Source organism: Vanessa cardui, chromosome 13 (assembly GCF_905220365.1).
Source record: "Vanessa cardui chromosome 13, ilVanCard2.1, whole genome shotgun sequence".
Taxonomy (NCBI): Eukaryota; Metazoa; Arthropoda; class Insecta; order Lepidoptera; family Nymphalidae; genus Vanessa; species Vanessa cardui.
In genome coordinates, this window is record NC_061135.1 from 9706251 (window position 1) to 9778339 (window position 72089).

Genomic DNA, 72089 nt, shown 5'->3' on the forward strand with positions numbered 1-72089 from the left:
ACCAAATTTCCTTGCCGTCTATTAGAAACATGATTTGAATAAATATAAGTGTTTCTATTGAGTTTAAATTCCATGATGTTTATTTCATTGTTTTCTTGTTATTCCCTTTTATTACGATGATGACGTCATTCTCATTCGTCAAAGATATAGAACTTTATTTATAATGCCATGCAGTATTTTCGGGTTGCAGCAGAATGGGCAGGCACGCGCAGTAAAATACCACTGTTACCTCTTACAAAAAATCGGACTACAGCGGTGGCTAAACTGCCAAATTTTATCCGATATGTAAGATTCCTTGAGGTCAAACAGGATAAACTACAGATTCCATGCTGCAGCTGATCCCATCTACAAAAATATGATTATGAACCTGTGGTAGATTTCTGACTATCAATATGAAAGTGTAATGATTTTATTTTTATAAAAGTGAATAATTACAACTTTGAGTTTCTTTTAAATGAACAAAAATTTTAACAAAAATAAAAACCGACGTCAAACAATACACTATTTTAAAACAAATAAATATGCACTAAAAAGTAATAAAATAATTGCGTATTCAATATATTTTTTAGAGTTCTCCTAAGTAAAATAAAATGAAAAATATTAGACTACTTAAAAGTCGATTTACGTTTTATTTTTTAAATATAAGGTCGAATTGAGAACACTCCATTTTTTGAAACATTCAAAAGACTAACTGTAAATCGAAAATATTATGATACCGACTGAGAAAAAAAACGTCCCGGCGAAGTGATGTGATGTAAACGCTGTTTACATAAAATGTACAAACAGACGTTAAATTAAAATTGGTTACTTTTAATTCAACCAGAACGACTTGCTACTAAAGGAAAATTATGATTAGATGTGTAGAGATGCCTTGGTGTCTGGTATTAGTAGCAAGAGTTCTAAATCCAGTTAAATTGCCCGCAGCGTGGGCTTAGGTCTGACACTCAAGTTTATTTAGCTTAGCTATTCTAATTGCTTTTACGGTATGCCATTTCCAAGCAAGTCTCATATAGAATGAGAAGAGTCTAATGTTCTACTATATTTTTATCTCGGTAAAACAATGTAATATGTACATATAATTATAATATGACAAAAGATTTTTAAATCATTGACGTCTATTTAAACGAATAGGTAAAATAATATAATTGATTTTGTTACACTTTCAAAATCAAAAATAGAATATGTTAATTAAAAATGCGTCTACAGTAAGGCTTTATAGATACTGCGTAGAAATGCTTACTGTCCTACCCTACCGTACCTCTAAATATGCAGTACGCTGCATATTTAGATTAGTATAGTATAGTATGAATCGTGGTGCATGAAAATATTCCGATTCATAAAACACTTGGTGCGATCCGAATCCCTCCAATCTTTCAGAACTCTTCTCCGTTGAAAATTATATTTGATTTGCAATACAATCAAACGTACTCTTACTAATGAAATAATGAAATAGGTTATGTAAGTTTTATACCCGAAGTTTCCAGAAAACACTTCTGGGAATTGAATTTAACATGACCCTGTAGTCTTTGTACTGATATACACGACATACTTACCGTATTTTATCTCAGGTATGCTCAGAGAAATTAAACTTACCTATTCTATACTTAGCGAAATGTCCTTTTAATTTTGGTGAAAAGTTTTAACTGTGACAAAGTTCTGAAACAGATAAAAGGAAGTGTACTTTGCATGAGGAAATCAGAATTGTACTTTAGTTGGTTTTTGTAAGCTTTTGTCAGTACAAATGAAATGAAAATCTTTTTTTGACTTACTTTTTTTTCAAATTATTTGCACGGAAGTGATCAAAGAAAGATATTTTTATAACAAACATTCATTATATGGAGATGTCTTGTGTACTTTCTTCTGACGGCTCTTCCTTTTTAATGTGAAGCGAATATTAAGTTTCACTAACGATTTCAAACTTTTTGTTGTATTTGATGCCAAGGCCCTTATCATTTTAATCTGTCAATATTGAATGAATAAGCATGATCCTAATTATACTTAAATTATTTGGTAATCTTAGCTTCCCTTAATCATCATATTAAATAATAAAACCCAAATAAATGATTACTAAGAAAAAATTTATTTCATTGCAAAAAAAGGAAGTTAACATCATATCATACTTTGTTATATAAGTAACAGTTTTCAATTATTATTGTATGATTGAATTAATTAAAGTATAAATTATGTTACCTGAACTTGGCTGACACGCCACCGCGTGTCTAGATCTATTAATTTAAGTGTAATATATTTTTATGAAAAAAATAATATTTATCTAAATATGTACATTTAATTACGTGTAAGTTATCCTCTTAAACATATTATTATAGAATTTGACAGTTGAATTAATTTGAGTATTCCTTGACAAATATTAATGGAGCCGTGATATTACAAGACGAGAATTTAAATATATGATTCTGAGTTTAAACCCAAGACAAGCGCTACTGAATTTACGGACTCAATGCAAATGCCGTGAGGTAGCCTGCACGTGGTACTGCATTGGAGCAGCGTCGAATTCTACAACCTTCTCCTTAAAATATACGAGCCCTTTGCTCAGTAGTGGGAATTTAACGAGCTGTTATTTATTTATTGCTTTATGTTGGTGGACGAGCATATGGGCCACCTGGTGATAAGTGGTCACCACACACAATGGCGCTTGAAGAAACATTAACCATTCCCTTCATCGCCAATGCGCCACCTTGGAAACTAAGATGTTATGTCCCTTGTGGCTGTAATTACACTGTGTACACTAGCTTACTCTCCTTTCAAAACGGAACCCAACAATATCAAGTCCTGTTATTTGGCAGTAGAATATCTGATGAGTGGGTGGTACCTAACAGACGGGTTTGGACAAAGACCTACTACCAAGTGATACTTTACTTTAAATACTTTACAAAAATAATTTGATTTAGTACCTTAAAAATACAAGAACTTTCCATAGTGATAAAAAATCGTATGATATTTTGTCATAGTCACTAACGATACAAAATGTAAAAAAGCAACTATCCACGATTCAGGTAAACAATCCATAATAGTAACATGGCGTCTGAAGTAATCAATGGTTTAGAGCTTGTGTTTATTTTACCAGAAATCTCCCTGCTGACCCTTGTCAAGTAACATTTGCAGTTACGGCTACGGAACAAGAGCGTGAATTTTCATGAGATTAGCAGCAAGGCGGAGTTCGCATAAATCCCTTTGCGGAAATTCATGCGAATTTATGAAAACTAAATGAAATTATTTAACAGTTCTCATATTACAATTGTTTCTTTATTAAAATATTTTTGTATTAGAAATTCATAATAGCCTTTATAAAATAATAATTTTTATTTTAATTCCCATTATATTTCCGAGTCAAATTATATAACGGAATTTTGAAGAGTTTCATTAAAACGGTAAAACTCCCCGCAACACACACTAAATACTAGTGACAATACAATCCCATATACTACGGCATAATTACTTGATTTTATTAATTTTATTTCATACTAGCTGTGCCCGCGCCCTTGTACGCGTTTAAATTTAACAAAAAAAATTATGGCCTAAGTTACTCCTTATTATATCAGTTATCTGCCAGTGAAAATCCCGTCAAAATCGGTCAAGCCGTTCCACAAATTAGCCGGAACAAACAGAAAGACAGACAGATAGACAATTATTGCAAAAAATGTTATTTTGGTATGTGTACCTTGTAAATATATTGTATGCAGTGAGTAAAAAGAGCTATTCTAATATTACAAACACTACAATTTTTATGTATATATACGGGTGATACGCTTTCCCATGCGGTCATGAGCATTAAAATTAAAAAAATAAATATTGGACAACATCACATACATTACTCTGATCCCAATGTAAGTAGATTGGTTATACAAATTCAGAAGTAACGACGTTACTACAAACACCCAGACTCAAGACAACATAGAAAGCTAATGAACTTTTTCTTCATCGACTCGGCCGAAATCGAACCCGGGACCTAATGGATTCACAGAGGTTAACTACTATTAAAAGACAATTATTTTAAAAGGAACTTAAAAAGATAGAGTCAAATGATAATTTGTAGATATAAGCGCTGAAGAAATATTTAAAATTGTAGTATAAATATCACGATATAAAATAAAAAGCGGCCACGGTCCGCTGGATAGTCGCCTCTTCCTCTGGCCGCCCGGAACCGGTAGACTTCCGCGAGCACTTCCGCATTATAAGCTTGTACATATAATTGGCATCCTGTGATTTTCTATAAAGCAAGGTAGACCAAGTAAACGGGGCTTGTAACTGACGTCGCTTTCACTGCCTCTGTTTATGCCATATAACTATGTACGCATAAAGGCATATGGATGTTGTACGCATCCAACACAAAAACGAAAAAAGTGTTATTATATTATACGTCCAGTTTTTTTAATTTCCACCTTAAACTAAGTAATTAAGTTTTATTAGTATTATTATTTAATCTATATCAATATTATAAATGTGAAAGTAACTCTGTTTGTCTGTCACTCTTTCAAGACCAAACCGCTGAACCGAATTTAATGGAATTAGGTTTGAAGCAAACTTAAACTTCAAGAAAGGACATAGGTTACTTTTCTTGCCTAACAAATGTCAACTAATACCCTAAAACGCGAGAGAAACCGCGGGCGACTACTAATTAAATATACTATTCCTACGGTAAGTTTCTTCTTAATGTAATTAGGACAAAGAATAATATACTTAGATTAAATATAACGTATAATTAATATTAGTATGTTATTCCATATAAAATTTCAGCTCATAAATGAATTGGTATCTTGAGACTAATATTGTAACCATTTTATTTATATTTTAAAATTATTTCAGACCTTTTCTCGTTACGTTATTTTACCTGAATAAAATTTTTCACTAATAGGTATATGGAAATTTGTCAGCTTAATAATATTAAGCAGACAAATTTCCTTGCCTATAGTGGGTCAAATATATTATTATTACAAGGTGATTAAATTTTGTAGCTACCACCGATTTCTTACATATTTACAGTCAAACAGCAATATTTAATATTATTGTATTCTGGTTCGAAGGGTCATTGAACTATACACTAGTTCAATGACCCTTCGAACCGGAAAACAGTCACAAAGGATATGACATCTTAATTCTCAAAGTCACCGACATTAGCATCAGACCGTGTAGCCTATGTATATAATAAATAATAAAAGATTATTATTAGTGTACTTAAAGCTGTAACGATATTTTGATTACATTCAAATAATACTGAGTATGTTTGAATTTTAGCAACGTAATAAATTACAACCATTAAAAATTGTTCGTTATCATTTTCGGATGACAATTGATAACACAGCCTCACTCGTTCATCAATTGTAAAGAGATAAATGTCACGTCGACTGTGAAAATGATAAATGTTTACTAATTACCTATTTGACGAAAATCGTATAATTTATTGAAACTTTTCTGTAGTCTTGAATGGGGAATCAGTTTAAGTGTATAAAGAAAATCTTTATTATAATGCTCGCTGGTACAATTACACTCATTACATATTTGGTTAACTTTTTTATATAGGTAGCCAGATGCTCTAATGGTCTATGGGAGGTCTAAAGGGTCTATGGGTCTATATAATGGGATAATTTGCATATAGCAAGAAGTAATTATTATGTTGGTATTATAAAACTAGCCTTTATGTTTAAATTGTAAACAATTATTTAATGTATTACACAAAAAGAAAAAACAAAAACTTTACAAATCATTGGAGAAAGGTACAATTTAGAATGTTGTTTACACCTATAAAGATGTATCACCTCGAATGTTACGTATATAAAATATTATTTTTAAGTCGACGAATAAATAAATAAAATAAGAGACATATATTTGTAAGTCCAATAAGTCATTTAGCCATCATCAATAACATTTTGCTTTTTCACCAACATTATCATCTTGCCGAGATGGCCTAGTGGTTAGAACGCGTACATCTTAACCGATGGTTTCGGGTTCAAGCCCAGGCAAGCACCACTATATATATATATATATATATATATATATATATATGTGTGCCTAATTTGTGTTTATAATTCATCTCGTGCTCGGCTGTCAAGGAAAACATCGTGAGGACCTGCATGTGTCTAATTTGTCCGAAATTCTGGCACATGTGCATTCCACCAACCAGAAGTAGAACAGCGTGGTCGAATATGTTTCAAGCCTTCTCCTTAATGGGAGAAGAGGCCTTAGCCCAGCCGTGGGAAATTTCCAGGCTGTTACTTTACTTATCATCTTGCCATACATGCCATGACAGCCGGTTCCCACACAATATTTTCTTTACAAATTTATCATAGGTATTAAATTTACCTTAAAATGTTACTTACTTTAAGAAAACCTTTATAAAGCGTCATAATAATATTATTAATTCCGGAAGAACGTTTATCTCCAGTAAGAGCCCTCATCCTTTACGTCTAACCTTTATCATCGTGTTGGCTGTAACTTAATATAACCGACCCGAAATATACTCCTATATTGAACATCGAAATAACCATACAATAAAACGTAACAGCCAATATCATATTTATTTGAGATTCCATGGAGAACTAATAACGCTTTTCGAAGATTAAAATATGCTTATATTAGTTTATACTCGAAAGTTCTAAATCCTTAGCCTTATGGAGTTTGTTTAATGAGTGATTATCTAATTATTTTTTTTGCCAGCGATTTGACATTTGAAAAAAGCAGTTCAGAGAAAACAACATTCTTTAATTATTTTATTTTGTATTACATCATTTTTGGATTAGCTTAAGTAGGTTCTAATTAAATAAGAAAAAAGAATCAATATTTACTAGTATATAAAAAATCCATAACTGCTATTTTCGAAATAATGTGCATTATATTTCAAATATATATAAACTTTTACAGTCACAACAAATAAATTAAAAAATACCTCTTTATATATTCTGTTGACTTGACCAATGCTAGCTCAAGTCAAGTCATAGTCACCATAAACATACCTTAAGAATTGAATCAAGGTGAAATTTCAACTTCGTAAGTTAAGATGAAGTGTTTCCATTTCGGTTTGCAAGATTTGATCGAAACAAACAAACACCACAAGTTAAATTAAAGCTACGCTTTACCTATGATCTCGATAGCTTTAATTCTCAGAATCCAACTAGCACACGTTTTAGAAAATATAGTAATAATATGATCGTGTGTTTTACGAACCTCACCGATAATTGGTACGATAGTTGTAGATTAAAAATCGTTTATCATCTCATTTTTAAGAGTTCCAGTAGATGTGCAGAATAGAGAGGATTCTTGATTGCAATTTATTACATTTTTATAATTGAACAAAGAATTAATTTAAGAACGGAAGTTACTGGCCACATGGCTGATAGATATGGCTGCCTAAACAATAAACCAAAATTAAATAGCGTGAAAAGACGTTTTCAGCCCACAACAACAACAGCCTGTAAATTCCCACTGCTGGGCTAAAGGCCTCCTCTCCCTTAGAGGAGAAGGTTTGGAACATATTCCACCACGCTGTTCCAATGCGGGTTGGTGGAATACACATGTGGCAGAATTTCTATGAAATTTGTCACATGCAGGTTTCCTCACGATGTTTTCCTTTACCGCCGAGTACGAGTTGAATTATAAAGACAAATTAAGAACATGAATCAGCGGTGCTTGCCTGGGTTTGAACCCGCATTCATCGGTTAAGATGCACGCGTTCTAACCACTGGGCCATCTCGACTCTTCAGCCCACATTGACATTCAATCAAAATAAAACATGACAATGTTTTCGAAATTAAAAAAAAAAACACGTGCGACCCACAGTTACAAAATAAATATAAGTATAATTTAATTAATATATTCTATAAACTGGTGAAACTGTATATATAAATCTCTCACGAAAATTATAATACAAACTGATAACATCAATCTCTAGTTTGTTGTAATATCGGCTGTAGATAGAAGTTTATGGACGTAACTTTTTTATATTCGTACTATGTACTAAAGATTCCGTTACTTTAGATTAAGCCAGTCTTGCTCCACATACAACATTACGTGGTAACACGCCATTAGCAGAGATTCGGAGTTTCATTTTGTCTTAAATTCATGGGCTATAAAAGAGGAAATTTCATTATACGAATCGTTCTCCTGAATGAGCGATAAACACATTGTGGAACGCCTGAAACTTCGCTGTGCTCTACTAGGAATAAGTATGTCAACTCTTTAAATATTTAACATAAACCTACCTATTACACGAATTGCAGAAACTCTTTTAAAAAATACAATTTAATTTGAACTAAATATATTTTATATACACATCAGCATGTGTTAATGATTACTGCTGTCCAATTTGTGATTATCACTAAAATGTCCGTAGATATTAGAGATGTCAGGTATATTAAATATTCCTTGCACGGTCATTGAACTATGTGTTATGACCGTCGTCTCGATAATTAAAGGGTTTCACTTATCCTTTAGATAAACTAACGACATTACAAAATATTGTGTTATGCAATAAAATTACATTACAGATCAGGAATGGCACAAGAGTTAAAACATGTTACTGTTAAGCGAGGATTGCGGGTACAAATCTATTGTTTCTCTAGACTTAATTTTTGTTTATGATAAATAAGAATCTTATAAAGAACGTGAAAATCCACACACCCGCTTTGAAACAGTATAGTGTAATCAGCTACAAACCTTCTCTTCGAGAGAAAGGAGAGCATTACGCAACAATAGGACATTTCCTGTAAGCTATTACCATATGATAACTTACATTTTTTTTTCTATTTAATCTTCACTGGCCAATCACTGAACCGAATTTCATAAAACACTTTTTTGGCGCTAGTGGAGTCGCGGGCGACAACTAGTAATATAACTACAACTACTGTGTTCTATATACAATTTGTCACTATACAGGTTTTTTTTTAGATTATATTTTTTTAAAACTGAATACTTACACTAAAATATAAAAATGATATTCATTTGACCCTTTTATATGTGTATCTGGAAGGCCATATTGCTTTCAGAGATAAACCTAAACGCTGACCCAGGCTCTAAACCTTGTTAGCCTATAGCTTATGTTAGCTATAGGATTAAATACACAGCTACATTAATATTTATATAGGAGATTATCCTTAGCGTGTATACAAACAGAAAAAATGCCTTATATTTGTATTTTATAAAAACTAGTTGTCGCTCGCGGTTCGTGTTTTTTTTTTATTCATTTTCTTCAAGTAGATTACATTTTAGAAACATTTAATTATAATATTTTTATAGATCGCCAATCGGATATGGCGTTGATATGATAAGTTTGAGTTTTGACGTCATACGATCACGACACTTATTTCTGTAAACCGATCTATGTACAAAGCGAGCAGCATTTGCTTTGACAGCTAAGTCGGATGAACGACCAAGCTTGACGTACTTTCCGTACACAAGTTGTGATTATATGTTAAAGGGATTATTGCTAGAATTCTAAAAAGTAACAAATGAGTTTCTTACTCTTCTCAGTCAAATTGACGTTTTGAACTGGTGATATCTTTACACTGCATACAATGTACGTATTACGTAAACGGGTACTCGTTATTATTGTAAATAATAATTCATAATTCGATACTATATTACTAACCCAACTAAATGCCAAATCAACAATGTTCAAATCACACGTAAATAAAAATAAGTCGTTAAATATTTTATTTTTCGTCAAAGACAATAACTCTATTGTTGTTTTATATAAAGACACTCATTAGGTAAATAACAAGCCAAATAACACACCTTAATCTAACAAATGATTTAATTACATTAAATTAATTAGTTTCGGTAGAATGTTAACTTCGTACAATGAAGTCGATTTAGCCTTAGACTAACTTCAGCTACTATCCTTCCCTACCGCAAACAAATGAAACTAATTTAGTATAGGCCTGTTTAGTTTAATTTCTTGAATACGACACTTAAACTATTTAAACGAAATTAAATGAAATATATTCATTAAAAATTGTAAAAAATATATTTATTGCATATGACGGTATTTGGTTTACGCTTATAAAATAATAACTTAAAAATCTAAACGCTAAATGAACTGAAATTTAACGAAACAATATAAATAGTATACTATTTTTTATTAAAAAAATAATAATATTACAAATTAATTATATACAGGGTGACTGGTGAATTAGTATCGATACTTAAGGACGTTATATTTGACGATCATATATGACAAAATAAAAAGTAATACAACATAAATATTAATAAACTTCTAAGTAAAGTGTATATAGAAAACCCAGTTTTGATACATATTCAATCAATACAAAACGTAATAAAGCTATTTTTAAACCATACATATATATAAAAGCGAAAAACCACTCACTTATAAATCATGCAATCTCTGAAACTAAACAATATAAATAGTATACTATTTTTTATTAAAAAAAAAATAATATTACAAATTAATTATATACAGGGTGACTGGTGAATTACTATCGATACTTAAGGACGTGATATTTGACCATCATATATGACAAAATAAAAATTAATACAACATAAATATTAATAAACTTCTAAGTAAAGTGTATATAGAAAACCCAGTTTTGATACATATTCAATCAATACAAAACGTAATAAAGCTATTTTTAAACCATACATATATATAAAAGCGAAAAACCACTCACTTATAAATCATGCAATCTCTGAAACTATACCCACCTAGATATTGAAAATATTTATAAAATAGCTGCAGCTAGTCTTACTGTAAATTTTAAAACAACTTCTCTAAAATCATAATTATAATTACATTTAACTTAGCAAATGTATCAGTGCATCATAATACATGATTTAACACTAGGATAGTGGGTATAGTCAAATTTAATTGGTGGTAAGTTAGACCAATCAACTCTTAGACTTAAGCTTGATAAAAAAATAGTCTGACGTTTGCTTCATATTGAAAGGACTTTAATAATAAATACAAGTTTGCATCCACGCATATACTTAGCATTTTAAAGATTTTTTTTCTTTTGTCATGTGTGTACTTACCACTGTAAGAAATATTAATAATATATTACATTATCACCACTACTATCCTTAACACAGGTTATTGAGCAAGCTTGGATAGCGAGTGCCTGATTTATATTTCGTTTGATGATTATACACAAAGATACATATACTGTCTTAGTTCAACCATGTAATTTTTCAAATTTATTTTTTGTGAAATAAATATAAAATGACACACCAACCTTGGGAACTCTGAGGTAATGTCGCTTGTGCCTGTAGCAACACTGGCTCATTCATCCTTCAAATTGGAACACAACAATTCCTGTATTGTTTGGCAGCAGAATATATCGTAAATACATCATTAGGTGGTACCTGCCCAGACGGCCTTGCATCATACGAGTATAATAACTAACAATGGCCGTCAACAATTGGTTAATTACAGCAACGCACTTGCGTTCATTGTTTTGTGAATAACCAAATATTAGCATCTCTGTTTATTGAATTTTCGATATTCAACTGTGTTAACTTAAAATAAAATCAATAACGTCATTCGACTGCAACAGATAGCATGTTCGTAAGCTTAATTTCTGATATTTTCTTCTTTGAAGAAATTTTAATGTCATAATCATTTTTTATACATTTCGTGCACTTGTAAATTTCTATTAATAATGACTCTGAAAGTACTTTTCGTCATAACTATATAAATAAATATATACATCATCCTCCTGTCCTTTTCTCAATTTTATTTGGGGTCGGCGCAGCATGTCTTCTCCTTCCATACTTCTCTGTCAGACGTCATCTCACAAGTAACATTCTTTCTAATCATATCGTCCATCACACAACCCATCCATCGTTTCCTTGGTCGTCCTCTACCTCTATAATTTAATGTTGGTTTTTTTTTAATGCATGTTTAACGTGCGCAATTTCGAACGAATCTATTTCAATACCTACGTCCAAGTATATTTATTAACATAAATAAAATATAACTTACATTTGATTACATAATGTATACATTTATATTTATTTATTATTATCAAACTTTTGCTTGATTTTATAAAAAAAATCGGCAAATTTTAATGAAAAAAGTTTAAATGATCTCGACCGAAAACCTTCAGCCCTTTGGATTAAAGTCTGATAGATTTATATAAGAATAATTACTTTAGGAGGCAGTCCTAATTACTTTACCAGTGTTGTCGTATTGGAAAAAGTTAGTAAATCCCTATTAACATATCTGAGGATGAATGAAAACTCATCGATGTGTTCTAGTAAATAATGTGGTACAGATGAACTTTTAACTACTTCTGAACAAGACTTGTCAGTTCCAAAAAGTTCATGCTGTTAGAGTATGTGTGGAAAAATAATACGTTATTTATTTAGCTACAACTGCCCTAAAATACGAAATCTGTTCATGCTAATAAACAGTATTGATTCGTTTACGATAGTTTGCAATGAATATGAGACTTGATCATTGGTCCTGTCTTTCTTGAGATATTTGCATTGTTAAACTCCATTCGACATCGATTCGATCACGAAGAACCTGAAGAGCCAGAATATCCCAAAAGCAATATCGAGGTGGAAAGTTGAGAGCACTACAATCTTCATGCTTCTAAATTTAAATAAAGTTTCGCATTACCGTTTCATCAAAGAGCCGAGATGTACTAGTGTACACGTGCCTCTCAACCGATGATTGCGGGTTCAAATCCAGGCAAGCACCACTGAATTTTCATGTGTTTAATTTGTGTTTATAATTAATCTTGTACTCGGCTCGGCTCTCCTTCTCTTCTCCTCGGCCTTAGCCCAGCTGTGGGAAATTTACAGTCTGTACATTTTCCATCGTTCCTTGGGAGTAAGGAATTGGCGACATTTGCCTATGCACATGCCTATGCTCTAAAGATGTCCAACATCAAAGAATGGCTACCATCGAAATATTTGTCCTCTACTTTAAATTAAAGGGAAATATAAATAATAATAAATAAACAATTTTTCCCAAGGCTGTAAGAACATTTTTTCATTCATAAACATCATACAAACTTTTATTCTAAGTTTCATCCTCTTTTATTTACTGATCTCTTAGGTGATGTACTTTTTTTATAAAATGCTTTAACAACCATCTTTCAATGTGTAATTAACATAAACCTAAAATCCACGAGAAAATTTTGTGTGACATTTCAAGTTAGATCAATCGATTTCGTCTATGCGTTGAATTTTAGTCAGTAAGTAGTGTCATGTGTAACTCTATTATAATCAGACATATTCCAACTCGAATATTTGGTTGTTTTTTGTAACGTAATGAGCGATTTCTATAAAAACATTTCTCATTAAAATAAATCGCTGTAATATTTATAAAAGTAGATCAGTAAAAGAGCTATGACGGATAAAAAAAGAAATAATAATTATTAAAAACGAATAGTTCTTTGTTTTTTTGGCCTGTATACGTTCATCCGATAATCACGAACTGACTTTGTTTAGATATTCTACGTTATCCCGCAAAGGTTTATGACTCAAAATGAAGAGATTTTCAATATATTTATATAAAAACGTTTAACATAATAATGAACTTGATAACCATATTTCATTAAATAATACGAATTAATAAAATAGAAAGTATACATATATTATTTGCATTCTTTATAAGGAGAAGCTACTGATGAATTAATGATACAACAACAACAACAGCCTGTAAATTCCCACTGCTGGGCTAAAGGCCTCCTCTCCCTTTGAGGAGAAGGTTTGGAACATATTCCACCACGCTGTTCCAATGTGGGTTGGTGGAATTAACATGTGGCAGAAATTCTATAAATTTTGTCACATGCAGGTTTCCTCACCATGTTTTCCTTCACCGCTGAGCACGAGGTGAATTATAAAGACAAATTAAGCACATGAATCAGCGGTGCTTGCCTGGGTTTGAACCCGCAATCATCGGTTAAGATGCACACACGTTCTAATCACTGGACCATCTCGACTCTTAATTAAATTAATTATACATCGAATGTATTTTCTGTAATACATTACTTGACCATTATTAAAAACGAGTACTAATTTAAAATATATTAAACCGACTGACACGGCCTTAAATGGCTTATATTTTTATGTATTCAGTTGTCTTGCGACACGAGGACAAAGCAACTCATCAAACAGAATCAGTAACTCTATTTACACAAGCTTACATTATTTAACCAAAACGGCGCCAATTTGTAACTTAGTTAATGATTTATTCATGAACAATGTTTTACCTTGTTACTTGGTACAAGTGAATTAAAGCTAATTTTGGTAATACCTTAATTTTGGTCAATGAATTCTGTTAGGTATTGAATTTATAATAATGGTTTGTTTAAATACTAAATATTATTTCAATAATGTTTAGTTTTGTCTTCGAAAGTGTTGTTTAGACGTTTCAGCCTTGTATGATAAATTAATTTAAAAGTAAAATTCTTTATATAAAGACGTTTTATCATATCGTTAGTGTAAAGCACACTTAATATAAATGCAGGTTATGCGCTATCATTACAGTATGTAATTTAATGTATTGCACTAAGTTAGCAAACTGGGTCATTGATGTAATAATTGTTTTATCCTGCTTCTATATTTTACTGATTGCCTCAGTAGACTGATGTCTAAATGATTGAGTGCGCTCAGTCACCTTTTCGTCGCAAAGTACTCGTCGGAGTGTATGCCTGGAAAATTATTGAACTGTGGACGAATCTATTGCATAGCTTTCCTTTGGCAATAGTGTATAATCTATTCCTCCTTTCATTGCTTAGAATGTCATATACAGAAGAAGATGGCAGAGCAGGATTGGTTCACTTATATGCTCGTCGCCGTAAACCCACGACCTCAGGTGAAATGATAACGAGTTCATATACATACATACTTATACGCTCGTGTGGAAAATGCTTATACTACCTGAAATTTCAAACCCTATTTCATCTTCTTATGGATTGAATTTCCAATATTAGTGGGTGTCTACATAATAAATCGATCCTACTCACCAAATTTCAAGGCCCTAACTTGAACAGTTTACGTTCAGCGATGATGAATCAGTCAGTCAGGACTTGCATGTATAATAATATTTGTGATACAAGTCTATTAATAATATATTTCTAATAATTAAATCGTAAATAACATCACGGTAATGCTTGCCTCGAGACAAAGGTAATTAATTAAACGTGGAGATGTTCTCAGTACACGTGTGATAAGTAAGCGAAAAGCGATAAATATCCCACAGCTGAGTAGAAGCTTATCTTGTGAAGGAGATACGGTTCTCTACCTCTTATTAGATTAAACACGTATATTATCGTGTAGTTATATTAAGAACATTCTTAAGTAATGCAATTTTGTTATGACGTTTTTCTTTCAAGCTGAAAAATAATTCAGTTGAATAAGGCTTTTGTAAAGATTAGGTGCAACTACTCATCAGACACTCGACTAATAAAAAGCATTTCTTAGTATTGTAGTAGTGAGCCAATAATATATTAGCCCCCAATGCTATGGTAGCGCATTGAATATAATGGAAAGGGAGAGAAAATCATTATTTCTTTAGTGGTAAACACATATCATCAATAGCTAATATGGCTGCCTAAAAATGTAACAAAAATAATATCAATCATAATCACAAATGAATAAGTAATAATAGTAATAATAATAATAATATATCGAACCGAAATAATTTGTTTCTTGAAATAGTGTAGATTTTTGTCTCGTAAGTAAATGAAGAACAAATTGTTTTCATTTCTGTTTGTATGTTCATCACTATATTTTATAGAAGACATGAAGTCGTACCTAAAATGCACATGTACATGTACATATATAAATTGAAGTTCTTGGCTCCGCAGCAGTAACCGCAGGTTTTAATTTCGCTTCTTGTGAGCTTAGTTTAGTATTCCAGAGCGCACGTTTAAGAGATCGTATTCTTTAAGATATTGCTCAGGAATCCAATTACATACGAATTAGATTTTAAAAGGATGTTTTAATTTTCATACATATAAAACTTTAACAATGTTTCTTTATAAATGCACAAAGTTTGAATTAAATGTTAATTAATCTAATAATAAGTTCATCTCCATATATGTAATAATAATAATTGTGTGTATGTATTGAATAGCAGTGATTCAAAATTGAAAAGGAATTTGGAATTCTAAAAAAGCTATTGGATCATCATAATAACTAATAAATGTAAAGAAAATTCAATACCGATCGAGAAGAACCAAGAAACTCTATTATTAATAATCTCCGATATTTTAAAACTTCATGTTAATTGAATAAAAATTAATTACGGAAAATCAACGTAACTCAACACGAATTAATTGTGGAGCCTGTACGGAAACAAGTTCATAAGTGGGCAGTAACATCAAGGCACTGTCGTTCTTTCCGCCTGATAATGAAAGGAAATCTGAAGGAATTAAATCAGGAAAACCGCTTGCCTACCCATGAAGTAAACGTAAAAAAGCTTAAAACTCATATATATATTGTTGGTCCACTTAATTATATGGCTTTCTGCAAGACGGTCTCTGTAGAAACACTTCAGATATTCTTATGACAATCAGCACTTCTTAATACTCTCATGTTCCGGTTTGATGTAAGTGAGCCACTGTAAACAATGCATGCTAATGTCTGGGTTGAGATGAACTTATCATCATGTGAGTGAGAGCTGAGATGGCCCAGTGATTATAACGCGTGCATCTTAACCGATGATTTCGGGTTCAAACCCAGGCAAGCACCAGTATATATATGTGCTTAATTTGTGTTTATAATTCATCTCGTGCTCAGCGGTGAAGGAAACATCGTGAGGAAACCTGTATGTGTTTAATGTCATCGAAATTCTGCCAGATGTGCATTCCTCAAACCCGCATTGGAACTGCGTGGTGGAATATGTTCCAAGCCCTCTCCTTAATGGGTGAGAAGGCCTTTGCCCAGCAGTGGGTAATTTACAGGCTGTTACTTTACTTTTTACTTAATTTTATGATCAGGTGGCCCATTTGCCCATCCGTCAACCTATCATATAAAAATAATATATAATTAGTTTATTAAAACATATCATTATACGATCATATAGCACATAACAGTATACCTAGGTTATTGAAATGCTTGACGGAAATAATGAAATTAGTGCCTAATTGCTTCGGTGCTTTCATTGTGAACATTGTTGTTACGAAAATTATCAATAGACTAGCGACCCGTCCCAGCTTCGCTCGGGTGCGGGTGTTACTAAATGTACTACAGAATTTGTTTATTTACGATATTACATTAAAAACTTCTAAAATTATCAGAGTTTCTTTACAATATTGTCCATGTTTTATATACAAAAACCTTCGACTAGAATCACTCTATCTATTGAAAAAAAACCGCATCAAAATGCGTTGCGTAGTTTTAAATATTTAACAATACATATGGATATAGGGACAGAAAAAGCGACTTTATTTATACTATGTAGTGATAACATAAAGAGCGTGGAGGTATAATATTTTGTTCTTGATAATAATTACATTTAGTGCGGAATATTCAATTAAAAAATGTTTCATAATATTTTTATTTCATGTGAATTTGGCCGTCTAAATTATAGGAATCGAATTTTTAATTGATGACGTATCACCAAAAGATACACAAATGTTCGGTCACTTTCACTATTTGCTCGTATGGATCCGTCATTTTTATTATACCCACGTTACAATCTTCGTATGAAAAGGTATAATTACATAACGTTTACCCATAAAACAATTTATTCAACGTCAATTAAAAATTTTAAACGTTTTTTTCTATTCTTTTTTTAAACTAAACCACTAAAAACGAATTTGAACCAAAGACGAAAGTAAACATACAGCTAACGAAGCTGGAAACCAGTCTCAATAGCGAGCGTTGCCGTTCCAGTTGTATTTGGAAAATAGAATTTTTAAAATTCACCAAAGTTTGACGTACGCTTCGTTATGAATAATAATAATATTTCGAAATGAAGATGCCGTATTGTTTAGGTCACATCCATCACTGTCAGACTCTGAGATAACTATTACTTGATATATGGGCTGCGGCGAAGGAAACTATACCCTTGAGGATACAGTGAATAGTTTAAACAAGTCTCGAAATTTGCATAAAGTTACATATTGACGAATGTATTACGTGGTGGTAGGACACCCTACCAATTTTAGATCGGTATGAAATTGAAATTAAATTCACCAAACAATTAATAAAATATTAATTCAACTTCAATTCATATAAAGGCCACTTATGAACTTCCAAATGAATAAAAATAACAATTTTTTTACTTGAACTTACAACAAACTATAATCGTTAAATATTAAATGGAGTATTCGTTTCATTTTTAAAATATTTAAATAATGAGAGTTATATTCATTTGACCTTTAACCTTTTATTGTATAATTATAAAGTCAAATATATAAGTAAATTATAACAAAGAAAATTATAATTTTGTTTTCTCTTATTCGTACAATGGCTACAGACAAACAGATTTCCTTCCTTGTAATAATAATAATTAATATATATTAAATGGAAATGTATAAACTTATCTACGTGTAAAATTTCATCGTTCAATTCCTCTTTTTTAAAAATAATAATCAAACGCACTTTCTCATTTTTAATGAGACACATTTAAAATATTGTTATAAAAAATTGGACTTCATTTATCATCACATTTCGAATGTATTCATTTTAAATGTTAAATTTAAGTAGCCGTAAGATATTTTTCATTATAGTAAAATGACAATGATATTTGTAAACATAATTCTAAATGCTGTTGATTACAATTATGCAAATTAATAAATAAACAAACAAAAATTACGTCAATCACCTTTAAATTTACTTTTCTTATCTAGCTATTTCTATTTGACATTTAATTACGACCGTAAATATTTTATCCATACTTTTAAAAAGGCAAACGAAAATCTTCATCTAAATTACGACAAAGATTACAGAGGTGTTAACATTTTCCCGGGAAAGCGACTTTCAGCATTTCTATTTAAATTTTACTTTACCGTGACTCCGAAATACAAATTTGTGATCAAGGAAGGAATTCCCGAAACTTTGTAATTTCAAGTTTTATAAGGCAACCGACAGTAAATTTATGTTTTTATTTCAAATATTCTCACAAATACAAAGTCACAATCCATAAACAGCAATAATTAACTTTGTGTGCTTTGTTTGAAATCGTTGCATTCTTTCTGAAAGTTTCATTAGATATTTTCTTGATTATCACAATTAAATACTAACACATGGAACAAAATATTTGATCGTTAAAAAAAATTGTAAAATTCAATTAGTAAACAGTTAATTTGGTACATTTAAAGTATATGGAGGAGGTCAGTTTATTAGATTAACTAAAAACTTTACACATACATCCATGTATTTGACACACACGTACGCACTCATTCACTCATACACACACGCGCGCTCACTGACACGCACACACACACGCACATAATATTCAATGTTTAGAATAAAGTGTATTTTGATTGATTGATTGATTGCTTGATAGCCAGGAAGGTCTAGGAATATTAACCGCTGATTCATGTGCTTTAAAAACCATTCTCTTGCTGCTGTTGAATGGCTAGTAACTACCCAGACGGTCTTGCACAAAACCCCATCAAGTAATATTTTAGATAGGTAGGTAGAATTATAAAAAATAGATACACATAGTTATAAGGTACATAAAATAACTACTCCTTTTACTCAACTGCATGGAGTTGTAACCAAGTTGTAACTCTTTTGTGGAGAATTTTTTACGGTTTTACGACAGGATCCCAGTAAAGGGTATAAAATAAGTCGGTTGTAAAATGAAAAATGCAAAATAAGGCTTCTGTGCAAATCGTTATATAATTAAGTTCATTGATGAAAGCACACCTTGCGAAAGAAACGATCGCATTTTGGCCATTTATTTCAAAATTAATATTTAAAGAATTAAACACTGACAAAATAAAATTAGCATTAAAATCATAATTCCGGTTATTTTCAGATCAAAAAGATTTATTTCCCGAAGCTGTGTTAGTTTTTAATATGACAATTAATAAGTGTAAATCTATACTTATTAAATTTCTATACGATAATTATAATTTCCTGTAACTTGGGTGCCTTTTTAAAAACATGCTAGAGGCGAAATGCATTTGATAACAAACACATCGCGGACGCTGTCCGCACCTGCACCTTTAAAAGGATCCATTATTTTTAAAACTTTAAGAAAGAACCATTTATAACTGATTAATGAATGTTTATTGTTATATGATATTAATTTTTCACATACGTATAATAAAGATTTAGATAGTAAAATTAAAATCTAATTAAATTTGTTATTTAAACAAATGGAACACTCCAGTGAGTGAGTGGGTGAACCAGTGTAACTACAGGCACAAGAGAAATAACATCTTAGTTCCCAAGGTTGGTGGCACATTGACGATGTAAGGAATAGTTAATATTTCTTCATTGTCTATGGGTGATGGTGACCACTTACCATCGGGTTATCTACATGCTCGTCCGCAAACGTATACCATAAAAAAACTCATATTACAAATTAATGGTATCTTTTAATCATACAATTCGATAACAATATAAGATTATATGTATAGATGGTAAAAAGCGCAGGAGCTTATTCTTGTTAACTTCCAGACAGAATAAACTATACACATATTTAACTAACATCACTTTATATTATAAATGTTCCAAAAGAATATCTATAGAGTTACTTTTTTACTTGCCGTTTCTTCTCGGTAGAATCTACATTACGAACTACCGGTTCGGAACCGCCGCAACGGGTAGCGTCACCTAATTGTTTTTTTAAATGACGACTCAGAAGTGCTTGTAAAAGAATATTTGAATAAAGTGTATTTTAATTGATTTTTTATCTTGATAATGTGAGTTAATCAAAATATATTATACATAAGCTTAAATTCCTGCAATAAAGAAGATTGTTAACTAAAGTTTAATTTACTTTTAAATTAAAAGCAAAGCATCCCCTATCTTGTGCAAGATTTTATCAAAACATAATTCAACTGACATTTTTATGTTAAAAAAGTTTTGAAACTTCATTAGTCTGAACGCTCCTTAAGTACGACGAGTATCAAATTTTTAAAAGTATATTTAACTAGTTCATTGACATCAATGAACTTATTAACAATATACGCCTTTCATTAAAGAATGATTCTTGTGATTGTTATTTGTATTTACGATTTACTGCGGTTTTACTAATTATATTATAATGCCTATACCATGCAAAACTACATACTGGCATTTTTAACGATAGCGAGTAAAACAGAGTAATACTGACGAGATTATAAATATCTTCTTAATTCATATCAGTACTATCTGTGTCCGTGAATTTAATGCGTTTGAATTTAACAAAAACGGTTTAGTTGTAGCCTAAGTTACTTCTTATTCCATCAGCTGTCTGCCAGCGAAAGTTCCGTCAACATTGATCTCGCCGTTCAACAAGTAAGCCGGAACAAACAGACACACAGAAAGATAAGTGTGTGTTGGTCCGATTTAAATTAAATTTGCTACGGAAATAATTTGGATCCCTGAAAAAGATATAGGGTCCTTATTACGATTCAGCTCTCGAAGAGGTCAAATTAGGGCGATGTATGATAAAGGTAAAGCTTTCTTATTTCGACGGATATAACCGTATGTTCAACTAGTATGTTCAAATTTAACAAATTAAAAATCCCAATAAACAATACCAAAATATTTTACAGTAAAAATTATGAAGATTCGTTTCCATAACGACTTGTAATACGCTTGGTACACGTGTGTAATATTGTTACGGAGGTTATTACCTGAGCCAGAACCTTTGCAGTCTAATAGCGAAGGAGGCCGTGTATCACGTGCGTTTTATTACTGAATATAAAAACCCTTAGGCAACCTTTTACTTTCAGGCCTAATAGAACCTTATGTTTTACCCGTTAGTACGAACAAAGTAAACTATTATCATACATTAATATAAGGTCTGTAATTGTTTTACGACAATATTAAATAAATTATTGCTTATGTTTTATTACTGATAACATGTGCTACCTTTGATAAATAATAGTTTAAATTATAAAGGAATAATAAATAGACGACCTCCATGGTCGAGTGGTGTGTACACCGGTTTTTATGGCTTGGGTTCGATTCCCGGCCGATTCGATGTAGATTACCATTCGTTTTCTATGTCGTCTTGGGCCTGGGTGTTTGTGGTACCGTCGTTACTTCTGATTCCCATAACACAAGTGTTTCAGCTACTTACATTGGGATCAGAGTAATGTAATAGGTTGGGGACAAAGTTTCTTCGTATTTTATATGAAAATTCAAAAAGTTTTTTTTATAGTTTATTTACATTTGACTAAAGTATGTACGTGCCATTTTGTTCCATAACTTTTTGCCATCTTGTTTGTAGTGACATGATCCCATTGCTGTAAAAATTTTGGGGCTTCTGATCGAAAAACTGCGACAGGTGGTTTTGGCAGTCCTCTCGTGATGTTAACCTGACACTGCCTAAGGAATTCTGCAGAGACCGAAACAGATGAAAATCTGAAGGTGCAAGGTCAGGACTATACGGCGGATGCATTAATACCTTCCAGCCAAACTCTCGTAATTTTTGTTGAGTGGCTAAAGATGTGTGAGGTCTAGCGTTGTCATGGTGAAAAACCACACCCCTTCTGTTGATCAATTCTGGCCGCTTTCTCTCAATTTCTTGCTTCAATCTCATCAATTGTTCGCAATACAGTTCTGAATCGATGGTCCTGCCGGGCGGTAACAGCTCATAATGAATGATGCCCTTCCAATCCCACCATACACACAGCATTACCTTGTTGCGAGTTAATCCGGGTTTTGCCACAGTCTGTGAAGCTTGACCGGCCTTTGACCACGATCTTTTTCGCACGTTCTTGTCGTATGTGATCCAATTTTCATCAACAGTTATCAGCTTCTTCAAAAATGGTTCGGTTTCATTACGTCGTAATAAAGAATCACAAATGAATACACGGTTCATTAGGTTTCTTTCAGTGAGTTCATGAGGCACCCATATATCGAGCTTTTTTGTGTACCCAGCTTTATTCAAATGAGTCAAAACCGTTTTGTGGTCAATTGCCAGTTCTTCAGCTACATCGTAACTACTAATATTTCAAAAATTTTTCAAAAATGGCATCAATTTTGTCCGTAACAGGGCGACCAGAGCGATATGCATCTTTGATATCAAAATTTCCAGCTTGAAAACGCTTAAACCAAACTTGCGCTACTCTCACAGATACTGCATTAGGTCCATAAACATCACAAATTTTTTTCGCGGCTTGAGTTGCATTTTTACCTTTTTTATAGTAAAATTTTAAAATGTATCGAATTTCTTCTTTCGATTCACTCATTTTAACAACAACAAAAACAAATGAAAATCACACAAATTCCTAATTTGAATTTGGAAGTGCCTTCTTTAAAATTAAAACTTTTTAATGATACCAAAACCAGCCATAAACAAATGGTATAGCCAAAGAGATTTTATTACAAGTTCATACATACTATATGCGAAAAGACTTTTTCCCCAACCTAATATGTGATGTTGTCTCATATTATAATTATTATAAAAGGTAATTTCAATGGTATGTTTATGCGCATAATGCGATTAATTGTGTCAGTGGGTGTACATTTTGTATCATTGTGTTTTGGTTTGAAGGTAATATATATACGTAATGACCCAATACTATAAGCGCAAAGGTAATCTTACATAGTCCAGTGGACGGCATGACGTTGCAGATAGTGTTTTACTCCTTGCGGTATCTATAGTATCTAAAGTGGCTATTTAATAAGAGATCCGTATCAACTACAATGGGATTAGCAGACATTATGGAATGGAACATCTCTATTAATAGTTTGAATAAAAAAATATATTTGAGCAAATATTTATACTCTGTATTTTTTTACTAAATGTCTATGTAACGAAATATATTGTGTAGAGTAGCTTAAATTTTGTCTATTTTTTATATATAATGTCGTTTTTATATTAACTACGTCACGTTGCCGCGAATTAAGATACCACTGGATTTATCAAACGTTTTGTCTGTGGTTTAATAAATAAAAAACACATTAAAGAATCATAATATGATTTATTTCTCCTTAAAATATATGGTATTTAGTCTGTCAAAGACAAGACCACAAATCGTCTGACTCAATAATGTTTGTATTATAATATCTAAATATATATTAATAATGATACAAAAATAAATATTTCAATTTAATGCTGTTTGTTTACGAATATAAATTATATACAAATAATATTTATTTACATATACATTGTTTAATACTTTATTGATTTTTGTTAAACAAATGGATTCAGATTTAGAACAATAGAACGTTATACTGAATACAATTGTAACAAGGAATATAATTAAAGTTTTAAAATAATATTGAAATGGTTCTGTCCATTTTATCTTTATATTTTAAAGTGAAATTAAAATATATGAATTTTTTACTCATAAATGTAATATTTAATGAGACGCGAGAAAAAAATATGTATTTTCATTTTATATATCTAGTTTATATTACTTATAAAAAATCTGTACAATTTATATTTTCTTTGGGTTTTGTTGTACTGTAACAATCTTTCTTTTTTTCGAACAAAATTCTGCGAGGCTATTACGATACAAACATTTATTTACATTGACCATATATATAGCCAAATAGGGAAATAAGGCATAATTGATATGTAGTCAATATCCAAATCAAGTTTAATTAAGAACACTATTTTATTACAATACGCTCGCAAATTTAAATCTTAATTTTACAGCTCTTTTTATCTTATCTTAATTTTAAAATTAAATATAAACCAACCACCGTTGTAGCCAGTAGATTCTTTATTCAGGAGTTACTCTTCTTCCACGAGTAGTTCTAGTTTGCAGTTAAATAACATGTGTCTTCTTCTTTCTAATTTCAAACAAATGATGACAGAAATATTGCTTAACCAAACAGAACTAAAGATAAAAAAACAATTATTTTAACTTCAAGCTTGTCCAACTTGGCGAAGAAATAAAGGTGTAAGTAAAATACTAAATAAAAGATGTAATAAGATGGCTATACTCAAGACCGAAACTTTACATTCTAGGGTTTCGTCGAACAGTGAGAACCTGCCTTCTCGAGGAATGCAGGAATCTCACCACCGCCGAACATGAGATGAATTATGACCACAAATTAAACACATGAAAACTGTTTGTCCGAGTATGAACTTGAAATCTTTTGACGACTACGCTACGGTTTTTTTTAAGAAATAGGTAGGCAGCAGCCAAATCAGCCTGTAGTTGCATCTTTTGGGCCTGTAGTTACACTGACTCTCAAGCTCAAATTCAACAATACTCTGATGTACTAACTGTCGGTTGAAAATTTCATCAATGAATGGTACCTACCCAGATAGACTGTATAGTCCGTACAATAAAACGAATTTAATTAAGATCAATGAATATGGAACCCTATTTGTAAATATCATTAGCCCATGTATAGGGCATGAAGGTATTGGGTTACTCTTACGAAATGTTGAAGTTACTTATAACGTTCACGCCAGAATACGACCAGTCAAAATATTCTGCTGGAAAAGTGACGATGGAAAAAACGAAGAATCCACAAAGTCTGTCACTAAGTGAATTGTTTAGGGCATTTGAAAAACGATTGGGTTATAAAAATGATATTAAATGGACCACAGCTATTTTGTTATTCGTATATCACATAGCGGCAATTTACTGGTGTTCTTTATATGCTTTTCCGGCTAAAATTCAAACAATTGTTTATGGTAAGTTTTCATTTATTCATTTCTTAATGTGAAGTAAATAAAATTATGAAATGAATAATTAAATCAAAATAACAGAAAATGTCAACAGAAACTGGAAAATGTGCAAAGACTGGTTTATATGCTAAAAACTTTTAATGCGTGACTCAGTTACGCCCATTTTATTCATATTATGTTAATACACACACATATTAATTCCAATACGATCCCTACACGCGTTTTCATGACATTGAGTTTTGTGATTATTTTGATATTCATTATTAATTGATTGTACATCAATTTTAACTATACCCTCTTTCGAAAATATTTCTATTTTTCTAGGCATTGCATTACCGTTTGGTCCTATTTAAATTAAAAACAAATAGAAATCGGTTGAATACTTCTTAATTTTTTGTAGTATTTTCTTTTCGACCGCCTAATACTAGTAATCAGTATAAAATGTAGTCACGAAAATATTTTTTTATTACAAATCGAAATTATGCATTACAGCTTTAGTTATGTACGTTTATACCGGTTTTGGTATCACGGGAGGCGCTCACCGATTATGGACACACAAAGCATACAAAGCAAGACTTCCTCTCAAACTATTTTTGCTTATTGGATTTGCAAGCGCAGGGCAGGTATGTACAGCTATTTATTACAACGTTTGCAAAATGTAAACAAACTGTAACAACTAAAAATTTATTACTTCGTTAAACGCTATAGCTCGACCTCCTTTCATCGTAGCCTATATATTGTTTTTGAAGGTATATACTTTTATATCTTCAAATCAACCGGATACGGATCACGAAATTAAACAATTCAAACGATCACACAAGTAGGTGAAAAAACATTGCCTACGTGAACAAAGACTTTTTTTTATATTTATTGAGGTCTCCTAACTAAGGAGACGGTATGGGTATAATCCACGATACAGCAGCTACTGCCAGCTTTGCCTCTGGCCAAAAATATTAAGCCCGCTAAAACTCAATAGAACCTGTAGTGTGATTCAATAAGAATTCACTTAGTACTCTTACTGGTAAAATGATGTCAACTTACTTACTATGAAATGTCATTTTGCTACTTGTGTGATAGTTTCATTTTATATGGACAATATTTTCTCGCTCCTGATCTGCGGTATCAGGTTTAATTTTAACTTTACTGAATTCTATTAAGCACTCGACCTTTCGATAAGATTAAAGAGCTCTTTAAGAAAACTACGAAGACGAAGATTGCCATTAGACTTCTTTACTTTTTGATGATATTTAGAATTTAAAACTTGTTATTATAGTCAAATCTATATTATCTATATATACAGGGTTATTGGCAACTCGACGTATATCCGATAGGAGGTGATAGGGGTGACTTTTTGCAATAATTTTAACCCCTATATGCATAATCCAAAAGTGAACCATTTTTGAGTAATCACATTTTTTTTTTGCTTTTTCAAAGTTTGTCAAAAATGCAACTTCAAAAATTTAGTTAAAAAAAGTATCGATTAATATCTATTTTTTTTTTTTGTTTTATAAAAACGATTAAACACTGGATATTTGTCAATATTTAAACAATAATTATCGGTCCAAATTTAAAAATGCGAGACGGAAAACGAATTCAAAAATGTATAAAAAGTAGGAAATTAATTCACACCAGAAAGGACGCAAACAAGATACGTGACTCCTGAATCCGCATTAAGCACAAATTTATAAATAAATAAAATTTTAACAAAAAGAAAAACCGACTTCAAACAAAACACTATTTTAAAACAAATAAAAATGCTCTAAAAAGTAATAAAAATAATTGCATATTTAACATATTTTTTAGAGTCCTCCTAGGTAAAATGAAATGAAAAATATTAGACAACTTAAAAGTCGATTTACGATTATATAACGTAGTTATAGTTATTGCTATATTTGGAGCCGGTGTCAGCCCCTCAACAATCAAAAGAAAGAAGCGATACGAGCCCCTTGATTCACCCAGTATATTATCGTATGAAAGGTAATTTGTAAAAAACATATTTGTTAAAGTATTCTCGTATTGTTTTTTGATAGATATACTAAAGGTTTTTCTTGGCTGACACCGACTCCAAATATTGCAATAATTATAACTACATTATATAAACGTAAACCGACTTTTAAGTAGTCTAGAGTTCCATCACTACATCGTATAAAACAAAGTCGCTTTTTCTGTCCCTATATCTTTAAATCTACGCAACGGATTTTGATGCGGATTTTTTTAATAGATAGTGTGATTCAAGGGGAAGGTTTGTGTATAATACATGAACAATATAGTAAAGTAACACTGATAATTTTAGAAGTTTGCGATGTGATGTCGTAAATAAACAAATTATGTAGTATATTTAGTATCAGTATTGAACCCGTGCGAAGCCGGGGTGGGTAGCTAGTTGATTATAAAATTCGACTATGATCATTACATAAGCATAACCACATTAAGGAAGGTGACTCAAATACCCAACTAACAAATAAATGAAAGATTCGACCGAGTATCGTTAACGTGCTCCTCAGAATTGTTCCGTTCCCTTCCGTTCCGTTACTTTGTCATGGATCCTATGCTTAGAATCTTACCAAACTTTCACCAAACTACCCTTGAAGTATATATTTTATAATAAAAAAAGAATTATCAAAATTGGTTAACGTGTTTTTCAGTTATTCACCTATTTGTCGCGCATATACGTAATGCAAATTTAAGACTTATGTCGTTTTCATACGGATACCATCATCAGAAAAAAATAAAATTAAAATGGGACCCCACGGTAAGCACTACCTTTCAAACAAAAAAAAATTATGAAAATCGGTATTTTTTAATTTTTAATTTTATTAAGTATGTCAGTTTAGGAATTAAGTTTTTTTTAGGTTATTTTTTTGAGAATTTTAAATAGCGACCTTTGGTACGCATTCGTTCATGTTCGAATACTTATGTCCGCCAGCGTCCTTCCTGGTGATTTTATTTCGACTACAGTTATCACTTGGTGATGGATGGATAGAACAGATTGTGCTTAAAATAATTAACAAAGCACAAGGTCAAATTTTTAAAATGGACTGTATGGACATGAATGAACCGCCACTGTTCTTTACAAAAAGGTCTTAATTTAACGTAATATTTTAAATTAGTCTGTTAAGTTAAACAGCTAGTATAATATATAAGCGTAATACACATTACAATATAATCGTTACTTCATTCGTGACGTAGGCGCCGATTAAAAAAGTATTTATGGAAATTTTAAACTTTGATGTTTATGTGTGAAATAGGCGAGAGATATTTTTATGAACTGTAACTGTACAACCAAGATATCAAACGGACCCACAGAATCTAGTTCAGTTTCCTTATTTTGCGACCGCCTTTAATTAACAGTGAAATGCAGTCTTATTTTATATTCTCTTATTTGATATTGCCTTTGTGTAGTGTAACGGCATATTTCGAAATTGTAAACTACCTCATCAGCTATTCTACCAATATTCATCGTTCATTTAGTTTATAAGTAATTCTACGAACTTTCATCTAGCACACTGAACTACGTGGATATCAAAAAACCATCAATGAAAATTACTTTTACAATTATCAACCCTTGGAAATTCAAAAAGTAAAAATTGATTTATTATTTTATTAAAGTTAAGTTCAGTAACAGCCAAAAGCCACCTCTCCTTTATTTGGAGGGAGGAATTGGAGAATAAATCACCACGCTGTTTCAATGTGGGTTGGGATATGTACATGTGACATCTTTACAGGTTCCTAACACATACAGGTTTTCTTGTGATGTTTTCTTCCATAAACAATACATAAGATTAATTATAAATACAAAAAATACACATGAGATAGCAAATATGTAATTATGCAAAAGCAGATATGCTTGTCTTGGCTTTACATTTGCAATCATCAGCTAAGTTTCACGTATTCTAACAGCTGGAATATCTCAGCTATTGCCCTGACGTGTACAAAATAATATATAAAGATATATGAGATTAATTAATTTCCTTAGAATTCCCTGGAACAATGGGTACGTGATCACCGAGTACATCATAAGTACAGCGACACAGAGGCCGACCCGCACGATTCTAATCGTGGATTATTCTTCTCCCATATTGGATGGTTGATGATGAAAAAAAACAGCCAAGTATTGACGCGTGGAAAACAAATGGATATGAGCGATATTACTGACGATTCTTTGCTCCGATTTTATAACAAGTAAGAAATCGTTTTATATATTAATATAAGGGTATTAACCGCTTTTAAATTGTTGGTAGTAACTTGAGCAAGGACTACCGTCTTGATAGCCTCCACTCATCAGATATTCGACCGCCAGTTAGTGGCCGGCCGTTAGTTGATCATGGTTGGCAACATATTTGTGTGGTGTAAAGAATATTTGATATTTATTACAGCGCCAATGTTGCTTACTTAATAATTTTATATTATTTCAGATACTTTACATACTTCAAACTGGTGTTCTGCTACTTACTACCATTGTATATCAACGTTCACTTATTAGGTGAATCATGGCGATGTGCTATAGCCTGGCAATGGTTCATCCGCTTCTTAAGCATGTTCCACAGTGAACTCACAGTGAACAGCCTCGCTCATGCGTATGGTAATAGGCCTTATAACAAGTAAGTAATTTGAACCTCATTAGTATAATAGGCTTGTAATTAACTCTCTTGTTAGTCTATAGGTCAAATTCAAGTGTGAACCAGTTACATAAATGTATTCAACATCAATTTACATTGTATATAATGTAGGCGTTGTTAGTATGTTTTTTACTAATTTTAAATTGTAAAATTTTTAAGTATGGAATAAGAAAATAATCATAATGACGTCATCCTAATCGAATTTGCCTACGTCGACCTATATATATCAAGAAAGACGAGGTAATATAACTAAAGGTATTACAATGCACAAATATGTGCAACCACAGGTTTTTTCACTCTCATGATCGGATTAGATGGCATTCCAAAATGTTTCTTGGAAAATAAAGCATACGTGCAGATGACAGCATTTGGTTAAGTCCCATGGGATGACAAATAGACACGACCATAAATGTAAATCATACGTAGAACTGTGTAATATCTGAGGCACGAGAGGTTAAGGTCACCGCTTCGAATCACTTTTTAAAATTTCTGAATATTTAAATCACGTTGAACATTCCTAATTAATTAATATAAACGCAACATTCAATGTAACTATGTCAATTATCTATTTAAACGCACACCTACATACCACACACTAATATGTTAATATATTCTACTTTCAGTTGTGTTATCGATGAATTGTTTTTCAGAAATATCATACCAAGAGAAAACCGCTTCGTAGCCACGTGTACACTCGGCGAAGGTTGGCATAATTACCATCACGCATTTCCCTTCGACTACAAAGCAGCTGAGCATTTTGATACTTTTAATTGGGGAACGTTTTTCATTGATTGTTTCGAAAAAATCGGCTGGGCTTACGACTTACGACAGGCTACACCAACGATGATCAACTCCATAGCACAGCGATCAGGCGACGGATCGCCTATACATTTTCCGATACCGAATAATGGATCGGAATAAATTTTAGCAGGAAATTATATAAATATAAGATTCTTTTATCATTTATTAATTAGCTTTAAAGATATATTATAATTTAAAATAAATAATTCATAAGTTAAATAGTCTGAAAAATACCTTTCTTGTTATATACAATCTGTTTCTATAACATGATATTAATTTATGTAAATAACTATGGAGTTAAAAACAAATTCAAATTGTTTAATTTTCGCAAAACATGTGTAAATGTAATAAAATAAACACTTCAAACGCATACATTAGGTATGTGTCATTTTATGTCCCAAGTTCGTATTGAGTTTTTATTTGTTGTTGAATGCTGTATCACATGTAAACACAAATGAATAAATTAAATAACGTATATTTTAATAAAGTTATGTGATAAAAACTCAGCTTGACTTTGGCTGTCTTTAAAATAGCTATAAAACGTTGCGTCTCCGCTCTCCTACAAACATTTCATAACAGCTGTCTGGGGACAAAAACTTTTATTATCTACCCACGTTGTTCTCGTTTATGCTTTTAAAACTTTATTTCTCCACTAAGCAGTGTTTGCAAGGCCAGCGGCGTAACAATCTATGAGACAATTACCACAATTTAAATTTTCACTTTGTATTCTTGCTTTGACATAATCTGATCTACATAAATTGTGTTATGAAAAATGTATGATGATCTAGTGGTTGAAAGAAGTTAATTTTAACTGATCATTGGAGGAACAACCTGAGAGCAAGCGCTTTTGCATCGCTTAAAAGTAAAACCATCTTAAGGAAACTTACAAGTACAGGATAAGAACATCTCAAATGAAATCAAATCAAAGTATACTTCAATCAAAAAGGCTTATACTTATAAGCAGTTTTGCATCGTCATTTAACACACGATAAGTAAAGCTATCAAAGGTTCTGAATGCAGATTCTACCGAAAAGAAACTCAGTAGTTACTGTTTGTCAGCGTTAAAAATACAATTACATATTTATGTAACACTTTCCGCCTGGAAGTCAACGAGTATTAGCTCCATGCTGATGATAAAATAGGTAATAATTATTTATTTTCTATATATTCTGATATATTAACATAATCGCTCGATAATAACTACCTACTTCACGACACGATCTGCCATAGTGACATCATGATATAATTCTAATAATGTAGTAATTGCTGTAAATAGGTATTAACTTCGATTGTTGTAAACAATAACCTTACGCAACATTATCAGTTTGAGTATAGTCTTAATTGATATACGTAATCAGATAAATAATTAAAAAGATGACTAATTAAAATGTAAAAGTACATTAACATTTACTATACCTATCAAATATAAATGAACTTAAAACTTTATCCGGTCTCGTCTTGAAGTAAAGGCCGTGAATATCAAAGTTTTTAACGATAGAAGTGCTTTCTTAAACCGGTTAAAATAGCCGTTTCTATCGTATCTAGATCGCGATCAATCTAGAGTTCCTATAAGTCCACTTAAACGAACCCGCTCAGTAGTTTGCATAATGTAGCTAACTTATCCTTAAGAATATTAGCTGCAAGATTAGCTACGCTTTTATTCCCGTTAACTGGAAGTGTAAAATATCCAGGCTCGTGAAACTGTAGTCTTCAAAGTAGGAACATTAAAAGCAATTTCTGCGTGAAAACAAGATTTATAACCTTTATGAACTCAGTTATGATAATGTTTTAAAATTTTAAACACAAAATATAATATGATTTTATCTATATATTTTATGTAAGAATATAGCTTTTTAAAGTTTTATGAATTCTTCAATGCAATACAAAATTTTATGTCTGTACATTTTTAAGCTGCCTTAATATTATGCTTAGGTTAATCCGAATTGCATCCATCGAAAGTCATTATTTTTTTTATCGATACGGTCTAATTGCCATTGGATTATGAAAGTTAATTTGGGTGTTTTATTTTCTACTAGAAGTTTCACTAGCTTTTTAAGGGTTGGTTGTCTGGTGTTACGTACGAAAGAGTCATCTTATATACCTAGTTCCTTGGTTCCTTGGTTTTCAAGATGGCTTGATGGCGATTTTCATAAAATCTCATTCAAATAGGAAAAGCGAAACAGATATTTTGCCCATCGTCATGAACACAAGATCACCTACTGAGCACGATAGTCTTTCGTCAAACGCAATGTCAATTTTGTTTTTCATTTTTATTGAACGATGTAGGTAATAAACTACTTCCATAAAATTTGCCAAATTTCCGGATAACCGCGTACTGCTTTATTATTATTATTGTGCTTCGTTATCAATCTTTTCAGATAACGTCTCATAATTAAGAAAAAGCTCAACTCTGATATTTTTGAACCACTCTATACATATGTCGTAGGCATCTTGTCGTAATTTTAGCTTAACCTTTATGTACTGAATCCGTAAAAGTTTTTGATTTAGCAATTGTATTAGTCATAGTATTCCAAGTCGTTGAATGTTTTGGGTTGACGTCGAGGATTTTCAACAATGTTGTGACGTCGCTCGACTCATAGATAATACATATATACTGTAATCTGGCTCGACTGATCAACCGTTGCGTTCGATCCCGAAGCTAAAGGGAAGGGCGCGCGGGTAACTTTAAAGGCGCCGAAATAAGGCTCATATTTGTTTTTTCACGGTCTGTGAGACACCCACGTCAGAACTTAAAGATTAATTATCCATCCAACGAAACGCCTAGCCATTTTAATAAACGACGTTGTACAATCGGCGGTGTCAGTAACACTCAACCAACTCCGTTCATAGTACAGCGACTCTCGTGTAAATAAAAATATTTTTATTGATAGCTCAGGTCTGTCCTTAGCCTAAAATGCTTTTCTGAGATAGTGAAAACCGCACATTCGCTTGCGTTTCCGGGGCAGGTATTATAAAAAAGTGCTTCAAACAAAATTTAATCAAATTTGTTTCAGTGTCAGTCGTGATGCACAATACTAAAGAGAACTGTAAAAGTCTATTCTTTCAGGAAGGCCTGTCGTCGTTTAGTAAATTATTTTATAACAAAATGAACAATTAAATTTTTTTTTTCACTTTTTACGAAAGTAACACGCATATTAAGATATTGTTTATTGTAAAAAGGTTACACCACCGACTTATCACTAAACACTTAAAAAAATAAATAAAATATTTAATATGGGTGACATTCGAGGTGATACATCTTTATAGATGTAAACAATATTGACGTTCAAAAATAGAAACCAGACTAACCTATGTAAAATATAAAATCTAATTTTAAACTAAATTATATAATAAATTTAAGAATTAAGAAATAACTAAAGATATCTTGAAAACACGAAACACGCGTCATTCACTAATTCAACAAGAAGCGAACAGTTCTATAGCAATTAATATATAGCAAGTTAACTCAAATTATATATTAAATTCAAATAGAAAGAATAGGTACAATTTAAAAAAAAAAAAGAAAAAATTATAATGGCAAAATTAAAAAATTCATTCGTATTCATAAAAACCTTTATTTTACATTATAATTTAAACTAAGCAGTATGTTTCCTTTTAGCCGACGGTTTCTCGAAGACTTGCTTCATGCCTCCACGGAAGTTGGCAAGTCGCGCTGCGGATCCTTCATTGCTCCAAGCTGAATCGAACTCAGTAGTGTCTTGATCTACCAAATGCGTGTACTTGGTTCGACCTGATCTACCGAACTTCTTCACTTGCATAACCTAAATTAAAATATATATTAGTTATATCATGTCTAATTTAACTACAACGACATGTATATATTTTTTTTATTGAAGAAGTATTTGAAGTCGATTTTTTAAGCCATTTAAACTGTCAAGCTCTTGGTGAACTGCAGGAATTCTTTTTGTTAGTTCGTGATTATCATTTTCAAAGAACAATGCCAAGGATTTGAAGACATATGGACATACAGATCACAACTGGGGCCATAACGCTGATTCAACAGGGCCATTCGCAGCGTTCTGTAGCTCTGCAGCTGGGTTTTTCACAGCGAGCAATCCAGAATGCTTGGATTAGGATTCAAGTGACTGGGAGAGTTACCAGAAGACCAGGATCAGGCAAGAGTCGAGCAACCACAGCACAGGAAGACCGCTACATACGGTTAACTGCGCGCAAAGAGCGAGTCGTCACCGCCCGCTCCTCACAAAACCGCTTGCGCCAAGCGACGGGCACCCGCGTGAGTGACCAAACGATTAGGAATCGGTTGCATGAAGACCAACAGTTCTCTAGACGACGAGTAGTGCGAATTCCACTGACATCCGCGCATCGTGCAAGGCGATTAACGTTCGAGAGACAGCACTAGGCCTGGAACATCTATGACTGGAGCTAGGTATTGTTCACAAATGAATCCAAAGTGAATTTCTTTTGTGATGGTCGTAGCATTAGAGTTTGGAGAAGAGAAGGAGAGCAATTTTCCGATGCTTGCATCCACGAAAGTGACAGATTCGGGGGTCCTAAAGTAATGGTGTGGGGCGGAATCTCACTATCAGGTGGAACCGAGCTCGTAATTCTGAACGAAGGCACGGTGACGGCTCAACGGTACATTGAGCAGGTCATAAGACCCCACGTGGTGACATTTACACAAAGAATTGGTGCAGGATACCAATTAATGCATGAAAATCCCCACTCTCATACAGCTAGAGCTACTGTCGAGCAGTAGAAGAAGCTGGTGTACGGGTGCTGCCGTGGCCCGCCAGTAGCCCGGACCTTAACCCTATTGCGCACATGTGGGATGTGTTAAAAAGAAGCGTTCGTGACACAAATCCAGCGGTAACTAACTAACGACAGCTCATCAACGTGCTAAAGACAAGCTGGGACCAAATCCCACAGGAGACAATACGACACCTGGTGGAGAGTATACCTTCGAGGCTTGAATAATGTCTTCGAAAAAGGGGAGGACAAACACGTTACTGAAAAAATTAACATTTCAACAAATCTTCAGTTTTTTTTTTAAATTGGACACTTTTTTCACATTGTGTATTTTAGGTTAAAAAGTCGATTTTTCTAAAAAAAAAGATAGTGATGCTAATTTTAGAGGAAAAAAACAATATCTGCTGCTCTTTACATTAAAAATTGATTAAATAATTTAATCTAATCATTTGCATATCCCTAAACCCCATATTTTTTTTAACCCACTACAAAAACATGGTGGCCCTTATTTTGTTTTGACTAGTATATTAACTATTCCTTACATCGTCAATGTGCCACCAACTTTGGGAACTAAGATGTCATGTCCCTTGTGCCTGTAGTTACACTGGCTCACTCACCCTTCAGACCGGAACACAACAATACTGAGTACTGTTATTTGGCAATAGAATAACTGATGAGTGGGTGGTACCTACCCAGGCGGGCTTGCACAAAGCCCTACCACCAATATAGATTAGATTTGATTGATTTACTTAGTGTTAGACTATATGCAAGCATGGTAGATACCATACCACTCATCAGGTATTGTAACACCAAATAGCAATACTTAGTATTGTTGTGTTCGGTTTGAAGGGTGAGTGAGCCAGTATAACTATAGGCACACGAGACATAACATCTTAGCTCCTTATATGGAAGGCGCATTAGTGATATATAAGGAATAGTCAATATTTCTTACAATGACCACTTATCATCAGGTGGTTACCGATTTGCCGGTCCGCCAAATTACATTAAAAAAAAACTACATCACATGAATAACCATGTACCCATTTGGCACACAACTACAGTTCCTGAAACTGGAACATTCTAAATTTTGTTATAATCAACCAAATACTGAACGCTCATTGGTCGCTTATGACGTCACCGGCTGCAATTGACCAATCACTGTAAAGTGTAATAACTTAATCTAACTATAAATGAAAAAAATAGATTAAAAGAAGAAATAAGTATAGAATGACACAAATTAGATGTAGCATCGGAAAATGCAATGAAATGAAAATAAAACACGACCAATAGAAATAGCTAGCTCCCTATCGCGCTATTCGTCGCTATAGATTCTCACGTCAGAGAAAGCAAGTGCATGTAAATCGACGTGTCAAATTGACGAATATATTAGGTCATATGACATAACAAGTTATTACGATATATAATAGAATAATAAAGATCATATTCACATGAGAAATAAATATTGATAATTTGGGATAGCGTATTCAATTCGGATGTGATAGGTTTTACGAATTTTGCCGGTGCGACATCTAAGTTGTGTCGTACTATACCAGAGTCGTCCTTATCGCTAAGGCAGCTATCGACGTAACTATTACTTAACGATTTATAAAAAAATGCAAACCTTTGGTAAAACTGTCTTATCGAAGTGATCGTCCAGTGTCGGTCCAGAGAAATCTTGCTTGAACACATCTTCTTCTTTATCCAAGTAGAAAGCACCTCTGTTAACAAATAAATTATTAAAATTATTATATATTCATTAAATATAGCACACAAAACAGATATTTAATATGTCGTTTAGTCAAGAGCTATGTGACCTATGTGTACCAATAGAAGTTAAATTGGGAAGAAATATCCTGGCTGACAAACGTTAGACTTATAAAATTACACATATATTTTCCAGGGATCATACAGACACAATTTTTATGCATAAAAAAATTACAAGGTTAAGAAACTCAAAGTAAATTAATAATTCTTGAAAATAGAAATCAGAACATTTTACAAACGTCCTATATGAATGGCTGAATTGTAAAGAGACGTATTATTCTTGTATACACCAAGGACAAAGACAAACTTAGAATTCCTTAACCAGTATATAGGATATAGTTTTTATTAATATACATGATTATTATTGATAAACGAGAGCCAGATAGAAGTAATAGTTACATGAATAGTCTTATGTAAATATATAAGATAAAAATTACTTCAAAAAAGTTTTAAAGACTGCATTTGTGACTGATTACAGTACTCAAAGTACTCATAGAAATTTTATTTGAAAACACTCAAATCAATCAACAGTCCATATAGTCTTCTAATGTACTCCGAACCATGTTTTGATAAAGATGTAAAAAACTTTATTTTCAAAAATCTCTTGACTATCTTATGATAAATCCCAACAATCTGATGCATGTAAAAGTAACAAGTACGCATAGAAATTTTATTTGAACATACTCAAATCAATCACAGATGACCAGAGTGTCTTCTAATGTATTCCGAACCATGTTTTGATAAAGATGTAAAAAACTTTATTTCCAAAAATCTCTTGATAACCTTATAATAAACCCACAACAATCTATTTTATGTAACAGTAACATTATTATAGTTAAGGTCTAAACATTAGTTTGCAGTTCACGCCCTTTGCCTTTCTTTGGAATTCTACCTCTCAATCAGAACCAAGTATGCATATAATGTTATATGTAGTTTGACTCACCTGTGGTAATACTTTTGTAGAAACTTGTATTTGCCCTTAACGGACTTGTTAGTGACCAGCTTAGGATTGAGGCGTTGTTCGACGCGCCTTTCTTCTTCAGTCATGTTGCGCATGCGCTCTACCGCCAACAGCTCTTTCTCGATCCTATATATATAAAAAAGATAAGTTAATTATTTCCCTTTTTTTAATAATTTTAACACATACTTAGAAAAACAATAACTTTGACTTTGAAGTGACATACATCATTGTTTGAAATTTAAACAAATTTACTATAAAATTGCATGAGATATAAAAATTATTTTGGTAGTAGGTTTTGTTTGAATATGTCTAGGTAGGTATAACTCGAACATCAGATACTACCACCAAACAACGATATTTAATTGCTCAGTACATAGAAGTGTTCTGGTTTCCGGTAGGTGAACCAAGGTTGATAGAGTATGAATATCTAAGGGCGATGGTGACCGCTTACCAAAAAAAACATGTACACTTCCTACTGCCATTAAATAATGCATACATACATAAATAGATAGAAATGTTATGTGACCGTTACAAAATAATTAATTAATTAAATGGTGCTGCGTTTCAAATTTCATATGTATTAATAAAAAAACTAATGCTTACGCTTCTCTCTCTTCCTTGTCCCGCTTGATACGTTTCATTTCACGCAACTTCCACGCTTCATATTCCAACTCGTCGTTTTCATCGTCCGTACAGATATCATTAATATTACCTTCCTTATTTTCTGACTATAACACAGAAACAAATACTTTTAATTTCATTAATTATGACCATGGTCTGTTTCCTAGACAACAAAGTTAAAACTACGAATTATTATTATTATTATTACAATAAATGAATACTGTGCAAAATAAGGACAATGTCGATATCATAGTTATAACTTATCAATAGGCTATTTGACAATGCGAAAAATAAATTGTGAATTTTTTTAATTAGTGTATATTATGAGTTTATAAATGGTTATTTACTAACGAAAGTTGAAAATAATACATTATATTTTTAAAAAATCCATCAATAAAAATGCATTTTTTCAAACGTTTGTCACATGTCACAAAACGCTCCTGATTGACCGGGCTGATGATGAAGTAATTTTCTTGTTAACCTTGCTTTTCTACTATATGTACCACAGATTAAAATACAAGAAAGTGTCGTCACCGACCCCATTGCAGTGCCATATTGTCCAATTAGCGTTTTTACGAGCTATTTAAATATGGAAATTTTTAATATGATATTTTTCGGCAAATATGTACTAGAAAAAAAAATCAACCTTTAATGGGTTCCTAACTTCTACTAAATAATATAAAATGGATTTTAAAAACCGGTCAAATAGCCTATTGTTGTGTATAAGAATATTGTAATACATTTAATCAAGATTAAAACAGATAAGAAATATTTAGCAGGCAATAAAAGATTATATGAACAAACCTGTGTATTTCTTTGTTCTGAGCGAATTGTCTCCTCGACTAACTTCAGTGCTTCTCTCCTCCTTTCCTCTTTTTCTTTTCTAGCGTCCGACTCTTCTTTTTTCTGTTGTTTCTGTTTGCGTTCCCTTTCGGCCACAGTCATCCTGTCTGAGGCTCTCACAAATACTGGTTTTACTCTAGGACCTATAAACAACAGATTTTATTAAGAAATATGTTTATTAATTTATCTGTTGATAGTCTGCCTCCTTGGTGTGGAGTTCAAAGATTAAAATAATAAATTACCTGTATCCTCTTCACTGTCTGTGTACTCTGTGTCCGATGAACCACTCTCTTCTCGGTCACCATCCAACATTTCCTCATCATCATCTCTTCCAAGAACCTCCTTTTCTGCTTCTCTGTTGATTTAATAAAAATGTCTATATTAATGATGACTTAGTTAAGATTAATTAAAGTATTAAAGTACAGTATTAGAACATTATGTTGGAATGGAAAGGAGGAAGTAATGAGTTTCATCAGTGGCTGTTTCCCTATTAAATTGATTAACTTAGAACTTTTAATAAAACAAAGACCGCTAACAATTAGATTTAGTATTGTTATTAATATAATTATTAAATAAAGCTATTTGCAAATAGCACATCTCGGCAAAGATCTCTTCTCTATTAAATAATTTAGTTTATAGTTACTTTTGCAATATTTTTGCAAATCATCCACTAGTTTGGAAGACTTGCCGAAGAATTTCATGGAACTCATGCTGGTTTCCTCACAATGTTTACCGATATCATCATTCAAAATATTATATAAACACAAAATCAGCATGTGAATTACAGTACTGAGTTTCTTTATTCATTAGTAAAAGACACAACATATTTGAGAATCAAAGCTAAACTATTTATTTTGTCAAATCAGTTCACAACTACCCACAATCATATAATATTAATTAATCATTCATTACAAACATAACATACCTTCCCCTCACACATTTAAGTTATTTATTACATGTAAAGATTTGCCCAATTACAACAATAAAATAATTTGGAAATTAATTAATTATCATTCTGTAGTATTTGGTATGCCAATTATATCCGGCCACAATTCTGGTGGCGGTATTTCAATAGGTTCATCTGCTTGTAGTGAGTCAGAGTTTGATCTAGGTGATAAAGATACAGGAGGCATGGTTCTATCTTGAGGCTCGTTATTTTGTCTAGTCGCCTCAACACTGCGAGCCAGAATTTGATCAACATGCCGACGTTGTAATACTCCGTCTTCTGTCCTCACCAGATACGAGCTGGGACCCTCTACCATCTCTACTACAGCCCTCTTCCATTTCTCACCTGGTCCATACATACGAATCAGTATCGGTTGGTCCACTGTGAAAGCTCTTCTTAGTGAGGTTTGGGCTGCATTATCCAACTGTAACTCAGTACGACTTGGTACAGCATCTGGGTGTAAATTAGACACTGCTGTTTTGTATTTACGCCCATTTAACATCTCAGCTGGACTTTTGTTAGTAGTAGTGCAAGGTACTGTACGCAAATAGTATAAAACTCTAGGGAGTTTTTCACTCCATGGTATCTCCAACTCAGACAATTTCTTCAATTTATTTTTGAAACTTTGTATACTCCTTTCAATTTGGCCATTGGTAGCTGGATGATATGGTGGAGAATACAAATGTTGTATCCCATTTTTGCTTAGGAAATTATTAAACTCTTCAGAAACAAAAGTCCTACCATTATCAGAAACTAATACATCAGGAAGTCCCTGAGATGCAAATATTTTCCTGAGAATTGTTGTTACACTGGTACTATTCATAGACGTAACAATCTCTGCTTCCAACCATTTACTGTAGCTGTCAATTAATAATAGAAAAGTTTTACCTTGGAATGGGCCTGCAAAATCTATATGCACTCTTTTCCATGGCTTTTCAGATACAACCCAAGTCTGCGGGTCCCTTGGTGGGTTGTTTCTTACCGCTTGACACTGATGACATCCAGAAACTAATCTCTCAATCTCCTTATCCATTCCATACCACCAAACATATCCTCTAGCATAAGCTTTAGTTTGCACAATTCCTGCATGTGGAGCATGTAATAACTTTAACACATCCTCCTGGAGGGTTTTAGGGATAACAACTCTATTGCACCACAGTAAACAATCTTTACTATGTGATAGAGCTTCTTTGCGCTGCCAAAATGGTTGTAAGGTAGGATCGGAGTTTGAACGTGGCCATCCATGTAGCATGTTAAACATAACCTTCCGTAAAACCGGATCTTTTTTCGTCTCCGATGCTACCTTATTAGCATCTAAGTTCCAGCCATCTGGAGTCTCATCCAGTAATAAAACATCCTTGAGAGGAGCTTCCTCCACAGAAGCCGTAGGAACAGTCCATCTACTAAGAGCATCAGCATTGCCAATCAACTTTCCTGCTCTGTACTTAATAATATACTGATAACAGCTTAATTTTAATGACCAACGCAACATTCTAGGTGATATCTGTTCTGGTATTGGTTTATCTGGATTAAACAAACCAACCAAAGGCTTATGGTCTGTTATAATAGAAAATTTACGACTTACTAAATATTAAATATACTAAATATTAAATATTCATGAAACTTTGACAATCCACATATTATTGCTAAAGCCTGCTTGTCAATTTGTCCATAACGTCTTTCATGTTTCTGCAGAGTTCTCGATGCCATCATAATTGGCCTTTCAGAACCATCATCCATTACATGTGCAATGATTGCTCCTAAACCATAATCAGATGAATCACAAATAAGGAGCAATTCTCTATCCAGCTCATATCCTACCAAAGTCAATTCCGAAGATAGAAGATTCTTAGCCGTATCAAAAGCTATTTGTTCAGGTTCACCCCAATTCCAAGGTCTCTTAGAATCTAGCAAGCGGTACAGTGGTTCCAAAAGTGTAGCCTTATCGGGTAAAAACTTTTCATAAAAGTTATACAGGCCTAAAAATGCTCGTAAAGTTTCTTTATTTGTTGGTGCTGGTTTCTCACGAATCTCCTTAACCTTAGCTGGTGCCGGGTGTAAGCCATTAGCATCAATCATATGACCAAGGAAAGTGATACTTTCAGCTGCAAATATACATTTTGATACATTTAATCGAAAACCCATATCATGCAATTTATCTAAAACTTCATACAATCGCTGTTCATGCTCTTCTTCATTCCGGCCCATAATTGCTATATCATCTAATAAACAAGCAACTCCCTCCTTGTCAGCAAAGGCTGTAGACATCACCCGTTGGAATATAGCCGGTGCTGCATTTACACCAAATGCTAGGCGATTCATTTTCATTAATCCAATAGGTGTGTTCAGAGTTAAAAGCATTGCTGTCTTATCATCCACTTTTAATTGTGTATAAGCTTAATAAGAGGGCTATTCGCGCAATCTATAACCTAGGAGCCAAGGAATCATTAAGGCATAGATTTAAAGAAATTAAGATATTGACTGTTGCTTCTCAATACATATTTTGTAATGTTTTGTATGTACGGAAAAATATTAAAGTTTTTATGAGAAAATGTGATTCTCATAACATTGGTTCAAGGAACAAACACAATCTTGTTACTCCTGTTACTCGACTGCATAGAGTCAGTAACTCTTTTGTGGGGCAATGTATACGCTTCTACAACAGGATCCCAGAAAGCGTTCAAAATGCTTCTGTTGCCAAATTTAAAAAAAATGTTAAGGAACGCTTGTGTGCAAAAGGTTACTATACAATTAGCGAGTTTATGTTTGATAGCACACCTTGGGAATGAAACGATCGCCTCCTGGCTATTTCTAATCATATACTACTATGTACCTTATAAATTTGACAAAAAAAAAATAACAGAAAAAAAAAGACCCGCTGAGTTTCTTTCGCCGGTTCTTCTCAGGTCAGGGTGTTCCTTTTTCCGAACCGGTGGTAGTGTTTATTTGACAATCAATAAGTAAGTGTAATGCTTTTATATTGAATAAAGGAATTTGAGTTTGAGTTTGAGTTTGCTTGTTTAAGGTCTAGTTTACTGAATACACGACCACCACTCAGCTTTACAAAAGCCTCCACCGCTTTAGGAAGTGGAAAAGAATCTACATCAATTGCCGCATTAACTGTAGCTCGGTAATCACCACAAATCCGTAGTGACCCATCATCCTTTTTCACAATGCGTAATGGAGTAGCCCAATTGGAGTAATTTACAGGAGTTAGAATTCCTTGATCCACCATTTTATTTAATTCTTCATTAACTTGCTGTTTTAAAGGAAACGGAATCGCTCGGGCTTTTAAAAATTTTGGTGTAGCATCAGCACGTACATGTAAAGACACCAGTGGTCCCTTATATTCTCCTAATTCACTAGCAAATAATCCAGGAAACTGATTCACTAAATTTGTTATCTTATCTTCAGACCAACAAAGTCCAACAATTTCAATATTTAATCCATGAAACCAATTCCGACCTAAGAGACTAGGTCCTTTGCCCGAAACCACAATCAAGTCACATCGAGCTTCCTTAGCACCCAACTTCACATGTACATTTACTTCACCGAGTACTTTTAATGGTTCACGAGTCCATGTTACAAGTTTTATATTAGTAGCATTAAGTGAAGGAGGAATTGACCACAATTTATTGTATGTATCTTCAGAAATAATAGTTCTTGATGCTCCAGAGTCAATTTCCATAGTCACTTTAACACCTTCAATCATAACATCTGCTGTTATCGGCTGACGATAATTTTCGGAGCAGACATATATACCCATCATAGATCTATCACTGAATGTTGCCTCCTCCCCACTGTTTTCAATATTAGAGATATCCTGCGTCTTTCCAGATCGTTTATTGCATACAGCTGCAATATGCCCAAATCTCTTACAATAAAAACATCTTGCTTTTATAATTGGACATTTCTCTCCTGGCTTATGTGCACGCGAACAGTGTCGGCAATCATTGGATCTGATTTTACTAATATCCATGGGTTCTGTAACATGGATCGGAGTCTGCTTTGTCTCATTAGCATCGGGGTACAAATCAAGTAACGCCGCTTGGTGATTAAGACACGTCTGTACAGCTGTCTCATATGTTAAATCTTTAATCTTCAATAATTCACGCCTTAAGCGGTCATCACGCACACCCAACACGAACCGGTCTCTTAACTGACGTTTTAAATCCACAAAATTACATTTAGCGCCTAGTAAACTTATCGCCGAAACAAAATCTTGCACGCTTTCACTTTGTAATTGTTGACGTTTATGAAATTTTCCCGCTTGTAAAATTTCGTTAACTTCCGGCTCATAAAACTGATCCAAAACACGAAGAATGTCGCTAAAGTTCACATTCGTTGGTCGATTTGGAACCAATAGTGATGCAATTAATGAATAAGTCTCCTTCCTGCATTCTGCATTGGGATAAAAACAAAGAACGCGCTTTGTCAAGGTTGGTTTCTTCATAACCCGCGGCATCCAGAGCACACAATAATTGTTCTTTATAATCACACCACTTGTCCGTTTTATGGTTAAATCGTCCGGGAAACACTATATTAGCAATATTCGATGCCATTTTCCACAAAAATTTATTAATTTTCCACAGTCGCCATTAAACGATACAACATATTTGAGAATCAAAGCTAAACTATTTATTTTGTCAAATCAGTTCACAACTACCCACAATCATATAATATTAATTAATCATTCATTACAAACATAACAATTAGCAATAGTGTAATGAAATTACCTTGCAGCTAGTTTTGCTTTTACAGCTTGGCGACGTCGTTCAATTTCTTCTTCATCTAATTCATCCTCACTTTCCGAACTATGCCTTACTTCTTCTTCACTAGACTCTGACTCCGGCTCTGGCTCCGCATCGATGATTTCAGGTTTATGTTCAGCACGACGTGGGGGCGAGTGTGCTGCGACTCGTAAACGACGTAATCGAGGATCATCTTTCTGTAAAAAGAAATTTTAAAAATGTCAATAACCAACATACAAATAAATATTTAATTGTGATTGAATCTATTATTTAATTTAACAATGTTCCCTTCTGTCAGTAAATATTATATTTTATGATTAAGATAGTGCAAATAAAAAAATTAGTGAATTAACTTTTTTACATAGACTCTAGTTATGTAGTAATAATATATCAATTCAATGCCAATGCATCTACCTGCAATTCCATTTCAATTTTGCAAGGAACTAACTACAAAGAGCTTATTTTAATACAAAAGTGTACCCACGCAGGTGCAATCTCTAATTTTCTGGGACACAAAACCAATTCGAAAAAATTTAGGAGCTGGACCAACTGCTTTAGAAGATCTCAGAGGTATAATACAGTACACATTTCCAACTTCCAATAACTTTATATTAGCCCAACCTAGGGATTTCAAAACAGTTCCTCAGGAACTCTATATAGCTCTTAGACCAATAAAATACTCAAATTAGGTATAAGCAATCTAAGGTCTAAGTTTCTTTGATCTGTTATGAGTAATACAAATATAGACTGCTATTGGGCAATTATACAGCAGATATATGCCTGCACAAAACTTTACCACCAGAAAATATGTCTTTTATTAGCGATAACAATTACACAATATAGTATAAGACCCATAAAATGTGGCTAAATGGGTCAATGTGGCAAAGTTGTAGTAGGTAGAGCATGTTTTTTTCTTTATATTATCAGTACACACATTTCTTATAATCATGTTTGAATCAGTTTAAAATAGTAGTTCATCTAACTACTTCTGTTCTTTATGCTTATACAATTATCACAAAATAAGATGACCTATTTATGAAGAAATACTGAATAATATTCATTAATTTATATGAATATGTAAATAAATATATGTATTACATAGGAACAAATAAATAACAAAATAAGTTCAATAATTACTTCAGTATCTGAATCACTGTGTATATCTTCTTTTCTGGTGACAATTTGAGCAATCTGATGTCTTCGTTCAGGTCTTTGTTGTTCTATAAAGTCTTCTACATCTGATTCTTCAGAGGATGAAACACCTTGGGCGTAATCTGGTCTTTTACCTGATATGTATCTCTGCACTTTTACTTTTTGCATAGATATTTCACCTGAAATAATTAATTTACAACATAAACTTATTATTAGTTTAATAAAAGTTGTTAAATCTCAATTTCATTGTATATATTTGTATATTCATAAATTTATTGTATATGGTGTACCTCTTTATAATTTTTATGTTTATTACCTTTCTCATTTCGAACAGGGACAGCTCCTGCTGTACTCTGAATTCCAATCGGTTGAGCCGGTAACACATTCATCTTTACTTTTGTTATTTACTATTTATATTGAATATGCTAATGCCAACGCTAAATAACTCTAACAGAGTAAACAAAACTCAGTTTATTATATCAAAGTAAAGAAGACATCCATGTTAATAACATAACGGAAACATTTGCAGCTTCCCAAAAAATTAATTATTATCTAGGTATTTAGAAATTTGTAACACACGAGTCAAGATTTACAAAACTCACTCTAAATCTCATAACCATAACCATTGATAACCATAACCATAACACGGATGACAGATCCACAGATTACATAGTTGAAATGTACTCTACAGATTATTTAGTTTTTTAATCAAATTATTTATATTTTTTTAATTCAAAGCAAAATAACAAAAGGACGATTATGAACTAAGGCTTACGAATATTAGATTCAAATTAAGGTTAAAAGCAGAATAAGCAGCAGAAGAAGAAAACAAGATTAATTACATTAAAATTAGATTATGCGTATTTCGGATAGTTTTAAATGTCTGTGACTCCTTAGGGTTAGAATTTAAAAACTTAAATTACAAAAATATTGTAGTTAACTTTGATTTATAGACGATATTACCGCTATATAATATTATAGAATAAATAATTTATATCGACAACCGACATGAAAGTTTTGTGACCTTTAAATGGCGCTACAGGTACCAGTGACTGATATTACCTATTTTAAAAAAATAGACTACATTTAAGCAAATTGCCAACTTTTATTTTATTTTATTTACCAGGACCTGAAACTATAAATTATAACTGTATTACAAAATTTCTTGAGATTATTAATACGCATTAGTAGTAATAATAATTAAAACGTATTTAACGTTGTTCTTTATTGATTACTAGCTGACCCGGCAAACTTCGTACTGCCATAATCGAAATGCTTAAATTGGTCCAAATGTGATGTGAATGGAAACCATTGCACGCAGCAAAACTGGTGATATGAACTGTAACAATAAACAATTGATACTTACATTAAAAACGACACTGTCAATAATTTTTCTATATTTTCAATGACACAGGAATCATGAGGTTGCGTGATAAATTGCCATGTTGCTATGATTAAGTCCTTACAACATAAAATTTGCAAAACCATTTAGTATAAACTGGCTATACCATAAGTTTTAATTTGAAACTCATTTACAATACCAATCAATATAATTCCACTAAATACAACACATATAAAATATAGGTGGTCAAGTTTTATTATGGTGTATATAGTCGTAGGGGGTAACCGAACGCAGAGGATAAGCGAGCGCACTGCCTGTATCTCCGGGAGGCGAAGGGTTTGTTTCGACCAATCAGTGGGGCTTTGATATTTGGCTTTGAGCGCATGCGCACACTTATAACATCATCATCATCATCATCAGCCCGTTCAATCATTTAGCTCCTGCATGCCTCCTTGCGTAAATCGTCACTCCTCCGTGCCTAAGAACGTCCTACACGATGTTTGCCGAGACGCGGTCTCCACTCTAAAACACGTTCCCCCCAACGGTTATCGGTTTTACGACAAATATGGCCAGCTCACTGCCATTTCAGCTTACTCCGGTGGGTTATGTCGATGACTTTGATTTTTTGACGGATCACCTCATTTCTGATGCGATCCCTCAGAGAAACGCAGAGCATAACCCTTTACATAGTCAGCTGAGCGACTTTAAACTGGTGGACCAGCCCTGTCGTGAGTGTGAGTGAGTGAGTGAGTGAGCCTTTCGGCTCGTATGTCATGACGGGTAGGACGCAATGGTTGAAGACTTTCGTCTTAAGACACTGTGGGATCGACAATGTAAAGATTCGACGTAACTTCCCAAACACTGCCCAACCCAACTGAATTCTTCTATTTACCTCGTCCTCAAGGTTATTTCTACCTAATCGCAAAGTCTGCCCGAGGTAGACATACATATCTTTGAACAATTTCGAGAACGGTTCATTGAACATGATCTTGGTTTTATCCAAGTTTATCCGTAGGCCGATACGCATAGAAGAATCAGCTAGCTCGTTCAGCATTTTTTGTAGGTCCTGCAGCGTTTCTGCCACGATGACGATGTAGTCTGCGAATCTCAAGTGAGAGATGAATTCGCCATTGATGTTGATGCCACGTCCTTTCCAGTTCAGCATCTTGAACATATGTACATAAAATTGATCTGATAGACTGTAAACAATTGAAGTTAGTTAAAATTAAGGTTATTTTTGTCCCTCCTAAACATGTACTTATAAAGATGTAACTATTTTTTCAATTTAATTTCTGCATAACGGGGACAACATCAAATGTTTGACAAAGTAGGGATGACCCATGTTACAAAAACATGATTATGGCGTTGATAATGATCAATACCGAACATTGATACTTGATGTTTGTGGAGCTCTAAACATCGATGTTAATCGATAACATCGGTATTTTTTTTGCGACTGGAAGAAATTATTAAAATCGAGAAATAGATGTAACGAACTCATATGAAGCTCACCGCATAGACCTTTTATCATATTTTTAACGACAGCGTGAAATAACTCTAGATCAAGAGTTTCATCGGGAATTTCAGTTGATATAACGTTAACGTTTAATGGAGTACACATGGCAACGCACCTCTCCAAATATACATTATTTTTATAAGTGCTTTCAATATTTGCCGAAAAACACGTGCTGTAATGTCATGACGGTCAGTTGTCGACTGTTCTTCAAATAAATTGTTTTAATATCATCCCACTGCGGATTACGTTTAACTGTAATGAATAGATCCGGTCAACCATTTTTCGTACATAAGAAATTGCGTCTTGTGCATATTCGCTCATATGCCGTGGACAACCAATAAACGAAGATGGCAATATAGTCAATCGCCCGATGTCATTTGCATTACCATCATTCGCTATCGCATCTTGCAATTGAATATATTCTTCGGATCTTAATTTTGCTCGGTTGAAACGAAAAAAATTAAAACGTTCTGTTTCTATTTTAGCATACGTATCAACGATGTACTGATGATACAGTTTACCACATCTGGAGATATAATTTTGTGCTTGTGGACGAACCATCAATCGATACGAATAAAAATTCAAGGCAGTAACTTTATTCTGTATATTTAGACATGAAAATAAATGCAAACACTGCACTTTTAAATAATAAATTGAAATAAGACGTATTACCTATTGAAACTGGTGGATGAGTGTACTCATTTTTAATTAATACTTACTTTTAATTTAACAGCACAATTCCTCGTCTGAAAATCTCCAATAACAAAATGACCCGCCATTTATTGAATTCATTTCTTACAAAAAATGTGATAAATGAAGAACCACCCGACCGATTTTGAGCAAACTTCACATAAACCATCTACTAAATAGTTCAAACAAACCCTGAAAATTTAGTTTGAATAGGTGAGCCCGTTCTTGAGTTATAAAGTGACATCGAAAAATGCGACGATAATCATAGAAAATCAATGGTAATTCTCTAATAAATCTATTTCTAAGGAAAAACAAAGATGTTTTTTTTATTATATTCCTAGCATTTTTATCATACTTTCTCTATAAATATAATCTTCTAAACCTTCCCTAGACTTCTACCAATAATTCAAAACCAAAATTAGCCAAATCGGTCCAGCCGTTCTGGAGTTTTAGCGAGACTAACGAACAGCAACTCATTTATATATATATTGATTATAATAACCCTAAATTGCATAATGCATATTATGGACTATAAAGAGCAATGATAAAAAAATTAAATTTTTGCACTGTACGCCGTGATGAATTTATTAAGACAATATTTTCTAACAATACTGTGATTTAAATCGAGGATTTTTTTTACATGAACTCCTCTTTCTCCATTAAAATCTATGGTTTGATAATTATGCGATTTATTATCTGTTCTTAAAATTAGAAATTATATTTTCTATGCCAAATGCCAACTGCCAACAGCCATCTGCCAATTTGCCATGCTATTGCTAATCCAAAAAATTAATCTACCACCGTTTTGCCAATAATAATAGAATATTTTAGCTTTTATTATTTGAATTCATTTACTGAATCAATCTCTAACGTCAACTTAGATAGTTATTGTGAGTTTACTGAGTTTAATTGCATTAAAAGACAGTTAGTTAATCATTTTATGGGGGGCAAAAATTAAGTTTAAAATCGAAAGCCAAAAATGGAATTGGTAAGTGATTGAAATTTAGTGCATCTATGATGTGATTAATGTATCATTGAAAATAGCTTTTAGATTACAATTAATTGCCCAAAACATTTTTAACCTTAAGAAAAAAATAGTCTTTGCATCAAATTGCTTATGTTTTTCAAAAGGCTTATAACAATAAAAAACACACACACTTTTATGTTAATATACTTGGTTTTTTTGATTACGTAATGATTCATCTTGTAGAAAGATCATATAATTACACGAAAATGAATGCTTAGTAATAATGTTTATAGTACAGAATTCTCCCAGACCATTTTAAAATATTTAAAAATTCCGAAGCACTTAAGTAGAATAAATCGTTTATGTACATATTCAATGAATGTAATTGGTAGTTCTACTTCTTGCTTCAAGAACACATTCAAATTCAACCATTGTTTCACTTTATAAAACTAAAAATATGAAACAAATGATGATAGAATATGCCTTAATGACTTATAAAGGACACCTACAATTTCATGTCACACTTTAAAATGAATAAGCAACTACTTGCCACATTTATATATAAAGTAAAATCTTTGTGTTTTCTTACCATGTGAGTTAAATATTTATTAAAATCAATCGTAAATGATTATGAAATATTCTAAATGTATGTCTGATTATGGGGTAATTTAAGTAATCTATCCTCAATTCTGACTTAATGCTTATAAGAATGAAATGGCATTATTTTTTATCTGTTGATGCAATTTTTGTAAAGCTTTGTTCAAAACTCTGATAAGAACATTGGTTGACATTCAAGACATATTTTACTAGTAACTACTACTACTAAAAGTTGATGCTAGTACTAATACTACTAATGTCATGATATATTATAGACTATTCAAGATTTATCATTCATTTATCTTAATTAAATATCACAACAATTCAATATTAATTGTTGTTTATTTGTCTTTACACTTATAGTTTTAATAGACTAAAGTTTTTATAGGTGTTCATCCCATCTTAACTTCCTCTTTTATAATAATAATAATGATAAAGTAGATATCAAATTAATGTAAGTTAGATTATATATTCTTTTGCTCATTAAATCTAGCTGTAGAATAAAATTCGGTGTTTTGTAATTATTAAGCTAATTTATTTGTCAATAAAGCTAATATATAGATCATGCAACAGTTTTGTTTTATAAAAGCATTAAATTTATAGTTATTTTATTGATATTCATTTATGTTCAAAACATTTTTGATTTAATGTCAAACGGAGATAAAACTTGACTTATCTTTCATAGTTATGTAATGATCTCATCTTGTTTTGTAGGCATCAATAACAAAAATAGTGTAAATATTTCATACTAGCGATATGTCCTGGCTTTACACAGGTTAAATTTATAAGCCAAGAATCAGGATAAATTTATTTATAACACTCAGGAATATAGCTTTTCAATTATGAAAAATAAAATTGAATTATATCATTAGTTCTAGAGATTAATCAGTCATTACAAAGAAAAACTTATTTTCATTTTTAATATTAGTATAAATTTTTCTTAGGTTTTTTTGCTTATTAATATTTAAAATTTCAATTAACATTATCTCTTCCATAACTTGTCTTAGTACAAGTCACAATATAGTAGTTCTACTGACAGAAAATTAAAATCAAAATATTTATTCAAGTTGGCTTTTACAAGCTCATTGGAATCATCATTTAAAAATCTATATCAAGTTAAGCTACCACCGGTTCGGAAAATAGTCTTCCGAGAAGAACCAACAACAAACTTGGTAGTTACTCTTTAAATATTGAAACTAACAAATGATAGCAGCTAATTTTAAAGTAATAGACCTGAGATGCATTCTAAAATTCTTAATTACTATCAACAAATTAATTTAGACTAAAATGCATATGAGTGTGTGTGTTTTGTATTTTCCATGATATAATATCTGTCCTCGTTGACATAAGTTTATAGTGCCAAATCTTTCAGTTGCAGGGCGTCGAAAGCGCAGCAATGTCAGGGATGGTCACCATGGCGACGGCGCCGGGCGCAGGCACGGGCGCGGGCGTGGTCATGGCTAGCGGTGAGTAGCGCGTGTGCGAGCCGGCAGGCAGTCGCTAGTGCAGCACGTCTAACGCCCCGGCGTGTGCTCGCTGTTGCAGGCGCGGCGGCGGCGCGGCGCGGCCTCGGCGCGTTCTCCGCCGGACCAGGCCTCGCACCACTCGTGTCGCCTCTTTCCGACTTCTGTACCTTTTTCGCCCCTCAGTTATCAGTGTTCTGCTTTCTGTTTCAGGCTAGATATAAGTTAGGTTATTGGTAAAAGGCTTAGGCGATGGCCGCGACGGTGCTCCCCGGCGCCTTGGCTGCTCCCCGCCGGTTTCACAATGTACCTACTTCATTATATCACGTTGTCCCCGGGTGCTTGATGACGGTTTGAGTGCGCTGCCGCGGCTTCGTCGGTTTCTTTCGCGACATTCACTGAATACATTTAGGATTATGAGGATGGACGAATATTTGTGATGTGCGATTTTTTTTTTATCAAATTGGTATATTTTGTCGAGTTTCGACTGATTGAGATGTACCCTTATTTTCTTTATTATTAGGGAAACGATTCCAGCACATATAAAAAGGAAAAACAAAAGTGGAACGTGCGTCAAAATCAGCTCGGACTAATCTTTGACATAATTTCCAATGTTTTTTTAACCAAAAACATCGGTGTGCGATCTAGCACTAGGTTAACGGCGGGATATAAAATAATTTGATAATGTACACAGAACCGAAAAATCGTACGAGAACGAATGGGACCGGTATGGACGAGTGCGTAGCCGCGGCGAATGCGTGTCGTGGTGTGGCAGCGTGAGGCGTGGCCGCGTCCCCCCGCCCGAGTGCATTGCCTCCCCCTCATTCGACCTTATGTTGCAGGTTTCCTCGGTGCACCCGTGTACGACCTCCGGCAGGTGGGCGACGTGTACACAGGTAGGTGCGTGTGTGAGAAGTCTGGTGCGCGCACGTGTGGCGGCGACCTAACGAGAGCGTGCGCAGGTCCGGGCGCCAAGTGCTCGACGCTTCCTGCTATCCTCGGCGGGACGTTGCCGCGCTTGTCGACTGAGCAGGCGGATGCGGTTGCCCGGGCTAAGAAGTACGCTATGGAGCAGAGCATCAAGATGGTTCTCATGAAGCAGACACTGGCGCACCAGCAGCAGCAGATGGCGACACAGCGCACGCAGGTGCAAAGGCAGCAGGCGCTCGCTCTCATGTGCAGGTCAGAATCAACTTTTATATTATATAAGTTTGTATTATTTGTATTCATTTTAAGAGTAGTTATAATTGCACCACCCTATACTGTCTTCCACAGACAACTTTCTAACCCAAGGTAGTCTGGAAGAAATGGCTAGTAAGCCATAAGGCCGCCTTTGTTTGACCATTAGTTTTTAGTTTGTGTATTCTGTAATCGTTTGTAATTGTAATTGTGGTGTACAAAAAGTGTTAAATAAATAATAAATAAATAAATTATTAGGATGTATTGCTGTGCAATATATGTAGAAAGCGTGATGAAAGCGATTTTTGAGATTCCCGCTACGGCTGGTCGAGTCCATGATTTTTTGCTGAAAAGATCTGAGATTTTATTTTTCAAAATATATAATTGCTATAATTTATATAACATAAATTTATCAAATACTTTTTTTTTTCAGGGTATATGTTGGGTCGATATCATTCGAGCTGAAGGAAGATACGATTAGGCAAGCGTTTTTGCCATTCGGACCTATTAAATCCATTAACATGTCATGGGATCCCGTGACGCAGAAACACAAAGGTTTTGCTTTCGTCGAGTATGAAATACCAGAGGCGGCCCAACTCAGCCTCGAGCAGATGAATGGGGTTATGCTTGGAGGAAGGTACGACTATACTGACTGTAAACACATTTTTAAATAAAAATTTGTCAAAATATGAAGTTAAAAAAAATCTGTGTGTTTTTAGGAACATCAAGGTTGTAGGACGTCCGTCTAATATGCCACAAGCACAGGCGGTAATTGACGAAATTCAAGAAGAAGCTAAACAGTACAACCGTATCTATGTGGCTTCCATACATCCAGAGCTCACTGAGGACGATATTAAAAAGTAAGTCTAGTATAGTCATGTTAATACGAAAGTGTCACAGATATTCACAATTCCAAGTTGCAAGTATATGATTTATTTTTATATTATCTTTTATTAACTGTATCTAATTTATCACCATTTTGCAGTGTTTTCGAGGCGTTCGGTCCGATAACTTACTGCAAACTAGCATATGGCGCGTCGGCGCACAAACACAAAGGATATGGATTCATAGAATATGCCACGCTACCCGCCGCTCTCGAGGCCATTGCTTCCATGAACCTCTTCGACCTTGGAGGTAAGCCCGCAGTCTTCATTCTATTCTATCCAACCGCGTTTGGTCCTTCGTTTCTCTTATGTTCGTAGGAACGAAGGAAACACATGAGCTTGTAATTAACCATGTAATTCCGAATATAGCTTCATTGTGTCACACTATTTTTTAACACACCCACTTAATTCACTTTATTATTTAACAAAGTAAAAAAGTACCCTACCTTTTATAATCGTAACATTATACTCAATATTATACATAACAGTTTCTGACTTAGTTCCTCCCTCGCAGGTCAGTACTTACGTGTGGGACGAGCCATTACTCCTCCCAACGCACTGGCTGGTCCCCCGCAGGCGTCTGCGATGCCAACCGCTGCAGCCGTGGCCGCGGCCGCTGCAACCGCCAAGATCCAAGCAATGGACGCGGTGGCCAGTAACGCAGTCGCGCTCGGCCTCACTAAGCTTAACGCGCTTGGCGTGTCACCGGCAGCCGCGCTACCTTCGCTGGCGGCCGCGTTACCAGTCGCGCTACCGGCCGCCTTGCCAGCTGCACTTCCAGCCGCACTACCTGCCGTCCTGCCTGGTGCCATACCAGCGGCGCTCCCAGGTGCATTGCCCGCGGCCATCCCGGCTGCGATACCGGGTGCGTTACCCACGACGCTGGCGGGCGGTGTGAGTGCGGCGCTGCCGGCTCAAGTCATCCCACCGCCGGGTGTAGTGATACCGCCACCTCCTCGGGCACGGGGTCCGACAGCGGTACGACAATTTTTATATATATATCAATGTAGTATTTATATTAGAAGTAATACAAATTTCGTTATATTCGTTCAGGCGGAAACTGCCGCAGCGGTTGAGGGTGGCGTTCAACAAGCGGCGTTACAACGTAAATTACTGGACAGCTCGCCAGATACGCTGCAGCAGCAAGAATCGCTGTCCATTTCCGGTCAGTCCGCACGGCACCTTGTCATGCAGGTACGTTTCGACCGTCGCTGTTTTCGTGTGTACATTTGTATCGCCTAATGTAACGAATCTTTTTTCTTCTAGCGTTTGATGCGGCGTCGCGCCTCTCGTACGGTGCTTCTGTGCAACATGGTATCCGCTGAAGAGGTGGACGAGGCGTTGCATCACGAGATTCAGGTGAGTGCACTAATTAGATTCAGTAAAATTATATTCAGTCAATTTACACATATAAATAAATAATAAATAAATATGAGACATCACATACATTACTCTGATTCGAATGTAAGTAGCTAATGCACTTGTGTTATGGAAATCAGAAGTAACGACGGTACCACAAACACCCATACCCAAGACAACATAGAAAACTAATGATAATCTACATTGACTAGGCCGGGAATCGAACCCGGGACCTCCGAGTGGCGTATCCATGAAAACCGGTGTACACACCACTCGATCACGGAGGCCGTCTAATTGACGACCTCCGTGGTCGAGTCGAGAAACATAGTTAGGATACTAAAATCCCTAAATATTTACATTGCCGACTAAACACACAGGAGGAGTGCTCGAAATGGGGTCGAGTGGATCGACTCGTGATATACAACGAGCGTCAGAACGAGGACGACGACCCCGCACACGCCAACGTTAAAATCTTTGTCCAGTTCGCCGAGCCCGAAGGTGCGTATCGCTATACCGTATATCCCCATAGTCAGGACAACGAATGTCGCGTTTTGCTAATGTATGTAGTAACTTCAAAAGAAAAACTCTTGCAGACTTTTTGCTGGATGTGTATATATAGCAATTGTCATGGTAATTAGTTAAACTGTATTCAACTGTACACAACAATATTACAAAATTATAATTTATACTAATATTATAAATGTGGCAGTAACTCTGTCTATCCGTCTGTCGCTCTTTCACGACCAAACCGTTGAATAGAGTTTGATGAAATTTACTATGAAACAAATTTGAACTCCAATAAGCTACGTTTTTTACCTAGCACAATACAACCAACGCTCTAAATCGCGAGTACCATACTCTAGTATACCACAATTGAACATATGACCACGCTTGCGTCACCACAGAGGCGGGCGCGGCTGCGGGCGCGCTTGACGGGCGCTACTTCGGAGGCCGGACGGTGCGCGCTGCCCTCTACGACCAGGACCTCTTTGACCACGGAGACCTCTCGGGATAGACTTCACGTCGCAACGTCTCGAATCACATTCTTACTTTTAATATAACGATACGCCCCTGTAACGTTTTTTATTCTCCTGATTTTATTGTATGTGAAATATGACTTTTTTTTATTTTTGAATAATAAATAATATTTATTAGAATTTTGTATTCCATCGCTTTTTTGGAAAGGTCATGTGACAGTAAATAAACTAGTAAGTAAGATGTAACATTACAATTCCTAACGGATTTAAATATCATCAATTGTATTATTTATTAACCCACACATTAAGCTTCATCATCATACTCCTGCCCTTATACCAATTTTATTTGGGATTGGCATAGCATGTCTTCTCCTTCCATACTTCTCTGTCAGACGTCATCGGTAAATGTTAAGGACCATTCATTTGCCAAGTCCTTACACAGCAAGATTTAAATACATATTTTGTTCAAAATATATTCTAAACTAAGAAGCCCAAACAAATGCTAAATAAATTTTTTTAGTCAGACTTCATCAACTAAACGATTATATCAAGTTAGGTATGTAATTTTCTACATTTTTTTGTTCCGCTTCGTTTTAATTCACTCGCAAAGATTTTTTAAACGTTAGTTCGCCACATCAACCAACTTAAAAAAATAAGCAGTTACAATGGCATAATTAGTCTTCGTATCCCAATGCAAAAAAATTAATTGCAGCTGATTTTTATTCTCACGTCTGCAGTTTTTTAATAAAAAAAAATAACGATATGCATACCCTCATCATCATTACGTTGTTGCAGAACTATCGATAATTTGAATATCGATAATAAAACTATTCAGGATTTCGATAGTATCATTTTGATCGATACTGTCGATAGTCCTAAGTCTCTGAACGGTGTCTTTTGAAAAGGATAAAGACGACGTCAAAATTTTAGTTAATGTTTCTTGAATCGAGGCCCTGATTTATCATCGAATATTGTTATTTCTTTGAAAAGCCTCTTTGGACCGATTTCCAAAGTCCGGTCATATGTAAATTAGAGGGTATATTACCTACATACAATAAAGTAAAGTAAATTTCCCACTACTGGGCTAAGGTCTCCTCTTCCATTAAAGACAGGTTTTGGAACATATTCTACCACGCTATTCCAAAGCGGGTAGGTGAAATGCACATGTGGCAGAATTTCTATGAAATTGGGCACATGCAGGTTTCCTCACGAGATGAATTGTAAACAAAAAATAAGCATACATATATAGTGGTGCTTGCCTGGGCTTGAACTCGAAATCATCAGTTAAGATGCACGCGTTTTAACCATTGGGCCATTTCAGCTCTCATTACACTAATGATTTTTTCATAATCAAAGTAAGATGCTCTAAATGTATTAATTTAAAAACAAATATAATTAAAGTTATTATGATGCTATATAAAAATACAGTATCTTTAGAAAGTCATTCTACCGAAAATAACTGACTATCGATCTTAAAAAACTATAAGATACTAAAAGTTAAAAGTAATGTTTTTTTGTAATACTATCGACAGAATCAATATCGAAAGAGTGTCGATAGTGAACTATCGATATACAACACTATCTCATTATCATTAGATAGTACCTACAAAACAAAGTCGCTTATCTGTCTGTATGCTTAGATCTTTAAAATTGCGCAACGTATTTTAAGCATTACAGCATTTATTCGTATCCTAATTAAAAACCTTTAATACATTGTGCATTTATTTGATCGATATGGCTTTTTACGGAAAATAAATGATTTTTTTAAAGTTATTACAGATTTAAAACTCGGGGCATAGTGGTTTGTGTTGTCTAAGCTGTGATGGTTGGAAGACATTCTGTAGTATATTTAGTATCAGAATTGCGCCGCAATAAATTCATACAAAAAATGAATTACTACCTACTGACATCAGTAACACATGTTGCCTTAATCACAGAATGCATTTGGTGGAGAGTCAATTGACTGAAAACCGGCAGCGGTCAAGCAACCTGAATACGTAGGAATGCGCGAGGTCTGTCACCTTTCACGCCAAAAATTATTGCTGCAATAACGCCGCAAAATCAATACAAATGTAATGTTTTGCTGTTGTTTTAAGGCTCTATTTAAATTTCAGCTGTTTTTTATCAAACTAGTCTCACAGACCAAAGGTCAAAATGACTTTAAAAGAATATGCACATAACTATTCGACTTCATAATGGACAAATAATAATTCACAGTAACATTAATTATTTAAATAAAAAAATAATTGATAACAAAAATGGCAGATTTTCAGTCTCAGAAATTGTTTCACTAACGCAACCTTCGCAGATGTACGAGCGCTTTTTTTTTTAAATTTCGCTACAAGGTATTGACGTAATAGCCTTGTTTAACAACATTACAATTCCATTCTAGTGTTTTAAAAATCGTAAATTTCTATACAATTATTTCATATAAAAATAAATAATAATCTACTTAATTATCTTTTCGTCATTTGTTTTTACGTTTTATTTCCATTTTTTTTATATAAATCTGATATTTTCAAGACAACTCGTACTTTTTTGTTAACCCTAAGGGAGAACAACGAGGAGTTCAAAGACTTTGTTATCCCAGAGAGGGTAACACTTATTAACGAAAGTCCGCTGTAAACAGCATGACCAAATTACTTATAAGTAGTAATTTTTCTGTAAATCCGACATTGAAATGTCTTACTAATATTATAAATGCGAACGTTTGGATGGACGGATAGGTGTTCATTACACAATCATGATCGAATGTATAAGGATCTGAATTAATTTTGGCTCAGCGATATTAGTAAACAGCAAATATACCTGACACATGCACGGAACTTTCCAATCAAATTAATTTAGTAGCGAATATTTTGATGTGTAATATAGGATAAATAATTACTTACTAAAGATTTATTGAACATGTAGCGCCATCTTGACGCTTGATATTTCCAGTAATATTCGATTTTTATGATTGTTATGATTAGGGATACCATAGTGAATAGGTACCTACTTGAATTTATGAAATAAACTTCCTTTTTTAAATATCTCATTTGATATACCTACTACTTCTAAAATTACTGTTCAAAGTGTAAAACGCAATTAACTTATATCCGTGACATTTTTAAAATGAATTGATGTGTTGTTGTGATTAGATTTGATATTTTGTGATAAAAATAAACAACACTTTTGATTATTTTTCTGTATACAGAAGTTATCGATAACAGGCAAGTACCTACTTGATTATATTTGTTAATTTTTTTTATACGTCTGTAATAGTTTTTGGAGCCTTTTGAAAGCCCCTGGAACTAAAATTTTCATTCCAACTATGCAATACGTGGGCAATTAATATTGATTATTAAATAAATGGACTAAATAGATTACTATTATTGCATAGCGATTCTAATCAAAACGTATCTTATAAAAAAATGTTAAGATTGATTTGTTTATAAGTAGACTAATAATATCCGACCTCCCTGGTCGAGTGGTGTGTACACCGGTTTTCATGGGTACGCCACTCCGAGGTCCCGGGTTCGATTCCCGGCCGAGTCGATGTAGATTACCATAAGTTTTCTATGTTGTCTTGGGTCTGGGTGTTTGTGGTACCTTCGTTACTTCTGATTTTCCATAAGACAAGTGCTTTAGCTACTTACATTGGGATCAGAGTAATGTATGTGATGTTGTCTCATATTTATATTTATATTTATAATATATTTTACCCAAAACAAGTTTATTTAATTTTCCAGAGTTTTATATTTATACAAACATCACAACAACAGTGGCTTAATTGTCGGCTTAAGCTAGATTAAGATAAAATAGCCTGTAATGTAGAAAATACACAAAAAAATATATTTCGCATATTTATCCATTTTAAACTATGTTTGTTTATTAATTGAAGTCGCTTTATATGTCACTAATATAACGAGTATGATCGTTTATGAAGTGCAAACTTCATAATCACACACCTTATCTCTCATAAAGCAAACTCAACGCTAGCCGACTTATCTTTGCGCGTATTATATGAGTGATATAATTTTTTAATTTGTGTATATTATATTATAATGATACGCTTCAGCTGTGCTGTACAATAGCTAGTTAATTTCATAAAAAAGTATCTTATCTATATACATAAAATTATAATAATATATGTGTTTAGATAATATTTTTTTTTCGTAACTCGTTCACACGTTGTAAATGCAAAAACAACGATCCACGGCAATTTGCAATTTATAATAATATTTATTATTAATTTATAGTTAATATTTGCTTGCCTTTAAAAATAAACTGAAAATGCTATATCTCATTTAACTCACTTCTATTTTGACTTTATTTCCTATATATTTTCACAAATATTAAATTATTTTCACACTTTATAAATACCTACATATCAAGGAAATAAAACAAACATATAAGAAATATACCTTTTAGCTTTATTTAATTGTACTTAAACTATTTAGTATATACATATGTTTATTACTTTTGTTTTACACTTAAAAATATAACTGATTCTGTCTTAAAATATACAAAATAAACAATAATCGTTAACTTATTTTTGTCTAAGGAATATTTCTTAGACGGGATATATTTTTTTTGGAATCATTCAAGGCTAAAATTCTGTTAACAAAAATTTAAATATGGAAAATTAAATATTTGGTAAATAGTCTGTTATATTTAAGAAATAAAATATGCCGAGTCTACACATCAACTAACTAAGTATGTTAAGTGGTAACATCGTGAATATGAAAAATATTTTTCTGTACAATGTTCCTAGTTAGTTGACGACTTTTGTCTTATTTTAGGTACAGTAGGTACTCTATAATTATACCATTTCTACACGATGTTTTTTTCACGAAATGTCGTTCCTATTAATCCAAATCACAAATATTTTTCATGATGAATGCGTGATAGATCCAGGAATTAATTATAATGGAAGAATATTTTTTTTATGCGAACCAAGCTTCCTTCAGCTTCTAGCCTTCCTCTCTAGGAACAACAGTGGCAGGCCACCTTTCACTGTTTGTACGATACCCGAGGTGGGGTTAACTATTGGGTGCCGTATCGTAGAGGGTGCTGGTCGCACGGTGAAACGTGACAACACTGCGGCCAGCCCGGCCAACGACTGCATCAGGCCGAGTCGCTCACCTGGATGAAACACACAAATCGATTTATATCAATCCAATCAAAATAAACATTATTCAAATAGGATATTAAAAAATACTCTTTAAAGGATATTGACAAAAAATGGTATGGCCCCAAATTGTTAAGCAATTTCTAAGTCAGGTCGTGAGTTTTACGACTAAAATTAGTGTAATAAACTTTGGTATTTATAAAATTGTAGTGTATGCGCCTATTGCAATTGTGAATTAAAATGATTAATAAATATACCAAAATATCGATGTTTGCATTCTATTTTCATTATAATTTTACAATTGTATATCCTTAAACTTATCATAAATGATAAGAAGTTAACTCTATATATAACTCTAGATTTAAAAATATAGTCCAGTATTTACATTTCTTTTCGGACTATCAACAATTATTTATATATCTAATTATTAAATGATTACAAGTATACCATCAATTAATGACAATTTTTTGGTAGAAAATAATGTTTTTTTGCGTTTCTTAGAACCTATCCGTGAATGGCAAAGAATTAAATATTTGTATATTATTATACATAAATATTATAAATTTTATATATTAACACATGACCGTATTGTCCTGTCAATGTTTTGTATTGTTTAATAAATTTTGTTTTATTTATTTACGAGCAGGTTTTTACTGCAATTGCTGTAGCGGTGATCAATATTGCCAGCGTTGCCATTTTGACGACTGAACTTTTTAAATCATTTATTATTGTTTGAAATCATAAATTGTAATTATAATATACAAAAAATAATACTCTTGCCTTATATTGATTGACCTTTAACTATATTAAATGTAATAGAACAAATTAACAAAAAATGTTCCACCCTTGGAATTAGGCTTTGTAATTGATGCTCATTATTTGCCTTAATATGATATATAATATAATATTGATATTACATTATATATAATAATGACAATACTTCTTAACTTGCAACCCAAAGTCAAAAAGTCAAAAGTTGTTATTTCGTTAACCGATACCTCCGACGCATTACATTTTTTTGTGTTCTAATATCGATTATGATAGTAAAAATAACCGCACATTTAATATTCAAGGTCAAATTTATAAAAAAATGATTTATGTTTTTTACATCCTTTGTAATTGTATATTAATATTAGAGGAAATCGTTTGTTACAAAAGTTGTAGGCCTTGAAAAATTAATAAATTTTTGATGAATTCTATTTTCGTTTCAAGCCAAATGTTCCTCAGAAAAATGCGATAATGCACATATTACTATGGGTACATAGTATAAACAATCCGAAGTTGCGGAGGCGAGCGTTGGCGCTTCCGATTTTAATACGCAAGGTCAGAGTCATCACGTCACGATGCGAATTGAAAAAAATGAAGTTTCGATTTTAATATAGTAATTTTGACATTAAAATCAGTCAGAAAATTCTCCAATCGTTGTTCATCTGCTTGCTACCCGAGCCCTTCCCCACCTTGCATCATAAAGATAACAATAGACCGAGGTAGACAATATTTTTGTAGTTTGAGCTATTTTACGACTTCATAAACAAGTTTCGGCAAGCTCTGATAATATTTGCATTTTACGCCTAATGACTCTATCTCGAAAACTTATGGACCAAAACTGACAATAATTTTAATACCTAAAATTTTGCGGTTTTTTTTTTCTCTAACAGCAACATTTTGCAAATAACTGAAATAACATTATTACATTATCATTGTGAAATTAAGTATTTTAAGTAATAATTAATACGTAACACTGGTTACTCGTCGATAGGGCTTTGGCAAGCCTTTCTGGACATGTACCACCGATTTATCAAATGGTCTAATATCAAACAGCATTATTCAATATTGTTCCGGCTTGTAGCCTGAGTGAGCCACTGCAGCTACAGACACAAGGGACGTAATTTTTTAATTCCCGTAGTTGGTGGCACATTGGTGATGATTGAAATTGATAGCCCGTTTGGTCATCCAGCTAACTATATCATAAAATAATACTAGATACTACAACACCTGAGATTAACTGCGACGATTCGTAGCCAAACCGGTACATATTTTTTGCGTAGTTATATACATTTATTTAATATTTCAATGTGATATCGCAAGACTTACCAATACAAGCGCGTGGTCCAACACCAAATGGTAAGTAAACATATTTGTTTTCAATATTAAAATTACTCGGATCAAATCTTTCAGGGCGGAATTCAGTCGGATTATCAAAGTACTTAGGGTCGTTTTGCATTGCTTGAATAGGTATTATTACTCTTACTCCTTCATCAATGGTTAGATTTATATCTTCGAAAGTGTACTTTTTAGCAGACTCTCTTATCAAAAAACCAAGTGAAGGAAATATTCTCATTGCTTCTTTAAATGTCCATTCTAGGTAATGCATTTCCTTTATGGCGTCATAGCTTAATTTGTTATCATACCTTTCCAATACTCTATCAATGTCCTCTTGTACCTTATTTTGTACATCAGGGTGATGAGCTAGTTCGTGTAGGGTAAAACTGGTTGCTGAGGACGACGTTTCGAAACCAGCAGCGAAAAAGACAAATACTTGAGCCGCCATGAGATCCTCATTCATTTCTAAAGTAGCGATTTCTGGTTTTCCATCTGGTTTTATTTTTTCTATCGAGTCACCAACAATCGTGCCTTTTTTCTTACATTCAAGCAAAAGATCTATGAAGTCGTTTCTACCAGACGGTTCGTAGTTTCTTTGTCTTAGGACTTCGTTTACTAGTTGATATATTCCTTTTTCCACGCGAGTCATAAGTTTTAATTTGTTGAAAATACGGGGAAAGAGTTCTTTTAAAATAACGATAAAAATTTCTTTAGGTCCCGCTTGAAATATAGTAGCACCAAGTTTTCTGAAAGCGGAGTCTTCCTCTTTGAGTGAGTCGGAATCAAGTCCGAAGCCGCAGGCGCCAATGAAGTCAGTGGTGTATCGTGCCATAAGATCGCGTGCGTCGATCTCCTGTCCTCCGGCAGCGGCGTTGAGTGCCCTGGCCTGCAGTCGTTCCGCTCGTTCCACAATTAGTGGAAACATAGCTTTTAGTTTACCACTGGTAAAGGCGGGCGTTATGCGCTGACGCAGTAACCGCCAAAGGTCACCGTCTGCGAAAAATAAATTCCGAAGCAGAGGTTCTATCTCATCTGTATTCCTGTTCAGTCCACGAGGATAAAAGGTAGCAAAGTCTGTTGTGAGTATTCGTTTGGCAATATCAGGGTCCCGTATAACAAGTTCAGGACGAGATGCTCGGTAAAAGCCTACCACTTTCTCATTTGGATACTTCCAGTACATCTCCACTGCCAGCTGGCATACACTTTGTTGCATTAAATAATTTCTCGTATTGTTACCGAAAAAGAGTACTGGCTTGTCATGTTTAACTTGTTTTCGTTCCCAGTACTTAAAGTTTCTTGTCCCGTATAAGTATAGAACTAAAACCACAATCAACACTATTATAACCGCGAGCATGTTGTTGTCTTAAATAAGACTTGCACAAAATTTATACTTATTATACGATTGAAGTCTTAAGGCGAATAAATACAACAACAAACTAGTGTAGAATAAAAATAGCAGTGGGGAGCGCGCGAACACAAGCGCGGACTCAAGTATACTAAGTTGATCACAGACCTCGTCGGAAACGACTATATATATAGCGAATCATAACGCGTACTCATAATATGTAGCGAATGATAATGTGTTGATGCGTACTTCAATTAGATAAGATTTTAACTTGGCTAGTCTAAAGTTAATTGATAAGTCTGTCTGATATAAAGTTATAAATGTAAGAAAATGATAGGCTGTATTTTTAGATATTATCATCAGTTTGTTGTCAGAGATAATCGTATTAAAATCACTCATAAAAATAAGAGATAATGCGATGCAAAGTATAAATTTATAGAACTTAATTCTAGTAGTCTATAAGTATTTTTAAAGTATAAACATTGTATTAATATTTCTGAGATTCAAAAGTTCATTCAATAAAAGTTACAGTAGCAGTTAAATGTAAATATCTACTGGACGAATTTAAAATGTACTTGTATGTTATGTACTTTATGTACTTTATACACCGTATTTAAGTGTTTATATTTTCGGGGTCTAGTTCGTTACTGCCTCAGATCCTGAGATCAGATCTTCACCACCAAGCACGATAGGTATAAAATATAAAATAAGCCTCATACAACATGGCCATCGTCACAAAACCGTTAAGTTATTGCGTATTTGTGCTATGAGACTAATAATACAAATATTTGGAAGACGTAATATGTTTTGTTTTGATTTTTTATATGATTTTACTAAATTTTGTTTAATAGTTATGTGTTTTTAAACTTGAAAATAGTAGCAAACTCGTAAAGGTGTTAAGATCTACGTACTAAAAAATCCGATTGTTTAAAATATAAATTTTACCTAACTCATTAATAAATTTGAGTAATTTGTTAAAATACGAAATTTTACTTCACTATACGTCGTACGTTCTCTACAGAGGTAAACGTATTTATTTGAAACGTTCACCTATAGTCGAATAAAAAACCAGCTAATAAAAAAAATATGTAATCAAGAAGGTTTAGTCATAAAACGATTATAATAATACGTATTTACATTCTTACTTTTTATAGCAGTTCAGACTTTAGACCGAAGCCAGAACACGATTTAAAATTACAAGCATTATATAAACGAATATATCCGTAGATAACTATTAATTACATTTTTAGAGTACTTTTTACTATATGAAATAATCATTAAACGTAAAAGATAGACATTCGTTGTATCGTTTTGCATTAATTTGTATATTTAATATACACTTAATAAAAATATCACAATTTTTTGTTCCTTCAATGAGTACCAAATGCATAATCGTTTTTATCATTGAGCAGACGATACAATATCCAAAGTAACAAAGCGATTATGATATCGGTCAAATAGATTAGTTAAGCGTCAATCAGAATTTGTGAATGTATCTCTACATTACTTTTTAGAAAAACAACAACAATGCTTATTAGAATAAAGATCATTCTGGTGTGTCATCTCTTAACCGCTTAAAACTTATTTAAAAAACCAATGATATTCTAATAAACAGATATGTTATGTATGTATGTAGTATGGGTACTAAACAACAGAAAAAAGTGTGCCGCACCGGCGACCGTTTATTTTACATTTCGTTACAAGTAAAAAGGATAACTTGATCAAAACAATAAGTAAAAGGGATAACTACATGTTTTAATTACGCAAAACGTATTACTACATAATTATGATGCATTATAACGTATTACTGGCATAGTTACGATGAAAACGACTAAAGGCAAACGTCCCAATTAGGACGTTTTCTAGTCTACACTTTTTGCGCATTAATGACATATCAGTTTACTAGAACATCATTGTAAAAAACGGAATAGCTTGATCACGTCTCAAATTATTTTGATTTTAATTATATACAATTTACCGTCCATTAAGAGACACAGTAGCAGATGCATTATTAATAATATGCGCACACATCAATTTAGTAAATTACGTGACTTGCATAATTTACTCAACCATTATTAAAAGGATGATGTATTCATATGAAATAGTTCGTTATCGTACTGATGATAGTTATACTGTAAAAACCATAAGATATTTTCAGTGAATAGCATCCAAGCACTTATACCGTAGAGATTCTTAAGAGATTTAGGTCTTCTAGGTCCTTCAAAAACGTGATTGCTCAGGCGAAGTCGAAGTTCATTCGCAGACTTGGCGTGAAACTGGTGCGCTTCCCTTCAGGAACACGTGCGTTCTGGTCTCTCGCCAAGGCTGTCCTAGGGAATTTCTGTCAGCCTTCCTTTCCATCTTTGCACAGGGACGGTGAGTCATTGGCCCATACCGCGAAGGAGAAGGGGCCGATCTTTTAGGGTCTCTCTTCGCGTAGAACTAGACTCTGGATGACCGAGGAAAGTCACCACCATCAATCCCTCAGTGTGATACGACGATACCGGAGGTTAAATTTCGGCAAAGTGTAGTTCGGAAAGCACTTCTTTCCTTTGACATTCACAAGTCGAGTGGACCCGATGGCATCCCTCCAATCGTGCTACGGACATGAGCTCCCGAGTTGGCACCGGTCTTAACGCGTCTTTTCCGGCAATCCTACGCCTTAGGCGTTGTCCCGAACTCCTGGAAGACTGCTATGGTGCATCCGATCCCTAAAAAAGGCAACCGCTCATATCCGTCCAATTATAGGCCTACAGCCATCACCTCCTTGCTCTCCAATATAATGGAGTCCCTTATTAACTGCCAGCTCCTGCGGTATCTAGAGGAGAACCAGCTGATTAGCGGCCGCCAGTACGGTTTCCGTCGGGGTCGGTCGGTGATCTTCTAGTTTACCTTACTCATAGATGGGCTAAAGCAGTTGACAGCAAGGGTGAGGCATTAGCAGAGAGCTTGGACATAGCGAAGGCACAAGTCGCTTCTTTCGAAGATTCCTTCCTATGGGGTTCCCGAGAAATTATGCAATTGGATTACCAGATTTTTGGCAGATCGGAGCATCAAGGTCGTTGTCGGCGGTGCATGCTCTGACTTAAAATTCGTCAATGCTGGTATTCCGCAAGGCTGCGTTCTATCACCCACCCTTTCTTCTGCATATTAATGATTTGTTGCAAATCGAGAACATTCATTGCTATGCAGACGACAGTACCGTTGACACCTTATACACCGGCCGCGCTAATATTTCTCGGGAAAACGTCGAAGAAAACCGTAACAAACTTGTCTCTGAAATTGAGTCTTCATTAAACGAAGCCTGAAGAAGAACTGGGGCGGGCTAAATTTAGTCCATTTCAACCCCAAAAAGACGCAAGTTTACGCGTTAACCGCTACAAAAAAACCATTGTCGTATCATCACGATTTGAGAACATCCCGATAGCCGCTACAGGTAGTATCGGAATACTTGACGTTGATATTTCGAGCCTCGTTCAGTTCCGCGGTAAATTGGAAGGCAAAGCCAAATTGGTTTCAAAAAAGCTCGGTGTGCTCAGCAAGGCGAGACAGTATTTCAAGTCGGCCCATCGCCTAACACTTTACAAGGTGCAAATTCGACCTCACATGGAGGACTGCTCTCACCTCTGGGCGGGTGCTCCCCAGTACCAGCTCCTTCTATTTGACCGCATCTAACATAGAGCGGCTCGAGTTATCGACGATCGCGATTTGCGTAGAGATGTCGGATCACTCTGCATCTGCTACCAAATTTTTCACGGGGAATGTTGCGAGGAATTGTTCGGATTAATCCCGGCTGCTGAATTTCACCTTCGGACATTTCGTCAAAATTCGAAGTTTCACCCGCACCACCTTGATGTCCGAAAATCCACAACAGCGCGATTTCTTAGACGCACTCTCGCACAACCTCTTTGTGGAATCAGATTTCACTGGCGGTTTTTCCGAACTGATACGACATGGGAACCTTCAAGAAAAGAGCCTATTCATCCATTCTTAAAGGCCGGCAACGCACCTGCAAGCCTGGTGTTGCAGATGTCCATGGGCGGTGGTAATCACTTTCCATCATGTGAGCCTCCTGCTCGTTTGCTACCTATTTCATAAAAAAAAAAAGATTTTTTTCTATAATAATTGACAATAGGATTCCTTTCCTATATGTGCAATGAAATGATAACAATAACTGTTATAAAAGATCTATTATTACATGATTGGAGGACCTCTTTATGTTTATAGTGATCTACTTTTATTTCTAAAGAAGTGCACAATTTTTAATTTTCTTAAAGTCCATATGGAAATATTCAAGTGAAACGTGTTATTGGCGCTTTGTGGAAATCTTTACAAATCATCATTACAAGACTCCAGTAGTAATCTCTCCCAGATTAAAATATTTAACTTTTTGTTATCATGTGAAATTTATTTGTTTCAGATAATTGCTTTGATATGCTAAGTAAACGTTACAACAGTGTTAGGATTGGTTATCAAGTCACCTAAGATTTCCATTTCAAATATACATCATCTATTTGCTCAACAAATTACTGAACTAGAGAATATTTACATGTATGTGTCAGGTAATTATTATTATTATTAAAAATATATTGTATACGTAACACGATTTGAAAAAAAATTGAACCCGCTGAGTTTCTTTCGCCGGTTCTTCATCAGGTCTAAGGTGCTAAATTCCGTACCAGTGGTAGATTTTTGACTATCAATAAGAAAGTGTAATCATTTCCATTTTGAATAAAGATTTTTGACTTTGATTTAATTACATAATATTTGTTGGCATGAGATTCATTTTCAGCTATGTGTTATTGGATTGAGGTATTCTGCATGTGTTAAATCAAAATAACCTTTAAATAATTAAATTGTGATTCAATTTGTTTCAAATGAATGATCTGGATGAATGTTACCCAAAATAAAACAACAAAATAATCGGCTTTGTTTCAAAATAAAAATCTCCTTGCAAATGACACCAGTGTATTGTTTGGAATTGATTCAGATTCAATGGGATAAAATTATTATTTTGTATAGGTATCTTATATTATAATACATTAGCGGTAATACTTCTACATTCTTAGAATTAAGATACTTATAACTATAGAACTAGAGATTCTCCTGGGCATGTTTTTTGGTGAAATAGGAGAGATAAGATTCGTATACATCCCAGTATATTAAATGACAACAACATGACAACTTATATATAAAACAAAATCGATGACTTTGATAGAACTGATAATAAACGATATATTACACGAGAATTAGCGATGAACTTCTAAAAGCCTACTCGATTTAAATATATTTTAAATTTGATTTTTGATTTTATATTAATGATCACACAACGAATGAATACTTCCTTATATGTTAACCGTTAACTTAGAATAGCTAAGCCATAATAAGTTGATATGAGAAAACAAACAAAAGGCGACCATGTTTTTCTACAGTACAAAGTCCAATGTAGAGCGTTAGAATGTAGAGGTAAAAAATACAGCATGTTGATTTAGTTGTGAAATATTATTCAACTTGATGATAGTTCCTGTTCAATTTAAATAGCAGAAAGTGGACTTTGCGATTGCTATGCAAAAGCAAAAGGCGCCGTTTTGTATTTCTACTAGCCTTAAGCAGATTGAATGACAGAACTATTTAATGTGATGCAATAACCAATCAAATATCTTGACTGGATATTGCAT

The 72089-nt window shown here is 33.6% G+C and overlaps 4 protein-coding genes across 5 annotated transcripts; 2 read left to right on the forward strand and 2 right to left on the reverse strand.

The window, feature by feature from the left end:
* The first annotated feature begins 25504 nt into the window (after positions 1-25504).
* LOC124534754 (acyl-CoA Delta-9 desaturase-like) lies at positions 25505-31239 on the forward strand. The gene is made up of 5 exons (XM_047110765.1): positions 25505-25696; positions 26183-26313; positions 29667-29872; positions 30106-30291; positions 30960-31239. Exons 1-5 carry the CDS (start codon positions 25510-25512, stop codon positions 31228-31230), a joined length of 981 nt encoding a protein of 326 aa, XP_046966721.1. The 5' UTR covers positions 25505-25509; the 3' UTR covers positions 31231-31239.
* A 3426-nt stretch (positions 31240-34665) lies between these two features.
* LOC124534726 (microfibrillar-associated protein 1) lies at positions 34666-47509 on the reverse strand. The gene is made up of 9 exons (XM_047110716.1): positions 47193-47509; positions 46862-47055; positions 45710-45921; positions 40270-40382; positions 39989-40170; positions 39167-39291; positions 38546-38689; positions 37460-37556; positions 34666-34892 (listed from the first exon to the last, which is right to left on the reverse strand). The coding sequence occupies exons 1-9, from the start codon at positions 47263-47265 to the stop codon at positions 34707-34709; spliced, it is 1326 nt and encodes a 441-aa protein (XP_046966672.1). The 5' UTR covers positions 47266-47509; the 3' UTR covers positions 34666-34706.
* A 3634-nt stretch (positions 47510-51143) lies between these two features.
* LOC124534674 (poly(U)-binding-splicing factor half pint) lies at positions 51144-58124 on the forward strand. Of its 2 annotated transcripts, XM_047110653.1 has the most exons (12): positions 51144-51412; positions 53361-53454; positions 53534-53757; positions 54294-54347; positions 54414-54633; positions 55064-55267; positions 55350-55490; positions 55616-55764; positions 56029-56492; positions 56568-56873; positions 57251-57371; positions 57779-58124. In XM_047110653.1, exons 5-10 carry the CDS (start codon positions 54518-54520, stop codon positions 56754-56756), a joined length of 1263 nt encoding a protein of 420 aa, XP_046966609.1. In that variant the 5' UTR covers positions 51144-51412; positions 53361-53454; positions 53534-53757; positions 54294-54347; positions 54414-54517; the 3' UTR covers positions 56757-56873; positions 57251-57371; positions 57779-58124. The 2 variants fall into 2 exon arrangements, with proteins under 2 accessions (XP_046966609.1, XP_046966608.1); XM_047110652.1 differs by lacking the exon at positions 53534-53757.
* A 4120-nt stretch (positions 58125-62244) lies between these two features.
* Positions 62245-66595, reverse strand: LOC124534664 (cytochrome P450 6B6-like). Its single transcript, XM_047110640.1, has 2 exons — positions 65058-66595; positions 62245-62977 (listed from the first exon to the last, which is right to left on the reverse strand). Exons 1-2 carry the CDS (start codon positions 66418-66420, stop codon positions 62799-62801), a joined length of 1542 nt encoding a protein of 513 aa, XP_046966596.1. The 5' UTR covers positions 66421-66595; the 3' UTR covers positions 62245-62798.
* Between the last annotated feature and the right edge of the window lie 5494 nt (positions 66596-72089).

What these genes read in the sequence shown, in the direction of transcription:
- LOC124534726 (XM_047110716.1), bottom strand. Translation starts at nt 47,265, where the DNA reads ATGAATGTGTTACCGGCTCAACCGATTGGAATTCAGAGTACAGCAGGA. An exon ending in CCCTGTTCGAAATGAGAAAG is followed by an intron (nt 47,056 to 47,192) that starts GTAATAAACATA and finishes TAATTATTTCAG; the next exon opens with GTGAAATATCTATGCAAAAA. An exon ending in AAAGCAAAACTAGCTGCAAG is followed by an intron (nt 40,383 to 45,709) that starts GTAATTTCATTA and finishes TTAAATCAACAG; the next exon opens with AGAAGCAGAAAAGGAGGTTC.
- LOC124534674 (XM_047110652.1), top strand. An exon ending in GGGGTTATGCTTGGAGGAAG is followed by an intron (nt 55,268 to 55,349) that starts GTACGACTATAC and finishes GTGTGTTTTTAG; the next exon opens with GAACATCAAGGTTGTAGGAC. An exon ending in GAACCTCTTCGACCTTGGAG is followed by an intron (nt 55,765 to 56,028) that starts GTAAGCCCGCAG and finishes CCTCCCTCGCAG; the next exon opens with GTCAGTACTTACGTGTGGGA.
- LOC124534754 (XM_047110765.1), top strand. Translation starts at nt 25,510, where the DNA reads ATGGAAAAAACGAAGAATCCACAAAGTCTGTCACTAAGTGAATTGTTT. An exon ending in TTGCTCCGATTTTATAACAA is followed by an intron (nt 29,873 to 30,105) that starts GTAAGAAATCGT and finishes ATATTATTTCAG; the next exon opens with ATACTTTACATACTTCAAAC. An exon ending in GGTAATAGGCCTTATAACAA is followed by an intron (nt 30,292 to 30,959) that starts GTAAGTAATTTG and finishes ATTGTTTTTCAG; the next exon opens with AAATATCATACCAAGAGAAA.
- LOC124534664 (XM_047110640.1), bottom strand. Translation starts at nt 66,420, where the DNA reads ATGCTCGCGGTTATAATAGTGTTGATTGTGGTTTTAGTTCTATACTTA. An exon ending in TGGACCACGCGCTTGTATTG is followed by an intron (nt 62,978 to 65,057) that starts GTAAGTCTTGCG and finishes TGTTTCATCCAG; the next exon opens with GTGAGCGACTCGGCCTGATG.